The sequence below is a fragment of the Haliotis rubra genome, unplaced genomic scaffold, assembly GCF_003918875.1.
Source record: "Haliotis rubra isolate DU_JTF1 unplaced genomic scaffold, ASM391887v1 Scf106, whole genome shotgun sequence".
In the NCBI taxonomy this organism is placed as follows: domain Eukaryota; kingdom Metazoa; phylum Mollusca; class Gastropoda; order Lepetellida; family Haliotidae; genus Haliotis; species Haliotis rubra.
Window position 1 is genome coordinate 881,633 of NW_025764959.1, and position 72,089 is coordinate 953,721.

Below are 72,089 nucleotides of genomic sequence, written 5' to 3' on the forward strand. Positions count from 1 at the left end.
GCTGGGAAAGCCCTGCATGCAGATTATGTCCAAGAGAGACTGGTGAAGCTATCTGTGCCTGTAACAGATCCAATCAAAAGAAAAAACATGCTGACCTTTGCAAATCGACCTGACCCAAGGAGAAAAGAACCTAAGGATGTTGGTATTCAGAAACAAAACATGATATTGGTGACACAGCTCTTCCTTTCTTTGCAGTCCCGCCCAGACGCGGACTTGGCCGACTTTTTCATGTATGAAAATCAAAAGGAACCACCAAGCCTAGTTGACAGAGGGTCACTGAGATTTGGAACAAAGGCAGACATACTGGACTGTATCAATGCACCAACTGGCCGTACAACTGCTCCAAAACTAGCAACAGTCGAGGTTTTGGATATGGCAGCATACACATTCTGCGCTCAACAGTAGCAAAACCATTCTCTGACTATGTGTCCCTTCAAGTCATTCCATATCTTGAGGCCCAGATGAAGAATGGAGCCCAACGGATTGATGCGGTATGGAATAACTACCCAGAGAGTAACGATTTTAAAGGCCTGGGATTGGTTCAAGAACAAGAGTTGGTGATGGCGGCACCCTGATACCAAAACATGAATAGAACAGTGGTTTCCTCAAGAATGAGGAGAACAAAAGGGAATTCCTTTCATTCATCAGCAGTCAGATCTCCAAAACGGATATGGATGGAAAGCTCCTCCTGAGTACCCACTGTGAAAATGTGCTTTCAAACCGACAGTGTGACCTGGGTACACTACAGCCATGCAACCATACCGAGGCTGACACAAGAATCATCCTACATCTCCGACATGCTGCAGAGCATGGCCACACATCAGCCTATGTTCGCACTGTTGACAGCAATGTTGTGATTTTGGCAATAAGGGTCTTTGAGACCTTAGGCCTAACAGAGCTCTGGATCGGATTTGGAACTGGTAAAAAAGTGCAAATACATCCCAATCCATGATATGTACTCTCATCTTGGTACATCAAAGTCCTTGGCATTACCCCTCTTCCACAGTCTTACTGTCTGTGACACCACTTCACATATTCTTGGATGTGGAAAGAAGACTGCATGGACAACCTGGACAAGTCTACCTGACCTGACAGACACACTAGTGGCTCTCACACAGGATCCTGAACACTTCGTGACTGAGTCGAGACACATTCAACAGATTGAAAGATTTGTTGTACTGATGTGCAGCAGAAGTTGTGGAGTAGGGCGCGTGAATGAAGCAAGGCATCGCCTTTTCACTACTGGAAGCAGGTCATTGGCAAAATTCCTGCCTACTCAAGCTGCGTTGTTTCAACATGTGACACGATCTATTCTGCAGACGAGTTTCTTTTGGGAGTAGGCAACCATTGCTTACCAGGAAATCCCTGACTTCAGTGATTGGGGTTAGCAGAAAGACGACAGCCATAACTGGCAACCTCTATGGACCACCCTCAGTGATGCTTCAGCAGCATGTTCTATCCTCCTACACTGCGGTTGCAAAAAGGGCTGTGTGGGAAGGTGTAAATGCAACAGTGCTGGTGTACGATGTACGGTCCTCTGCCAATGCGAAGGAGGATGCACAAATACTGACAGTAACTAGGTAAAATAGTTACTATATCTATCACTGACAGTCATGTGAAAGTACAATATATACATTCTGTGTATACTATTGTTATTTCTGGTGTACTCTGATTCACTACTGACTGGATATTTTTTATAGGTAAAACATAAATATTATTTCTACATAATTCCATTTTAAGTCACTTACAATATGATACCTCTTAAAACCGAACACTGAATTGACAATTTCCAAAGTGAAAATATCTTCAAATTCCAAGTATTGTATGAATTTTGATGGGTTTTGTATCATATTTTGAAGTTTTCGGTCAGCTCTTTAAATTTTATATTGGTAATAACTTTTGTCACACTGGTTACAATACATCAATGTATACATCATTGCAAAGCTCTTTTCATTATCTTTCATTTGATATGTGACATGACCATATACAACCGTAGGAAAAAAAATATTCTTAAATCGGGGTGGCGGCCATTTTGTTTTTTGTCCAATATGGCCGCCACAGGGGGCCGCCATCTTGGCGCCCGTCTGGAATCGAATTAGTATGACTTAAGCTACCTCTGTGCCAAATTTGGTGCTTTTGGAAGAATCTGAACCAAATGCCCTGAAAATAGCCCTAAGCTCCCTGACTATGAGTAAAGTTTTAACGTGCGGCTTCATTTTTGTCTTGCGCGCATATTCTTGCATATGTTTTCCGATCTTGCTGAAGGGAACTTTACACGTGGCGAATAGAGGAGACATTTCCGCAAAGCGTTCGTAGAGGGTATCCGGAACGCGGGATGTCCACTTCCATTAGTCCGAAAAATGTTCCGTCCTTAACACCCTTGAGTAATTTATCCGCACTCACCTCGCCACTCGAGTGTTTTGCTAAGAATGGTAGACGCCTGTGTCTCATGAACTCGCGAACACTCGGGTCCGTTCTACACAATTCGTTAAAATCACACTCCCACATGCAAATCAGTTCATATCCGAGATTCATAATATAGTTCGCTCTCTCTTCGGTTCTCTTGTATCGTTCTCGCGATTTAGCTGACTGCTTAACACAAGTGTGTCCGTGCCATACACAACCTAAAAATTCGAAACACGTTCGAGTAACTGGATCGAATGCGTCGACGAGGAAGGGACCGATTCGTTTTTCATGTCCCGAGTTCATTTTATGGATTAAGGGTCGTCCTCTTTTTTGCGCCTCCCAATCTAACCAATCATAACTTAGAGTGTATCGGTCAGATTTTCTGTGACGAAACTGATTACATGATTGGTGTTCTGGTAACCATCGCACAAAATACCCTGTAGGCATATCCAAAGACAAACAGTATAAATACAATGCATTACAATCAAGTCCTATACATTTTTTGACACATCTTATCCGGGTTACCACGTATATACGTTTTCCCTCGACAGTGATGACGAGTAAATATAATCGACGGTCCTCCGCAGATGCCTTGTTTCACTGTTTCACAGAGATCGCTATCGCCTTCACCGAACAGCGCAAAGTTTATGCTCATGTCTAATGCCGAACGAAATATCAATTTTCTAGCAATTCCAGGCACGGAGACGGCTTCCTTGAAAATGTCTATTCTGGTTTCTGTCCAATAAAACTGTTTCAACATATTAATAGCCTCAATTCCCGGTTGGACGTCTAAATTGTTGTACCAAATCAGAAAATCTTTGAGCGTTTTCATATTATTAGCTTTCCAAATGGTTTGAAGATAGCTATAGTTATCTTCCATTGTCGCGGGCACCTTTTCCAGTTTTAATTCCCTCAAAACCTCCTTTTCTCCCATCTCAGGATGTTTTTTAACGTATTCCTCATATCTTCGGCTATTCGAGTCTTCAAGGGTGTTTACATTTTTTAGCGATGACCAAAACGCGTGGATGGGAGGGAGCGCAGTTTCCTGCAACCTCGATTCGCTGTCGAAATATTCATAACAGAAAAATCCTTTGGATTGACCAATCTTGAAGATTTTAGAAATTTGTCATAACTCGTTCCAGGTGGTAGATATTGGCAAAGGTCCAATATTCTAAACTTCTCGTTAGCAATACACACGTATTGGTTATTTCTTTATGACAAAATTACCTCGGTTCTGGTCAACAATATTCAATGCCCTCGCCAGTTTGCTTTTCCACAAATTCAGATCGTACTTCGCGCTGTTAAATCCTAAAACCGGGAGTTGAGCACAATATTGATCCATCTTTCTGCTTAAGAGGTTCATCCTCCTGTAATGTTTTTCATCAATATCCGACCATGAGGAGTTTGACTGTTCTGTTATCGAGCACATAACATCATTTTCAGAGATATCTCCCCATTCATTGTAGTTGACACTAATTTTGGATGTTTGTTCTAAACGCTGTATCAAGTCTCGGTAAACATTTGGTTTAGATAATCGAATGCGCATTGCAGGAGAAATGTCTTCTTCTCCTTCTTCTTCTTCTTCTCCCTCCTCCTCCCCTACCCGCGTCACTCTTCCAGACGCGTTAATCAATCCTCTGCGATGACGTAATTCCTCTACATGATTACGTAATTCGCTCAGTGCAGGAGCAAGTTTAATACGAGTTAATTGTTCCGCTTTGTCAGCAACGAGACAGGTAGTCGATAGATTCCCGTAAAAGAGAATTCGTGTCGGAAGAAATAACGCATTTAGCGTCTTCATAACCCGGTACATTGGAACAAATTGAAATTGATATAGGGTGATGTTTCGCCATCCATTCTGTAGAGGAGAACTGCGATGTGCTTCCACCCTCTTCATTCTGTTGTCGCAGCAGCAAAGCCTCACCGTCAAACATGGCATGATATTCGTAAAGTCTGTCTTTCTCCGGCACAAGAATATTGCATTCTTCCTGAAGTTCGTCAAAAATATTTCTCGAAGGAGAATAATAACCACCGGGGTATTTAATTTTGCTCCTCTGAGAACAATGAGTCCTCTCGTGTCGCCTACAGCATCGGGCTCGTGGAAAACATATATCGCATTGACGACATTTATATCTCTTGGTATAAGCTTGTAAATTAGTGATGTAAGAGAGGTGATTCTCGTAGCAGTCCATGTTAAGAGTGGAAACTCGAGTTGCGGGTTTCCGTTTTGAGAGGTATAACGCCACGCATGAATTCCCCTCGTTGCACAGGCGAAATATATTGACTCGAACATTAAATGTTTTTTTAAAAAGGGGCACATCATCGGGAACTTTCAAACACCGAAAGGACTGCAGAGATATTTTCCGTCCTTCTTTTTCGTTAGCCCGCACCCATACCTCAAACAACTTTAGAATCGAACTCTTTTTGGGAGCAAAACGTTGACCCGTAGAATGAAATGTTCGGTGATGACTCAAACATCTAAAAGCACATAAACAATCAACCTGATAGTTCTTAGTGAACAGAACAGATCGTTTCAATTTTAACCATCTCGGTAATGCAACTTTCGGCTGACTCCCCTAAGACGTAATTCGTTCTATACACCCAATAGGTCACGTTGGTGACAAACACGGGTCTCCATTTAGTGTTCGGTCTTGCTTGAAGAATATGATCATTGATACTTTTCATTTGCATTCTCCTAGCAATGCGGAGCAGTGATTTGAAATTAGAAATAAGCGGAGGAGTATCAAACATAAACGTGTTTCGATAAGGTATAAAATACCTGTACTCACCGCTCTCAATGTGCCTCAAAATAATTCCGAAAGAGAGATTCACTTTAAACGAATTATTTTCATTTTGAAAAATATAAGTCAATTGCTCCCGAAAGTCTAATGATTCGTGGTCCTCGTTACCCGTTAATGGGAAATTATAAGTGTGAACAATGTTGTTCCCACCGGACTCCAAATTGTCGTGTACACGTAATATGATGTCTCTGTGAGTGTTGTACGTGTCCTGGAGTGGTTCATCCACAACCACTCCATCTTCATCTGTCCAAGGTCTTCTCTCGTCATGCATGTCCCAAGGCTCTGGGTGAAGTCGATCTCCACCCCTCCCGTGATGCTTCCGACGTTGGTGACGCCATAGTAGTTTGCGATTATGAAACGTTTGTTGACACGTGCGGCACTTAACGCGACGGTTTTTTCACTTTGTTCATTTCATCGGAGGCGTTGTTCCCCTGTTTTTGACATCCTCCTTGATGATGTTGTGCGGTCTTAGTATCTCCAAGGTCACCGCACCATTCACATAGATATTTGTTGGCGTCGTTACCCTGCTTTTGACACCCTCCTTGATGATGTTGTACGAAGGTCATAGTATCTCCAAGGTCACCGCATCGCTCACATAGATATTTTTTTAGAAATATCCTTTTCACATAGTCTAATGTGTCTATTAAACTTAGTTCGTGTTAGGAAATGTTTGTAACACAATGGACAACTATAGGACACGTGGTCCGCGTCTTCATCCTCTTTAGCAATGATTCTGTCACTACACAGTGCTCTGTGTTGCTGAAACGCTTCACCGTCCCTGTCGCCAAATATTAATCCGCATACATCGCATAAGTAGGGTCCCTCCGCTCCGCATCGCTGAGGAAGAAGTCGTTGTTGTTGTTGTTGTTGTTGTTGTCTACGTTGCGTGCTACTCGACATCTGGTGTTTTTTAGCCTTGAGACAGGCTATACACTGATTAATATGATGAATAAATTGTTTCCGCTTATTGAACTTACATTGACACAACACACACTGGAAGTAACGTCTTTCAACGCAACTACATTCTACAAAATGGAGATTAAATGCAATATGTCCCTTCACCAACTGATTACAAATTCGACATCGGTATGTTTTCTGTCCTTTCTTCTTTCGCTTGTTTCTGTCCGCCATGTTTCTTGTTTAGTCGTTTACGCAGAAATGTGAGAGTGTCAAAGTAGTCTTCCACGGGGAAATAGATTCCGTTCTTCTTTTCGGAACGATCTCCCTGATTTCCGGTAAAGCATCGTATATCGACGAACCAGAAGTTGGACAGCTTAACGAACGTAGCCTTATACCACGGACGTTTGGAGAGAGGATAAGGTTGAATATCTTGCACCTCGAACTTGGTCTTATACTTCTTCTTGTAGCGACTGAACAGCATTTTCATCGCGACGACTCTTGCGAAAAACTGTAATAAGATAGATAATATGTATTTACAGGGTGTTAAGGTAATATAAATAAATAAGACGTCATAAATATTGAGTCGAACTTCTCAATCATTTCGTAAACAAACAACCCACGACATTACTTTAATAACACGCAAGTCATAACATTTGTGGATTACTGATATGTAATTACTTGAGTTTTGCATATGCTAAATACACCTACAATATATTAACAATAATTGAAAGCGTGCTCTCATTCCGCGACCAAATAACCAATCTGCATTGTAACCATGAGCGATATAAAACACTTACGGGATGTGCTATATTCGAACTCCGTCACCAGATACATCATAAACTTACATAATATTTACAGTTTTATCTTACCTTGTCGAAAAGAATCACAGGAAACCGAAGTTTCCTGATTTTTCCATCGGCAGTTTCCTTCTTGATGTGTATCATATTGGTGGATCGTTTGATTTTCACCAAAATCGTATTCGAGATGGTGTTTTTCACTTTGTGATAATCACCGTAGTCCTGTTCGTCATCCTCGACATCGGAATCATCGCTGGATAAATCGCTATCTGTATCGACGGTGATGTCGGGCAATGACAATGTCTCTTCGGCATCGGAACTTGAACATCTCACGAGCATCTGCGCGTCATCTCTTTCTTCGTCGTCCGAGAGATTGATCCATTTTACCTTTTTTCTTTGTTTGATGGAACACTTCTTCTCATCTTCTCCCACCCCGCGTTTGCGATTGTTACACGATTTCGCTTCAATCGCCGCATCATCTTCATCATTAGTAGAAGTCGATGGGAATGGTGCTTTCTTAGCAACAGGTGTTTTAGGTCCCCGTTCCTCGGCCATGGCTGTAGGGATGACTATGATGATTATCGTATGTATATATATAGTCACAAGAAACCATTGGTATGCTTTTGAAGTTACGAGTTGGCTCCATTCGTATGTGCGTCTGTTTGCTAGTCGTGCGAAATACTCAGTGAGTGTAGTGTTTGGTTCATAATGGGTACAAAAGCGAACCGGGGGTGTATTTACCAACTAAGTGAGGACTATCCTCTCCAGAGTCGCAAATGAGTAAACAGAATTATTATGACTTGCCACCCACGGAGAGGGTTGGGTGATGTCGCTACAGCTACAGTATAGATGGTAAGACTCGGATCCCGTTATTAGTATTTTTTCGGATTAATGTGAAATTGCGACAGAGAAGGTTCAACCTAACACTTAAAATATATTTAACGACTGTGTGTACAGCAATTGTTACCCAACAAACACACACACACACACACACACACACACACACGTATTTATAACCATAAATTCTTGTGCTATGATACGGCGGATGGTGGAGATGCAGTCGATCGCGCACGGATTGAGAACGGGTCACTAATTAACCAACCAATGGTCAATTAATACGAGAAGGAGGGACTATTGTTTTATCGGTTCTGCTCGATATACTGCGCTGCAAAATATAGTTCTCAGATTCCGCGTTAGTCACCGCGCGCATGCTTATATGTTACATCATTTATTATATTATTTAATAATGTCTAATATTTTATTATTCTTTGAGAAAGTAAATCCTTCTACCATGATACGGCGGATGGTGGGTGGAGGAATGCACCCGATCACGCACGGATGGATAACTGGGGTCACTAATTAACCGGTCAACGGTCACTTGATACGAGGACAGCCACTGAAAAGGGTCGCTACAGCTACAGTATAGATGGTAAGACTCGGGTCCCGTTATTAGTATGTTTTCGGATTAATGCGAAATTGCGACAGAGAAGGTTCAACCTAACACTTAAAATATATTTAACGACTGTGTGTACAACTATTGTTACCCAACACACACACACACACACACACACACACACACACACACACACACACACACACACACACACACACACACACACACACACACACACACACACACACACACACACACACACACACACACACACACACACACACACACACATATTTATAACCATAAATTCTTGTGTTATGATACGACGGATGGTGGAGGGATGCAGACGATCACGCATGATGTCGCTACAGCTACAGTATAGATGGTAAGACATCCCATATGATATCCCATAGCAGCGAGCAGTGGTAACTACGACTCTTTTCATGTACAGTACTAACATGTCCCATAATTTCCGATCAACCTTAGACTTAATACGGTTTCCTTTAAGTGACTAAGTATCAACGCCCTTTGCTTATCCTCTGTTGTATTGATATTTAAATCATGTCGGTTAACGCGTGGTTGAGATATTATTATCTTATCGCCATCCGTATCACTCCTTCATTAGCATTGGTCAGCTAGCGCGAATAAATATAGTTCGTGTACGCTCAATTACTTTCTCCTTCGATACCTTTCTTTTCTAAGTGTCTCACATAACTGTTATCTGTTTCTTTAATTATACTCTTATCTTCACCATCATATGTGTTTTTATTTGGTTTATACTTTGTATGTGGTTAGTAGGTTATGACCTTTAGGGTACTTTTTCCCCCCACCCGACACACGCGCATGAATACGGTTAATTGACCAGTGGTCAGTCCTTTGTCTTAATCACTTAGACAATAGGAGGTAATCATGGCGTTCTTCTATGGTTTTATGGTTCTACCGCTACTGGCGGCGTGGTCCCTCCCAGTTAGGGTAATGAGCTTACCCCTTAGATGCTACGATGATGATGGAGAGCTCGTATGTTTCGGGAGAGGGAGCAGAGATATCGTGGACGTTCGAATCCATCCGTCCATCGTGAGACTCTCGGGGCGTGAATGGGATGATGGCTTCGTCGTGGACCGGACTTCTTTCCCGAATTTGAAGATGATCAACCTCGATGACAGCCGAGTGAAATGTTCGGATATCATCCGCTCTCGACTGGTCCGGGTACTAGTCAATGGTGTTCCCTGTCCCCCGATTGTGAGTAATCTTTGGTCAACTAAATATGTTGTGTACTCACCGCGTAATTATGTGATCAGTTCGCGTTATTTTTCAGCCCATGGTGTGTTTTCGGATTAACATTCATCTGTGTCAGTTGGTCTGTATAGGAATGTAATGACCAACTTGAATCCTGTGAGTTATTAAAGGGAAAAACATACTGAGGGTTATTACTTATCATGCACACGTTGATGTATTCCGTCTATTGACCTGTAGTCTGGTTAGTTTTTTAGTGATTTCTCTGATTTCTTATAGACCAGTCGAACAACAACAACAACAACAACAACAACAGTGGGTTCAGGTTACGTAAGAAGCCGCGCTACCTCACCTGACGATTCTGGCTCTTACGTCACAAGTGACCTCACTCGCGCAACACGTGTCATACCAGGTGAGCGGTTCGTATGATGAAGTTTGTTAATTACCGTTGTTTCTCGCGTTGACTGAATGAGGGTTTTTTCCCCGCTTTCTTCCTGTTTGCTTCATTTATTTATTTATTTATTATTTTTATTTTTTTTATTTTTTATGTTTTGGTTAAAATTTCAGACCTTGCTTCGCATAGCGGATTTCCTAGATCGTCAACCGTCACTACAACACTAGGTGAAGGTGTTGTTCCCACGATAAGTGGTGAGTGTTTATACCGTTGTTTGTTTTTTGTTTTGTTTTTTGTTTTGTTTTTTGTTGTTGTTTTTTACATAATTCAATTTACCATAGCTAATGTTGAAATTTTAGTTAGAGTCAATACTATCATTTTAGTTATCGAGTTCGTAATGTTTCGCTAAAACTAGTCTAATCCAACCACCCTACTGTTACATTTTTGTAATTTAGCTAACTTTATAGTCTCGTATGTTTGTTGTTACCGTTTCAGTTTCTCGCATGGTACTAACACGATCGTTCCACACAGTCCGTTATCTTTCACGATGTTGGACAGTTCAACGTCCACTAACACCAACACCTACAACAATGCAGTTAATACCTCAGTGACAACCAGTCTCTCGGTTGAAACAAACATAACAAAAGTCACGTCTTATAACATTACCGGAGGTTTCACTTCATCATCATATAAAGGTACTCTTTTATAACCTTACAATCTCATTTACGTTTTCATGGTGTTACTTATCATGTTAATCGCTTTATTTATTTTTGGATTTGTTTACGTTTACTGTAAATTTAGGTCTGTGAAGAGAAGTTTATTTAGAATGAATATGAAATTTAGTCTTCCATCTAAGAGTTTTATGAACATACCTTTACTAGTCGATAGCGGCGTAACCGAACGTAGAGGTAGTTTCTCTTTAGATAGTTATGATAGAGATTATGAGGAAGTTAGCGTGTAACATTTTTTTTATTAGGAGGCTATGAAAGAAAAGAGGGTCATACGTAAATTTTAATCCAAACAATGTATATTTTTTCTTTTATTTTTTTATTTTTTTATTTTCTTTTTTTTTTTTACAGTAGGAGGTATCGTGGCTATCACGAGCATCTGTACCGCTACAGTCGTGTTCCTTATAGGATGCCTGATCTTCATTGTCTATCGTCGCGCTTTGAGGCTTCGACGTGAAAGAATGGAGGTTGCTAGGCAACGCCGATCTTTCGAGTTGTTCGATGATACGACTGAGTCCATTTCTGTGTTCTCTCGAATAGAGACCGTTCTTAATGTTGATGAACACGAACATGAGCTTTAGAATCTAGACTATAATTTTCTTCTTTTTTTTTTTTTTTGTTCACAGATCTCTTGCGGGATGTTCTTATAATTTTAGCTGGGCTTTGCCTATTTTATATTAGACAGTGTGTTGTTCACCGTATCCTGGTCAACCCTCTTAATGAGCCCTTATTTAGATTTTTACGGGGAAATAACGGCGATGTGAGACGAGGTGGAGTTGGTCAGCCCGCTGCTGCGAGGCCCGTCGCCGGACACCATCAACACCGCCGGCGCGAAGGCGCCGCTGTTGCTGCTGCAGCAGGTGTACGAGGGCAAGAGCGACAACAGCAACAGGAACAACAACGCGTGCAGCCTGCACGCATCAGGAGACAACCCGACCGTTATGGGTACAATTAGTTTCATGTAAACAAGAAGGGGGTTGTTTTATCATTAGTGTATCTCGCGTGCTTTGGTAAATGTTAGAGTAGTGTGACATTTGTTTTTTCTTTTCATTTTTTGTTTGTTTTTTGTTTTGTTTCTGTGGTCGCAGATCATTGATCAGTTACCTTACCTTACTCGCTTCTTCGTTTGATTTTTTTCTTTTGTGTGTTTTTTCTCAACGGTTCGTGTTGTCTCTCTACTATTGTTGTATATTGTGATGTCTTGTAAATATAATGATGTTGTTTTGTTTTCCCTCTTTTCCTACATTATCCTCATCATTCCATTGTTAGTTTAACTTGTTTCATGCTTCCTCGTCATACACTTAAACTGTAGGTATCATTGTTTATGTGAGCTAAGTAGATATCAATTGTTCGTAGCATTGTTATCTTGTGGTTCCACAATCTAGTCATAATTGGTATTTTAGGAGTGTTGTTATGTGTATGAATATACATATTCATGTCTTCGGTTTGTGTGAGTGAGTGAGTGTGTGTGTGTGTGTGTGTGTGTGTTGAGGTATGTGTTTTGGTATTATTCTGTGGTTTCACGATCTAAACACAGTTTTGTCTTTAAGGGTGTTGTTACGCACATGTACATATATATATATATATTATGTCTTTGTTGAGATGTTGTTGATTGTGTATGTAATATACAACACAAACATACATTCTTTTTTCCATTGTTTGTTCATAAATAAAGGATATTTTATTAATTATATTCTATGTTCTGGTTTTCTGTTGACTAATCAATGGATACAAAACTCGATGCAGACGGTGATGGTTAAAGTAAATGTATATATGTATATTAACACATCGGTTGACGAGATGTAATAGTCCTCTCCTATGATAGGTTACTTGCCTATTTTCATACTTTCTTTTATGAAATGCAATTGTCCATGATATATACCCGAAAACACTGTTCTTATGTCTCTTGATTCTCGTTGGTGATAATGTGTCCTTTACAGCACCATGCGTCTCATTATGAGTTTAGGTCATTTTTTAAATATACACACCCACCGACACGCACGCGGGTTACACATACTCACTTTCACTCTTTAATTAAAAAACAAAACAACAAAAAACAACACTGTCTCATAGGAACATATCTATTGGAATTTTCAGTGGGTGATTCATAGTTCCTTGAACCGAAAGGGTGGGATACCCAATTCGTGGTTGACGGAAAAACTTTCCCAAACCTTCGAGTAATTGTTCTGACAAGGAGCGAGGTCAGCTGTGGGGAAATTCAGCGCCCAAGACTGATTAACTCCTCACACAAGATAGATACATGCTGTCCATAATACAATTGATGGAGTGTAATAATATGTATTATTCCTATAATGATGTTGTTATGAAAGCAGTTCCGAAGTTTGACATGCACAACACACATTATTTTAGTGTCACCTATGTCATCCGTCGAGTCCGTGTTACACACTATAATATAATGTGATACAACCAACTTGTTCAGTTATTTCCTTGTAACTTGTAGTACATAATAATGTCGTGATGACTATTGTTTTCACATGAAATTAGTTCTCAAGTTCAATCATATATGATTGCTAGTAACAGACAATATGCATGGAGCGCATGGCGGCTCCCACATTTGAGTTTTTCTAACGAAGATTAGCGCTCCACAATGAGAATTCTTTCACAAGTTCTTCCAACGAGGTTTGAGACGATGTATATACCTGTTCTTCGCCCTTGTCGCGTTTAAAGTCCTGTATTAATCCGAGATATTCGCTTCTCAGATCGTGGTCAAGCGAGAACCTTGCGAACGATGGATATGCGGTGGAGTTTGTTTGATCTTGGTTCTCCTCGTGCGCGCGTGGCGCCCGAGGGTACCGGCGAGCCGCTACATCGGGCGCGGGGTATTTATTTACTTACCGGGATGGGATTATTTACTTTGTGGGTGTGGGCGGTCGCGCTCCCGAGAGATCAAAGCTGTTTCGATTTTGCCGAATGTAGATGAATAACGCTTGGACGTTTTCCGGGTATGGGGACACCTACTACTACTCCGGTCCCGTTAGTCGCCTTTTACGAGCATGGGTTACTGAAGGTTCATTCTAACCCGGACCTTCACAGGTACAAACGAGAAGAGCTTTTCTCTGTACCTTAACTGGAACGAAATTGCATGTTTATTTACAGATGGAAGTATTACGAAAGTGCAATCGTTGTTCACAACTTTAACAGTAGAATTAGAATTCTCTTGTTTATGCTAAATCAGCAAGGTTTGTATTTCTGTGACATATAATATTTCACAACTCCAGGACAAAATGTACCAATGTATAAAATAAGGCTCATCCGGCAGCCCAAAACGTGGATACTATTTTACGAAATAAATTGATAAAATAACAACTTCGGGTTGGCTACTTGATCGTGCTTGCTGCAGAATCATTTACTGGTAGGAAAGTAGACTTGACCGCTTACAGCAATAAGTTTTCTCTGAATGTTACTGCTCAGAAGCATTAATTGATTGTTAGTTAAATTAGGTAATATATAAAAAAGTAATCCTCCATGAATATTCACAAATGTATAAACAGCCAAGCACATTTTAACTTACCATTTTGCACATTTCTGCAGAAGACGTGTTAGCTTTCATGGCTCTCAGTTCATTCTCCACTTCGACAAAGAAAGGAATCAAACAAAAGTCAGTGCTCTGCATGTTTACGCGATCCTCAATCATTTCCATCTTCAGCTATGCATTTCCTTGTTCTGAAACTGTGACAAGATTGCTCTTTGCCAATTCTAAGACTGTCCTTGCACAAAGCTGATCGATGTCTGGTCATGAGGTGATATGGATCTATCTTCCTGGTTTCCATTGATTTCTATCAGAATGACATTCAGGTACGTATAACCATTCAACTGGTTTGGAAAACCTAGCACTAGCATGTTGTGCTTTATTTTGACTCCTCGACGCCAATTGTCCAGTATCACGCCAAATTTCCAATTAGCATAGGATAATGATCATTATGTTGTGCTGTGATGCAGACTTACATCCAGCAGTTGGTTATTTGTAGAGACATAGATGCTAAGCAATTCAAGTGGAATATCTTCTAAATGTTGGGCAATATCTAGGCTCTCTTTCGTTGCTGATTTCCCCATCTTCTCCTTGTCGCAAATGTCTTTGTAGCTGAGAACGTTTGTGCTGTTGGTGGTAAATTTACACAGTAACTGCTGAAGATGGCTCCCTGCACATCGTTTCTCTTTGTGGTTGGATTACTCTCAACATATGTGTCAGCTTGTATGTCTTGAATTCAGCTATTATTCCTGCCTTTGAGAGCTTGTATACCGTGTTCCAAAACTGCTTTTGAAGCTCCAGGATTGCCTGTGGATCTCCATCCCAAGTCTGAACTGTCCGCCAAAGCAAGAAACAGGTGTATGAATGCCTTGCCTGAAGTATATTTCCTATGACACAGATTGGTAGACTGTATCCTCGAAGGAAATAGCCAATACGTGCACCATGTACTTGATCTTTGGATCACATCCTCTTTAAGTCACCTGCCACAAAAGTAACTTTGTGTCTTGCAGCTTGGAATTGTTTGCGGATGATAAGCAAACTTCCTTCACATATTTCAAGTTTATCTTCATTTGAATTTGTTATCATCAAGGTTGATAGTCCATGTTTGGTTTACAGGAATGTAGGGACGCGTCTTCACATAGCAAACTACAGTGTGCCTTGACTTCACTCTTACTGTGATCTTTGAAAGCTTTTACTGATGGGGTCAATTTTGACGGACATGTCTTAACGTCTGTTCCAAATGTTAAGTCAAGAATATTCAACGCCATTTCCCATATCCTTGTCTTAACAAAGGTGCATTACACGGGCTGTTTTCTCAGTCCATGCTATGACGATAACGTGGTTAACATGTAGTGCCACCATTTTTATTTTTATTATTACTATGGGATATTGATACAGCGCACATATCCACGCAACTAGTACATGCTCAAGCTTGCCCTTGGAGATACTACCTAATATCAATTGACAGGACTCAAGAATAGGGACATTTAACCTCAAATGCTGCTACAGGAACATGTGTCTTCTTTTCGTTCGGGATTCCATCTGGTGAAATTATCAGAGCCAAATTTTGAATTCAGAGGGAAATTCCTCCAACCTTTTTGACACTGTGACCAGGAAGGAAAATTGATAGTACCTTGTAACAAAATGTTGTCGTTGCACACGCTTCATGTTTTCGTTCATGTTCTATAGCTTTCGGTTAGGGGTGGGTATTGCAGAGAATTTTCATATTGCGATATATTGCGATTCGAAAGCATATATTGCGATAGGTATTGCAATATATTGCAAGAATATTCTTTTCATAAAAAAGTACTTTTTATCGAGTTAATGCTTGATTTATAAAGCAAAAACACAACAAAATCACTATGCTTGATTAAGCTTTAATTAAAACTTTTAATCATGTTAAAATGAAGGAAACAAGAAACAGAACAATTTAACATCAACACAGTGGTTACTAGTTTGAACTAGTTTCTCCACTCTCGAAAAATCCCTGAGATTTTAGACAGCAACTTGACCTGGTCAGGACATATCAGGGATCACTGGTCAATAATGAGTAAATATATATATATAACATTCAGATCCAAAACATTGCGAAACACTTGAACAAAAATTAAGAACACAACTTCAAACCGAACTTAACTTGATTTCCGGTGTGAAAAACGGAAATATCCGAAGATTTCCGAGTGTTACGAAGTTTTTCGAATGCATGTCGAAAAATTTGTTTTCGGAGGTTTCGGATTACGTCCCTTTGTAAGTGATCTCTGTAGAAAAGGCGAAAAGAGTCGTTACGTCACCGTCTCATAACTGTTGTGTTCCGGGTGTACCGCATCGAGTACAAAAAGTTGACAAGTACCCATGGCTACTGGTGTGTGTGTGTGTGTGTGTGTGTGTGTGTGTGTGTGTGTGTGTGTGTGTGTGTGTGTGTGTGTGTGTGTGTGTGTGTGTGTGTGTGACCTTTATCTCCGTACGGATAAGATCATGGTGCCTATTCTCGAAAGTGTCCCAGCTAAGACAGATCCTAACTAGTTAGGACAGAAGTTAGGACATCCTAACGTACGTTAGGATAAGACCCATTCTCGAAACGATCCTATCTCTGTCCTAATTTGAGCTACAGATCCTAGCTGGGGTAGTCGGTGAGATAGGAAAGCGAAGGGGATTCCCATAAGACGTCACAGCTTTTTGGGAAAAGCCCGAGCAGACGTCAAAATGTCAAGCTCAAGCGAGATGGCGACCGTAGAAAAGGAACCGATAAAAGTCAACTGGTCTCGGAACGAGATCGATTGTTTAGTTGATGAGGTGGAGAAACATCTATTTTATTTAGCTCATTTTCATCCATTGTGACCAACAGCAAGAAGCAACAGATTTCGAGGGACATATCAAACAGGTGAAACTAATTATAGATCGCAAGCAGGGTGTCCTTCCACTAACCGATCTTATCTAAGATCAATGTTAGCAAGTTACGCCAATTTTACAACCGTCTTAGGTAAAAGTTACACCCGTTCCACTAACCGATCTTCGGCCGATCGTAGCCGGTCCCGATGTTACGATCCGATCCAAGCTTAGATCTAGACTCTTTCGTGAGAGAGAAGAGAAATGCGAGGCACGAGTTATCTCCTTTTGCATAGTCTAGCAGACGATGGAAGTAGTTTTGGAACCAAGTATAAACGTTGAGAAAAAACCTCGAGCCAATATTAAGGTAGTGAGCACCTTGGTTTCAGGGGCAAGTGCGTGTGAACGCTGGGTATCAGGCCTAATATGTGGCTGAACCTTGTCGATCAGAATAGACAAGGCGTGCCGAGGCATCCTCAACCTTACACTCTGTAATACGCACTGATTGCTAGTGGCCGATAAGGTTTGCTATGTACAGAGTTGCAATATTGTTGTACAAATGTATTACACCGACTCCCTCGGCTGTGTTCCCATGACGATAGTGGTCAGAGCCTCACATTTGTAAGCTTCAGTGCAGTGTTTGTTTACATCACAGAAATATACAGATTCATTTCATGGGGGTTTTAGGGGACGTTCACGGTGAAATGCTCGCTCTTCTTCACGTAGAATATGAAACCCACTTTTGTGGTTTCTCTACAATTGATTTTAGAGATACTAAGTTGGTCATGAGCAACTTAGACTTTGGATCTTAACTTTACGATTGAATTGGGTAAGATTGGTTAGTGGAACGGTACTGGCTGTCGAACAGTTATCGCCATTTTCGCGATTTCCTCATTAGTTTCTTAACCTAATGAATTAAAAGTTATCTAGATGAAAGATTACGTATTCACCAATGTGTCCTGCTTGTTTACAGTTGCCGATCGTGTTTTTCTATAACGCGGTCAACAGGAAGCGCGGTAGTACATATTGTGCTTTCCCAACAACTAACAGGAACAGTTATCGCCACTTCCGAATTGTTCATGTTATTTACCAAATATGACATAAATTTCGTAATTAAATTATTGTGGTTCCAACCTTGACATATTGAGCACATTTCCTAAATGGTATTTAATTTAAAAAATGAAATGTAAAAGAGCAAAACCTACTCTCATTGTGAATGTTGACGAATGCTGATATGAGCTGATTTTATGGACGTTATTCACCTCATTTAATTGTTTGGAGTTGTCAGGTCGTACTGAATGGATGATATGAAATTTAATTTGTCGATATGCCTTAGTGAAAGGAAACCACAATGTAAATCACGTCAGATTATGTAAGTTTTAACCATGTAATTGAACCGATTTTGTCAACAGAAGTATTTTCTCTTATTGGTAACTTTTATTGGCTGTTGGTGAATTTCGTAGACAAAACTCGTTCGTATACGCATATTCCGGTGGATTCGTAGACGTTTCTAGACAAGATAACTTTAAAGAAACTGATATTATCAAACATTAAATAATATAGATATCCTTTCGACGTTATTCTAAACTAAATCTAATAAAATATTTTAAGTGGTTCGTTGTGTTTTGTTGTGGCCGATGTTATAACGAAGTTTCATTTAAATAACCGGATGATTTTTATGGATTATTTTTGGTTTGAGTGACTCAGTCCTTTGAAAAAATAAACAGATCTGGTAAGTATTTTTTGTTATTATTAAAGTTCACACTACGCAATTACATGTACATCACAAATTCAATTCACGACGATTGAAATCTGCGCAGATTAGCAGATGTCGGGTGTCGGTGAGAAGATGAAAATGGTAAGTTACGGACAAAGTTATTAGCCACCATAACAAATCATGATATATTGTTTTTGGACAATAGGCCTGCTAATGGTGGACCTGAAAGTGAGTTTTGTTGGCAGAACTGTATCAGTAGTATCACTCGATACACAAGTTATTGCCAAAATACATAATATAAAAATTTCATCATAAAAATAATTTGCATTTTACATCTTAATTGATTTCTTATATGCACCTACGAATGCACCATCTACGAACCGGTTTTGCCTACTAATTCACCGCATCCCCTTGTATTGATGGGGAATAGAAAAAATATCGCGAGATAATAAGATAAGTAGATAACATAAATATAAGTTTTTATTAGAATTTTGTAGCTGTAATTATGCATAATAAATAGAATTAAGAGTATTAGATTATTTCTTTTTTATCATTTAATATCAATGTTATTGGACTGCAGGGCTCCAGATATATTTTCATGATCAGGAGTACGTACTTATTTTTTCAATATAGGAGTCCTGGAAAACAATAAGAGTACATTTAGAGTACTGAATGGAATTTAATGGAGTATCAGTAATCTTGTGTTTCGTTTCATATAAGCACCACAGCATTGCTACTCTTGTGTAAACGGGTCAATAAACAATAAAACAATACTTTTTCAGATAAATACGTCTAAATTATTCTAAATTATTTCATTCCGTATCGTGCTTATTTTATATCCGTACATACGCCGATACGTCCCTCATCTGGAGCCCTGCGGACTGCACTAAACAACTGCAAGTCATCAAATTTTACTTTGTTTATTTTTCAATCACACACACATTGCACAAAATCGCCCCATCCTTTCTCCTTACACACCATCATGAAACCACTCCTCACACCTGTCACACGTTATCCATTCAGTCTCACACTCACTCTCACCAATCGGATCCAGCAGGCCACACTTCTTGCACACGCTTTCGTGATCACTCTCACTCTCATACCCTTCATACTCTCGCGCTTTTGTTTTCCTCACACTCCTCCTTTCAGTCGCCTGCTCCGCTGCTCTCTTTCTCTTTTCCTTTCTTTGTTTCAACGTTCCTCTTTCAATCGCTCTTTCTCTCTCTGAACCTCCATCCTCAACATGACCATTTCATTCCTCTTTTGCTCCCTCAACATTTTCTCCCTTTCTCGGCTTTTTTCAACTGTCTTTCCTCACTCTTTCTCTTAATGTCATCCTTTCTCCTTTTCTCACTTTCTTCTTTTTCCCGAAGACTTTCCACCATTCCTTACCAGTAACTACACGTGCAACTTTTATTGCCTTGCTACTTTTCTTTGGGACTGTGACTCTTGGGGGTTGCAGAATGGTGCCAAGATACACGGGGATTAAGACCAGAAGCAACAAGTGGGTTTATGAGAAAATGTACACATTTGGCACATGATTGGGGTTGTGACTGGGGCGTTTTGGATTGCGTTTGTGTGGCTGTCTGGAACGTTTGGGGTTGTGTATTGGTGGTTGACTGAGATGACCTAGCTATGAATGTAGGAGCAACAACTGGGACTTGTCAATAGCCTCTGGGTCAAAAGGATAGATCACAGTCTTCCTGAACGATTCCTTGACTCTCGCTGGGGAACATACTTGGTCAATGGAATGGTTCAGGAGGAATATGGCTATTGGCAATTCCGAGCCTGGTTGCCAAACCAGAGATTTTGGCTTTAAGTGGCCCAAAAATGTCAACATCGAGAGGTTGGAGGATGAACCTCTAGTTGGAAGTGGCAATCGTGATTGTCCAAAATCAGTAGTACAGGCCTTGCTCTGCCACAGTTTGGCACAAAGATTTTGGTGAGCCAATCTGTAAATAAGTAGGTGTCCATGTACCCGGATTCTGACGCAGCGAATAGCCAGTCACCTGGCACTCCCTCCTTGTAATTTCTGTGTGGGAGGGACTTTGCATACACTTCCATTGTGGGTAGTACTCGGCCACTGGCGCAGACTGTGACGGTTGCTGCTATGTAATCAGAGTCTAATTTAGACCGCGCCCTTGCGCCATTGGCGCATGGTAGTTTAAAATGACGCACTATTCCTTAACCTCGTGGGTCTAATTGGCGCACTATAAAACAATTTTTTGACTCGTATCAATCATGTAAACACATACCTCTCCAACTCTAATATTTATAACTTATTTTCACAATTTCGAGCGATCAATTCGTAATCCCCGCAGTGCTGTACACGCTTTCTTGCATCTAATGCGTTGCCTAAATCAATTCATGGAGCTTAGAATACGTAGCTTATTCAAGTCAGGCTGTTTCGTTATACATTAAGAGTTACGCCCCTTACCAGTGTATTTCCCGAGTCTATATCAAAGGGCGGTAACTGAAGTTGAAAAGTCAGTGTGAAATAAAATATCGGGTGAGAATTCGTCTGCTACTGTCAAGCGGCAGGCTCGAATATATTCGTTTTTCGAAACAAGAACAGAAACTGATACAGAAAATGGCGAAACCGTTGCGAAGTCAAGTGATGACAGTTCAACTTCAGTCATTGAAACGGAACCATCAAAAGCCAATGACACGCCGACAGATGTTGAAACTGAGACTGAGAGCAAAACATCGATCTGTTCGTTCCAAACGAAATGGCAAGTTTGTATCCGTCGGTTCTGTATAATGTGCACTTTGTCTGAAAAATGGAAAACATAATGTTTTCACTGATGGAACTGATAATTTCCGTACTTCCACGCTCAAGAGACACGCTGATGGTGCCGACCATAAACTTGCCGTGCAAGCTGAATCGTTGAAGGGACAAATGAAAATGGCAGTGAAACATGTGCTTAGTGAAAAAGAAAAGGCAGCAATTCAATGTATGAAAGTAGTTCTTTGGATGGTAAAGGAAGCCTTGCCCACATAAAAGTATCCCAGTTTGATGAATCTTTTGAAAGAACTGTGTTGTCCTTTCATTGAGAATTTAAAAATTGGGGAAGGCTGTGGGTCAGGATATACAACATACACCAGCATTCCAACAGCTAACGAAATGGTGTCGGCGCTGGCATCGGTTATAAGGAGAGACTTGGACAATAAGCTCTTCCGTTCCCCGTTTGTAAGCATATTGACTGATGAAAGTATGGACATCACCGTTCACAAAAAGTTAACAATGTATGCAACTGTGACCCAGAGACATTTACTGCATCTACACATTTCATTACTAATTTTGAGGACAGTCTTAATGAATGGCTGTCAGTGAAACAGAGAAAACTGTTTCAAAAGATGTGAACAAATTTACCTAGTGCCCAGTATTACCAAAGTGACTAACTGTTTTCTATTTTTACTTACTCAAAATTAAAACAGAGTTAGAAGATAATAACTTTTATGGCCAAAGCAGCAGTGGTTAAATTAACACTTTAATTGATACAACTGAACAGCTATTTGAATGACAAAGTCAATAAAATTGCTGAGTGAATGCATTGTCTCCCTTGATTTTTTCTGATGACCCACCAACGATGGCAAATGTCCCACAAGTTTAATTACCCATGGGCCCAGGGCCCACTTCATCTGAAAAGTAAAGTAGACACTGTGTGATCTGAAGTGGAGACCGACTGCTGGTACGCATGCTCCCCCTGGCTGTGGTCACTCGCTCACGGCCCATCTCCTTACCAGAAAAGCCGGACTCGTCTACATTAAAGATCTGTGACGGTTTATCGGTAACACCAAGTCTGTTCATTGTTTGGTCGAGAAGATTAAAGAACTGGTCCATAACTGTTTGATTAGACATCCTTGTCCTGCACCTGTCTTGACGTTCCGGGCGTCTCTTGGAGCTCGGGATGCCTAGAAACTTACAACGAGGGTCTTCCAGATCTGTACATAATCGAAGTTATGAATGATCTGCTTTCTGATCTTGTTAATGGAAAGCCTTGGTTAGCCATGTAAACTAGGTAGTTTGTCAAACGTTTTTCTTCTTCATCTGTAAGCATTGCCTGAGGTCCTGGTTTACCGCCTAACACCTTCATTGTTTTACCCTTAACGTGATCATCCAAAGTTTTACGTGGCACGTTGAAAATACGTGAAGTTTCTGCAATAGTTGCTTTCCCCGCCTCCACATGTTTTAATGTGATGGCCAAATTCGTTTGATCATATTGCTTCCTTACTTTTTTAACAGTCAACATCTACAAATAGAATAAATGAAAATGTTTGGAAATTTTTTCTTATAAACATTATCCTATTATTAATTTGGAAATATTAAACATGTATATGAATGTAATGATATCATAAGATTAATTAAAATATCCACCCCAATTCATATTTATTTGAAGGAAATAGTTCCAAGTAGACATGTGAACTTGCTTGTCTCCTCACCTTATCAAATCATAAACATATTCACACACTTTGTTCAACATGGTTTTGTGTAAATTGAAATAAAAAGAAATTTCTTTTCAAATCCAACAGCTGACGATCCTAAGAAGAGTTTTAATAAAAGTTGTCCTACGGAAAGTAGCATTTTAAGTTCGAATGAACTGAGTCTGGCACTCAAATGTATATCTCTGCATGGTGATCAATGTCTTACAAATAGCGTGTAACCTGCTGTTTGAGTGAACTAAATTGGAATTAAATTGGGTTTTGTTCCTGTTCATATGCATTCTACCATACGGATGATAATTATATAAAGTGGTGTGCATTGGACCAGTCGTCTGCTACACAGGCCCCGACTGCGGGTCAGAAAATCGATAAACTAAGCCCTGGTTTACCATCCAGCCCCCCTACTATATAACATGTAAAGGTTCATCAGAAATACGGTGACCTGATCGAAAACCGAACAATTACGCGCACGTCAATGAATATATCGTATTTTATAGGTCTCACAAGTATCAAAAGCTCTTGTCCATATATCCGATGTGTGTAGGGGCATATACATGCGCTTTCCGTGGGGATGCATTTGATGGTTTTTATTAAATCGCCAAAGACCGAGTTGCTGTGCCGGAAGTATACAAAAATAGGTCGTCAGCGCTTGACTTCACTACCTCCGGCGATCTGATTGGCTAACACATTACACTGAATGAATGGATTATTATGTGTTTCTATAAAAATACTTCTATAAAAAATTATTCTTACCAAGATAAAACATCAGACAGTGACATTTTGGATGAAAGACGTTTGAGTTTCCCTCTCATTTTCGCACGTGCATTTGTTGTCATGTTATTAACCAATTTGATTGCGCTGATGACCAGTATACTTCCGGCACAGCAACTCGGTCTTTGGCGATTTGATAAAAACCAACAAATGCCTCCTACACACATCAGAGATATGTACAAAAGCTTTTGATATTTGTGAGACCTTGAAAATACGATATATCGGTTGATGTGTGCGTAATTGTCCTGCTTTCGATCATGTCACCATATTTCTGTGATGAACCTCTACATGTTAGATAGTAGGGGGGGCTGGATAGTAAACCAGGGCTTAGTTTATCGATTTTCTCACCCGCAGTTGGGGCCTGTGGTCTCCTACGATCAGCGGAAACCACGGGCCGACATCTAAAACTTTGGAATTATGTCTTAACTTCTTAAGTCAAAGGTGAGTTTTAGAACTTTCGCCATTATTTCTTAATTCACTACGATAATCTACTTTAATTATCAGAATTAAATAGCATTTTTGCCAATCGTCTGTCTTTGAGTACCAAACAATCGTCTGCTTGCTAGCCATTGCAGCCGACCGCCGACTATGCAGCGATTTAGCTGATTGTCTCGCTCGGAGACAAGAACGTATACGTAGAAATGTTCAAATTGTGCTGTAATTATCTTTTACGTGAAATTCAATAAAAAACTATAAGAAATATTGCTTTGTAATTAAAAACACAAGTTTATATGTCGGTCTAACTTTTAGGATTTTTTATGAAAGTTACACACCCACTATGTGGATCAAGTGACATCCCCCCGACCCCGCTATTCAAAGTTTAGAGAAAAACAAACATTTTTCTATCGATTTGAATTTTGGTTCACTTACCATGGAAATAGTTTGGGATATTCAAGATCGTTCCGAAATTGCCGGAACGAAATTGACACGATCAGATGTGCGCATGCGCGATAACGAGGAAGCGGCGACAACTGTTACGCGGCGATAACTGGTCGCCAGCCAGTATGCCGATCGTAACGTCACGCTAAGATTGGGATTTTAGGGGTTTACGATTGGCATAGGGCTAAGATCGGTAAGTGGAACGGCACCCTGCTCGTAAATGTAAACAAATTAATGTAAAAGTAGGACTCATTTGCTCTGTTGGTCATTTTAGTTAAATTTGTTATTTTCACAGGCATGTACTAATTGCAATTTCTCCTCTCGAAAAATAACTTTATCTGATTGTATTTTTAGCAATCCCACAGTAATGGCTTATGTTATTGATCAAAATATTTTGATGAGTGAATTTCAGAAAGACATTAGATAATTTATCCTGAGCTCTGCATGAGTACTGATATGATTTCATTCAATCCGTTCTTTTGATAATAAATTATACTGTTTTACAGTATATTACATGGAACTAAAGTTTTCATAATTGATTTGAAAAGATTAGAATGTTTGCAGTGAAGTACACATTGAATGTTGAAATCCTATTGTATTTTGTTCACAGAGTCAGTGCTTGCGGGTCCTCTACCAGCTCATCAGAAGATGTGAAAAAGAAATAGACCACTCTAAAGTAAGAATACATAAAATATAATATTCATGTACTAAATTAGAAGAGTAAACCTATCTAATATATTATAAGGATGCCTTCAGTACTGGGGCTTTAACTTTGACAAACAAGCTGAAACAAAGAACTAACCTCCAAAAGGATAATTTTATTTACTAAAAGTCTACCAAAATTGAAAATGTACATATTTAGTTTTACAATAATTCAGTTTCAGGCTGATAATTTTCTTCAAAGAAATGAATTTATCAAGATCAATGTTATTTGAATCTAAATGATCTTAAAGATGGAAATAATTGATGTAATGTACTGTAATCTGGAACAGGAGCGACACAAGGAGGAAAGCCGGTAGCCTAAAGAAGGCTATATACCAGACCGGCGGAGGGCCACCACCATCTCCACTGAGTGACATTGAGTATAAGGTATATTGCATAAATATATATGTGTATGAGGAAACTTAAGTAATGAAATTATAAAATTATGAATTTAAAAACTTGTTTATTACTGGATGTTGTTGATATGAGAATGTATAAATCTATGATATTTTCAGTATCATGGTACTGTCACTTCTTTGTACTGTATACCTGCACATCTATCAAGTTTTTAAATTTTTGCATTGTCTTGCCTGTAACAATGTGTATATTCCGAATCAAATTTGTGCTTTTGTTTAATTACTGGGAATTTCATTTCATTTTTTACAGGTGGTGTCCCTCATTCCATCAGTACAAATCAATGGTTGCACAGGGGGGCTGGATAGTGAAGACTTGTCAGGTATTCATCCGTTATCATAAAACACTTATGATATCCAAGTGATCACCAAGTAATGTGTGAAATTAACGTTTTGGATAAGTGACAATATAGCCTATAGCATAAAGTGCATCATGATAAGTTGTGCCCTAAATTATTTGCAAACAAGGAACTTACCATTGTTTAAGTGTCAAGTTCTTCTTTAATATTCCAAATAAATTTATATATGTTTTCTTAAAGAATACACTTGCAAAGGTATTCTGACATATAAAACATTAAGTTTCAGCCTTCTCAGGATTGGGCAGTGTGTGGGGTGATGCAGCTGTTCCCTCGACTTCAACTAGCAGCAACAGTTTGAATGTTGACTCCACCCGGACATCACCTATCCTCCTTTCCTGCACTCCACCTCGACAAGCAGCACCACCAACACCGCATGATCCACCAGCATCGTTCCAATTGTCACCAGACATAGGTAATAATATCACATCGCAAATCATGATAATTATAGATTTAGCTCGTTTAGATTTGTTGTCCCCCGCCGCAACGCGGAACGGGGGACTATGTATTCAGCGGGGTCCCTACGTACGTCCCGATTCTTGTTAACGCGATATCTCATGAACTGTTGCACCCAATGTCTTCAACTTTGCTGACAGCCTACATTGGGGGATTATGTAGACACCAGTCGATTTGGGTGACCTTGACCTTATTTTCAAGGTCACCACGACACTGACCACTTTTCAAACTGTTGTTAACGTGATATCTCATGCACTGTTGTATCCAGTGTCTTCAAATTTGGTGACAGCCTACATTGGGGGATTACGCAGACACCACTGTATTTAGGTGACCTTGACCTTATTTTCGAGGTCACCACGACACTTTGAACACTTTATAAACTCTTCTTAACACGGCATCTCATCGACTGTTGTACCCAATGTCCTCAAATTTGGTGACAGCCTAGATTGGGGGACTACGCAGACACCAGTTGATTTTGGGTGACCTTGACCTTATTTTCAAGGTCACCACGACACTTTTCACACTTTTAACTCTTGTTAACGCGATATCTCATGTACTGTTGTACCCAATGTCATCAAATTTAGTGACAGTTTACATTGGGGTATTACACAGACACCAGTTTATTTGGGTGACCTTATCTTCAAGGTCACCACGACACTTTGACCGCTTGTTAAAGGCGATATCTCATAAAACATTGCACCCAATGTTTTCAAGTATGTTGACAGCCTACATTGGGTGATTATGCAGACACCAGTCATTTCAGGCATCTTGTATGTGACCCAAAAATAAAAAGTAGTAAATAGAGATATTCCATTCTTTAGCGGCGGGGGACATTGCCACATCAGTGGCAAACACTTGTTGTGAAACAAATTGGACAATATACCCCAGACATATATATAGAGGATATTTGGTGTTTTCAGTGTGATATCACTTTCTCCGTTCCTCAATGAGAGATCAGTGATATTACAATGAAAGTAAATAGAAAATATGTCCATTCTTGACAAATACAATGTTTATCAGTCTATAAATACTTAACATTATAATAAATTCCAAGATTTAACTGCCATATTTCCAAGTTCGAGTTCAATACTATTTACAGTACTGGAAGAGTGTATGTACTGCATTTATAATTTGATGCGGTCACAAAAAAAATTTAATGTTATTACATTCAAATTCTGCAATATATCATTGAAAACAGTTATAGTGTGAAGTTTCTTTGTAGTTTCAAGGCCTCTGAGTAAGAAACAAAAGACAAAAGTTCATACACATGGTAATTATTAACCTTTGTAAACCTTTGTAAAATTTTGTAATGACTGTATGGTAAGTTTTTTCACAAATGAAATTGTCTCATATGTTAACAATGTGATATACCAGTTACAAATTACAAGCTACAGTGCAATCAATGAGTATGGCAAGTAAGTTCCTTTATAGTAAAAAAATACAAAAGGAAAAACAAAACAATGGTTTCATCTGAAAGAGTGGAAATGTATTGTGGATATGACATGATTGTTGTGTTTGTAAGGAGACAGTACAGCCCAGGCAGCTGAAGTGGTCCAGCTTGAGAGGGAGAAGGTGGCCATCATGCGGGAACGCTAGCAGATCGACAGAGAGCGCCTGCAAGTTGAAAAGGAAATACTCACTGAATGAGAGGGCAGGCACATCAGACTTTAAATCCCATCTCACCAATCATCACATTTGACTCCTGAATGTATATACAATACTTTGCTATTAAGAAATTCTAAGAGTGAGTGAGTGAGTGAGTTTAGTTTTACGCCGCACTCAGCAATATTCCAGCTATATGGCGGCGGTCGGTAAATAATCGAGTCTGGACCAGACAATCCAGTGATCAACAGCATGAGCATCGATCTGCGCAATTGGGAACCGATGACATGTGTCAACCAAGTCAGCGAGCCTGACCACCCCGATCCCGTCAGTCTCCTCTTACGACAAGCATAGTCGCCTTTTACGACAAGCATGGGTTACTGAAGACCAATTCTTACCCGGGACCATCACGGGTCAGAAATTCTAAGAATGAAATTAAATTAATCCATATTGTCATAGGTGGGGATGTGAGTAGTTCAAGCTTGTTAGAGTTGTCCTGTTAAATTATCGAGTGCCAATGGTTGTTAATAATTTGTATGAAATCATTCGTTGTTACAGAAAAATATGTACCTGAACTGCAGGCTAGAACTTTAAGAGCTTTCTGAACCTTACAAATATCATTAATACACTAAGAAAGAGTAATCCCAAATAGAACATATGTTACATTACAAATATCATTACACAATTTTCATGTCATAAATCTTAGAAAGAGAAATGTTCATGATTACAATAATATTTTATGTCATTAATGTAATGAAGGCTATGTCAAGGATGAGTTTCATGTACTTTTCATTTTAAAAAGTTTTAATTGTCTTAGAAACAGATACCTCCCTATGTTCACAACTTTGTATTATTTTTGCAATTAGAAGTTCATTTATGTATGTATATTTCTATTTAAACTATATTGTACAGTGTAAAACAACTACATGTGTACTGTAATAGGTCATATGGGCTAAAATACTGAATAAAACTTTCCTGTGTCTGCTGATATAATGATTTGGTGAAAATGAATCTATTTATTGTACCACCGCTTACAAAGGAGTGGGTATACATGTCCCTAAATTGTTTTTTCACTCAATCCGTGTCATTGTTTATGCCATACATATCTCAAACACCAATTGTTATTTTACGGAATATTTTACTGAAACATTCCATAGATGGTTCAGTGGTGTCTTTTGATGAAATTTATCACCTAAGACCTATTTTCCTTATCTGCAGAATAATGTTTTGATTGATTACTAGATTTAATTTTACATTGCTCCAATGATTCATGATATTGGCAATTGACAAACTTGCAATGTTGTGAGGTACAAATGTATTTTGATTATTCATATGGTGAACTTGTTATTGCATTGAATTCTCTTGTTATCATATTCTGAAATATATCCTTGAAATTAATTATTAAGATTGAAAATATTATATATTTTGATATTTTAATGATACTAACTTTATTGAAGAAATAAAATGTTTGGATGAAATTGGTTATAGAATTTACACATTCATTTGATGTATATATGAAGTTGAAGTTGGTGCTTTTGGATAACCCAGTCATTTGAAAAAATGAACCAATTTAATGATGCTTTGCAATGTTCCTATTGACAAATACAATAAGTCCTTATCAAATCACCAGTGTACATTCATAACATATGATGCATTTACTTCGTATATTTTCCATTGTTAAATTTATTAGAAGATTATATTCTTATAAAAAAAAATCAAAAAAATTTCATGTAGACATCTACAAGGAAAACAAATGAACTGTTGTAAAAAGTTACCATATATGTCAGTTGAAAGTGCTTTCTATCAAGCGTTTCCTTGTCTGGTGTCCATCTCTAAGTGGACCGTCATATGGCTGGTCATTGCCATCCTCTGCAGGTAGGGCTGGCATGGGTGGAAGGCGATGGTTGATACACAGGTTGTGTAGCTGGCACACAGCATACACGAGCCGATGACACTTGTCTGGCTTGAAAGGCAGGCAGCCCGTTGACTTGAGTAGGCATCTAATTATTAAAGAGAACCTACTACATTTATGTTAAAGCTATAACAATTTATCGATACCTCAGTAATTGAAAGTTCATTGTATACATTTTGGCGCTATATCTGTAAAAAGATAGTCTCCTTATACTATCAGACAATAAATATATTGATAATTTAAAAACTCGCGCAGGACCTATGAGACTGTTAAATATTGGTTGGTTGGTTTGATGTTCAACGCCGCACTCAGCAATATTCCAGTTATATGTTGAAACGAACTAAATTGTACAAATTTCAGTAAAAGGCTGGAGTGAGTGAGTGAGTGAGTGACTTAATATTTAACGTCACATCGGCAATATCTCAGCCATATCGTGATGATATTTATACAAAATAAAGAGAAAACATTTTGAAGATTAAAACCTGTCGACGATGGACAGTAAAAATACTAGAGAATCACAAATATGAATAAAACTAGCGAGCAAAGCTAAAACATTTCAATTAAAGAGGACCATACAGTATAAAACACGGGCTATATAGATCGCCAACAACTGAAGGTAGATCACCATACTAGGAACCATGGGGACTTACATTACTTTTGCTACCTGCATGGACCCCAGTTGGATTTACACCATCCCTTCAGCCGCTGGCGATTGTAGGGAAATTTAGCTGGCAGTTAAAAGAACAAAGATACAAAGTTTAAAATATGGTAAATTTACATTTTACTTTGAAAGTTTCGGGACTTACCTACCCTCTCAGGAGGACAATAATTTTACGCTACTTCAACCCCCTTTGAGGTCACAGCCACTAACAATCTCAGTTACTAATCTAAACTACCAACAATAAAATATTTAACTATTTACAGATCAGTCAACAAATCTAATTCTCTTAAAAATTCAACTATTACATGATAATTAACATTATAAAAAAGATCCTTTAATGTTTTGACATTGAAATACTTATCCCTTGTGATGGAATATGCAACACAGTCAGGCAGGACATGCTTGACTGTGATTCTTTCATCACAAGGGATGCAAAACGGAGGATCTTCGCCTTTCAGTAAATATTCGTGAGTATATCTAGTGTGGCCAATGCGACATCGTCGCATAATGACCTCTTCAAATCTGGATTGACAACCCACGTAGGTGTAACCAATATAAGGTTTTATTTCATGTCATTTATTTATACCTACTTGGGTGTTCCACTTCTTCTGTATCAGATCACGGATGTAGGTTCTAATGCTAGCTTTGTAATCAGAGTATGGGATAAGTGGTGTCACAGATTTGTGTAGTGCTGCCTTGGCAGCAAGATCGTCCATTGTGTTCCCAGAAATGCCAACGTGGCTGGGTTACCAACAGAAGACGTTGTCGCATTGGCCAGTAGCAAGATCATTATATAATTCGATTATTTCAATTAAAAGTGGATGTTTGCAAGATAGATTTTTAATAGATTGAAGGCAAGAAAGAGAGTCAGAGAAGATTATATATTGTTTATGTTTAGGACGCCTTTGAAAATATTTAAGAGCTGTTAAGCTGGCGTTTGCTTCTGCTGCAAATATATAGAGCTGTTATCCGGTATTCTAGAAGAAGATTGTTCTGGATCCAATGACAGTGGCACATACCACTGCGCCACTGTCCTTGGACCCATCTGTAAATAAGGATTTATATGTATTATATTTAGTTTTTAATTGATTATACTCTTGTTTATATTGTAATTCATTAGTTTCTGATTTTTAAACTTTGTCAGAATTAGGTCAACTTGTGGCCTAACCAATTGCCAAGGAGGAGAAAAAAGAAGACGAGAAGGAGCTATATTCTCCAGCTCAATGCCGGCAGCAGTAATGAATGGCTATATTCTGAGCCCCAGTGGCGGAACAAGAGAAGATTTCTGGTTGTACAAATCCTCATAAAGAGGATTAAAGATACAGTGAAATGCAGGATTCGATTCGTTAGAATATAGTTTTGCAAGATATTGTAAAGATAATTTTATACGTCGTTGGGCAAGAGCAGGCTCGTCTGCTTCGACGTAGAGACTGTCAACAGGAGCAGTTCTAAAAGATCCAAGACAAAGTCTTGGACCTTGGTGGTGGACAGAATCAAGTAGTTTTAGATTGCTTTTGCAGGCTCCGCGATATACGATGGAGCCATAATCAAGTTTCGAGCGGACCAATGATCGATATAGCTTGATCCCCCCCCCCCCACACACACACACTTTGAGTTGGAAACAACTTTCAACAAGTCAAGTGCCTTCAGGCATTTAGTTTTAAGGGAATTAATATGTGGCAGAAACGTTAAGTGCGAGTCAAAAATTAAACCCAAGAACTTGGCCTCCTTAACAACTTTGAAGGGTGTGCCATTTAGATATAGTTCAGGGTCTTTATGCGGTTTGTATTTACGGCAGAAATGTATGCAATTAGTTTTGGATTTAGAAAATTTAAAGCCGTTTTCCAGACACCATTTATTTTTGTTTAAACACAACTGCAGTTGTCGTTCAATAGTATGCATATTTTTACCACGACAAGAAATATTAAAATCATCCACAACAAGTGATCCATCGATTGAATCATTTAAAACCTTGGATAAACTGTTGATCCTAATACTAAACAATGTGACAGACAAAATACTGCCTTGTGGGACACCCTGATCCTGATTGTAATGATCAGACAGGGTAGATCCCATGCGGACTTGAAATTGTCTGTCATTTAAACAGTTAGCTATAAATTGAGGCAAACGGCCTCGCAATCCGAAACCATGTAAATCTTTTAAAAATACCATATTTCCACGTAGTGTCATGCTTTATCAAGATAAAAAAAGATAGACACAGCGTGTTGTTTATTAATTAGAGCATTTTTAACAAATGATTCCAAACGCACTAGGTGATCGACAGTACTTCTGTTTTTACGGAAACCACATTGTATATCTGTGATAAGGTTATTTGTTTCCAAGTACCAAACAAGTCGATGATTTATCATGCGTTCCATGGTCTTGCAAACGCAGCTTGTTAGTGAAATTGGCCTATAATTGGAAGGATCAGTATGATCACGTCCAGGTTTAGGGATGGGCACAATTATAGCATCACGCCATGACGAAGGAAATTTTCCAGATGTCCAAATATCATCAAAAATAGATAAGAGCGTCTCTAAACAGGATTCTGGTAAGTGCTTCAGGAGTTGATAATGTATGTTATCAGCTCCGGAAGCAGTATCATGAGCCTGGTCAAGAGCAGTATGAAGCCCGTGGATTGAAAAGGTTTCGTTGTAATCTTCCCCATTATCTGAATTGAAATTAATAGCTTTCTTTTCTTGCTGTTTTTGATATTTTTCGAATTCAGGTACATAGTTAGATGAGGAGGAATGTTTGGCCAACGTCTCACCAAGTTTATTTGCAATATCTGATTTATCAGTCAATAGCTGATTCCCATCTTTGAGATGGTGAATGCTAGATTTAGAGCCCTTACCCTTGATTTTCTGGATCATATTCCACACTTTTGATATCGGTGTGCGCGAATTGATTTTTGATACATAGTTTCGCCAAGAGTGGCGTTTATCTTGCTTGAAAGTACGTCGTGCTTTAGCGCTTAAAATTCGAAATTTGTCTAAATTGTGGACCATAGGATGGCGACGGAAATAATTCTCAGCTTTCTTCGTGTCTTCCTTGCCTGTTTGCATTCGTCAATAAACCATGGTTTTCGTATATGTGGAATCTGAAAGTGTTCAATGTCTTATGCACTGAGACAACAACCTGTGCATTCACAAACTGCTGTAAGCCCAGCGGATTGACAGGTTGATGCCTCCGTACACATTCTACCAAAAGTGAACCGTTTCAGAGGCGGGTAACATTCTTAACCTCTCCGCAGATACCCTGGATGCCCTTGGAGACAGCAAAATGATTAATATTTAATGGATTCTCATCATCAGATGATATAACCAAAAACCTTGGCCAAAAATCCTTCACGAAAGAAGATACCTCTTCATCAGACGAAGAAGAAAGATATATCCGCTCATTTGTCTTTGACGAACCAGATTGAGTGTTTTTAGCCATGGCAGAAGAATATAGTTCAGCATCACTGCTCCCCACCCGCCATCGAGTGTCAACAAGGACTGTGCTGCCGTGGAAACCAGACAGCAACACCAGGGCTACAGGGATGTTATACTCCAGAAATCAGGACATAAATAGCTAAGAAATCTAAAAGATCAAATGTCAGGCTGGTTCAGCCCATGACAGTAATCTTAAGAAACTCAGAATTTAGAGGTCCATATCACCAGATTGGCCCATGAGCCAGCGCCTTCTGGCATAGAGCTCTAGGCAATGCAATATCATGAATAACTGTAATTTCAAAAAGCCAAGACAAAATAGTATATCAAATTTGTGCAATAACACTCACTATGCACAGGGCCTGGCATGACCAGCAGATTGGTAGAACTGGGCCCATTCTACCACCTGTCTAGGTGAAGTAAGGGGCAAAGTGGTGTGTTGGACAACAGGAACACCTGGTCCTGGTTACTGTGCCCTCAACCACCAGACTCCCGTCCTCCACCGACACAGGGGCGCAACCCACGGCAAACGGGTTGGTGGACCAAATATACCCCCGGGTCCACAACGGGGGTTGAAGAGCGCTTAGCGTTACCCAGCACCCACCACGAGGAGGTGGCTCTTCACGGGTGCCTTTATATACGTGGACATCGGCCGAGCCACAAATACAAATTAAATCTCGTATTGCAAATAAACCAAACCTTCCTCGCGGTTGAGGTAAGAAAGGTATGTGTGTTTTAGAGCAGTTACGTGCTCCGACATTGACACGTGCTCCGACATTGGCACAAAATCAGTAAGTCGGAAAATTAATTTATAATATTTTATGGCGATATATAAGTTTTGAATTATTATCGTAGAAAATGCTGAATTTTTTCTGTAGACACTTTAGTACAGCAACAAGAAAACGTTTGATGCGATGCATCATCAACACCGCGGCAAACGCTTTGTTCATCAATTTTCACCAAATATTGAATCAACATGGGTAGGCTTTTAAAGCCAATATGGTCTTGTCATCAATACAAAGCGGTTATGTGAAATTGAGCAATATAGATAAGATGTGAAAACGAAGGCGGTGCAAACTGTACTTCATCACAATTCAGATCACAATGTTAGAGTTGTATACAAAATCTCGTACCTGTAGACAAGTGTCAGCAGATCTAAATGTATTCTACATCTAAACCTAATGTCATAGTCCGAAGACAGTCGATTTTTCAGATCCTATGAAACTGTGCGTCACAAAATACTTCCGCACCCAGTGGTTTTTGTATTATTTTCAGTATTTTCAATGCATGGCTAGTACACTATTAATAAAGATGCAAAATTAGTCAAAGTACATCTACATTAACAGGAGAATATGGGATTCCAAAAAATAAATTACATATTGGATAGGGCCATCCAAATCGCTATTATATATATGCTCTTTCATGTTGTGCGTTGTCATCTTTTCTTATAAATTGTGAAACTACTAAACCGTATCCGCTCACATTGGGGAACTTTGTATCGAAATAGTTTGGCTCATGGTGAATACAACATAACGCAGATATAACGTCCGTATCCACAACAACTTTTCTTTAAGTGATCTGAGTTACATTGACCTAGTGTAAAGCATATCGGATTTATGACCCCTGATCTTTATACGTGTATGGCCTCTTAGTCGTCGTTTGACGTCATAGAAGAAAATCCATTTTCGACATTTATTGCGAGTCATGTTTAAGAGCCTATAACGCTATGTATAAGCACACAAACCCATTTCATATACATGTTTACTTATGTCGTTCAGATATCAGGCTGCATTTCTTCGCTCACACTTTCCGTAAAGATGCCAAATTAAAGAAAAATCGTAGCACAGTACTTTCATCGGTACACGATCAAAAGCGGGGACATTTACTGTTTTTTAATGCACAACAAAATTTTGGACAACATTTAACAGTGTCTCTTTCTCAAATCGCCCATGTATTTGCACTTATATTTATACCAATAGTATATTCTACATTTCTATGTAAGTTTATAGCCGTGCGAAGATCCAGGACCACGCAAGCGCAATTCTCGCACAACGTTCACTTTTCAAACCTTATGATTCCAAGATCATTCAGCGCGACGGAGTCCAGCTTGACCAATCCGGATGTGACGTCAAATAAACCAGCAGAAATCACAGGTCATGTCTCAAGCTCGGATCAAGATTCAGGGCAAGACGATTTTCCTCACACAGGACTTGATGAAAGAGGACAGGGATCTCAAGACTAAACTCAGACCGGTGATGCCTTCAGAGACAAGAAGAAGATCCGTTTCATCCGGGGTCAGCTTTGATAATGTGCTCTACAAAGGCCCAGAGACTCAGGGTTACTATTGACTTTTCACAATGAAAGTACATGTTAAGTGCATTTTAACTATTTCATGCCGAATTCCATTGTCTAAGTTGAGCCAGTTTTGTTTTTGTACGAGTCTGTTATTTATTTAGAGGCAAAACAATCATTGTGTAATTAACACCAGGGGTCAGTTTAGTTTTCTTGCTCAGCAATGTTCCACAGTGTCTCGCTGAAGGGGTACGACACTATTTTATCTGTTATGGTTGTTTCATTTTGTATCACTTGTAACTTTCTCACTCATGTTAATGTGTTTATTCGCAAATTAACTAATGTTGATTGCTATCAAATCTCTAAATGTCAGGGGCCTCAGGAATCCTGAGAAAAGAAGGAATATATATTTGTTTTTTAAAGACATGAAAGCAGACATTTACTTTATTCACGAAACCCATAGCTGTGTGAAAGATGAAAGGTTTTGGGTAGCTCAGTGGGGCTATGATATTGTTTTTAATCATTGGCAGACTACACTTGTGGCAGACTACAGTTGTGGTGTATTATTTAATAAAACAGGAATTAATGTAATAGACAAACATTGTTACAATAATGGTGGCTTGATTTATGTGAATATTGAAATTAATGGCACATATTACCAGCTTCCTGATAAAAGAGACAATGAGAGTTTGCCGCCAACGCATCAAACGTTTGCTGTATTAAAGTGTCTACAGGACAAATTCAGCATTTTCTAAGTTAATAAGTCAATACATATATATCGCTACAACATATAATAAATATATTTTCCGACTTACGGCTGATTTTCTGCCAATGTTGGCGCACCTACGCGCTCTAAAACATGCATACCTTTCCGACGGCGTCACAAAGTTTGGAATATTTGCAATACGAGATTGAATTTGTATGCGTGGTTCGACCGATGTCCGTATGTATACATTACCTGCACATGTGTCCCGTTCATACATCAGAGGTGTTTTTTATTCGCTCACAGTCTTTTCACAAGCTCATAATTACAACGTTTGTCGCATAGGGAAATTAGGGTGTGTAATTGAAAAACGACGATCTGTTCACGAAAATAGAACGAATATTTACGTTTAGTATTATTTCTCGTGAATATTGACGAATAAGTACTTAAAATAACAGAAAGTAAAAATTTTGAAATAGAAGTTTCGAAAAAATAAGAACAATATAATTTTTCAAAGGTCTTTCCAGCGCCTGCATGACAGCAATTTTTAAAAACGATACAAATGAAGGACAGCGCGGCCGTCTAAAAATAGCAACCAATGGAAAATGACATAACATTGTCAATGTCGTTTTTTTCGTAGGCCTTCACAGCCATCGTCTTTTTAGCCTGTACCGACTCGTTAGTTGCGATATACGAGACGGGACCCAGCTTATTGCAGCAGTCCGCTCATTTCTGAGGGCCGTTTCATGATAATTCCATCCATTTTAGGCATAACACTATGATTTATTCATCATTGTCAGATTTAGTCAGTGTGCACCTAATAAACGTGTTTATTGTAAACTGAAGTCTAAACAGGGAACTACTTTTTCAGGCGATGGTGTAAGTTCAAAGAGTGATATTATTAACCTCTGGCCAAGAGGAACTTTGACCTGGTTTAAATAATAAATTTCTTTCGCCAAAAAACCGCGTGAAACGAGTTGAATTAGAATGGGGATAACTGTACTGTTACGCGTCGCCGATATAACTAAATTTGAGGGTATATAACCACCGGTATACGTCCCCATTTCGTCAAACACAGTACAGTTATCCCCTAGATATTGAAAACAAGGGTTAGACACGCGTACCTAGATGTATCCCAGAGAATATTCAAAATACTTTCATAACCTTAGGGTTAGAAATACTGATCGAGTCAGGCAGAAGATAATGAAGCATAACTATCTGCAAAACAATGAATCTCATCTGATGAGAGTCTTAAGTCAGGTATGTAATTATGGGCTGTGGGCTATCCGCTATCTGCGGCACCATCATGACAGTACCTATAAGACCAACCGGAGTAAAAATTCCTCATCAGTCGTGAGACTTAAGGGAAGATGTCTTCACCAAAAGCCTTCCTGGTCGGGGTGACCCTCCTCGTCCTCATGCCCTGTGTCATCCATTGCTCGGTCACCTTTGAAGTGTACAAACGCTTTGTGGACAGCAACTGCTTGTCCTTGGGACAGATTGCCCAGGATATCTGCGGCAATGCAGAGGCTGCGTGTCTCCCAGTGTTTGAATTGGTTGAATACTGTGAAGAATTTTGTGGGAGGCACACCATGAATAGTGCACTACTCTACAGTGCTGTCATGGTCGGAAATGTTCCAAGACTGAATTCAACAATGTGCAGGTGCGTATCAAACAGTGTTTTCCAAAGTTAATTAGGTGACTCTGTGAGGGGTACGTAAGTCCCAAAGCATTCAAGATACATTTATACTTACCATATTTTCTAAACGTAGTATTTTTGTAATTTTTTATTATGGCTAGATTTGACTACAATGGTCAGCAGCTGAAGGGATGGTGTAAGTCCAGCTAGGGTCTATGCAGGTAGCAAAGGTACTGTAAGCCCCATGGTCCCTAGTATGGTTATCTACCTTTAGTTGTTGTCGATCTATATCCTGTTTTTGTATTATATCGTCCTCTATAGTTAAAGTATTTTAGATTTTATTACTAGTTTTAAATATATATATATTATCTTGTGTAATAGAAGAGTTAAGCACAAGTTTTACTGTCCTTTAAATATATATATATATATATACATACATGTATATATATATATATAATATATATATATATATATATATATATATATATATATATATATCTGTGATATTCTAGTTGGTTTTACTGTCCTTTGTCGACAGATATTTTAAAGTGATTACCTTGTTTTCAACGCTATATGGCTGTAATATTGCCGATGCGATGTAAAATTTTAGCTCACTCACTAATTAGGTGAGTCATGATATTACTTAGTTACGTCCGTGTATCTTGTGGAAAGTAACATTGTTATGATACGTATTGATATAAAACTTTCATTTTCAATGCGTAGTATGAACATATACTCTCTGGGCTATGTTGCATTAGTTTGCTGTCGACCCGTGAAGGCCCGGGTTAGAATATTGGCCTTCAGTAACCCATGCTTGTTGTAAGAGGCGACTAACGGGATCGGGTGGTCAGGCTCGCTGACTTGGTTGACACATGTCATCGGTTCCCGATTGCGCAGATCGATGCTTATGCTGTTGATCACTGGATTGTCTGGTCCAGACTCGATTATTTACGGACTGCCGCCATATAGCTGGAATATTGCTGAGTGCGGCGTAAAAGTAAGGTCACTCACTCACTCACATTTCGGCCAAGATCATCCTGAATGCCGAGACCAGCCCTTTATGATCCCGACTTGTACGCAGAACACATGTGCTTCTGGGTCCCACCATGGTGGCTGACCCATGATGATCCTGGTATTCAGTGAGTGAGTGAGTATGGTTTTACGCCGCTTTTAGCAATATTCCAGCAATATCACGGGGGGGACATCGGAAATGGGCTTCACACATTGTACCCATGTGAGGAATCGAACCCGGGTCATCGGCGTGACGAGCGAACGCTTTAGCCACTAGGCTACCCATGCTTGTTGTAAGCAATGACTATCGAGATAGGGTGAGACAGTTTGGACGCATGTCATCGTATCCCATGCTCATAATGTTGATAACTGGATTGTCTCGGATTTGTGGGGCGGTGGGGTAGCCTAGTGGTTAAAGCGTTGGCTCGTCACGCCGAAGACCCGGGTTCGATTCCCCACATGGGCACAATGTGTTAAGCCCATTTCTGGTGTCCCCCGCTGTGATATTGCTGGAATATTGCTAAAAGCGGCGTAAAACTAAACTCAGTCAGTCAGTCAGTCTCGGATTTGTACCGACCACCATCATATAACTGGAATATGGCTGAGTGCGGTGTTAAACAATAAACAACACCGAAGTGGTGAATGTCTGTGGCCATTTGGGTCAGTGTGAGTGAGTGAGTTAGGTTTTACGCCGCTTTAAGCAATATATCAGCAATTTTCAAGACCAGAAATGGGCTTCAAACATTGTACCAATGTTGTGAAAAGAAACCCGGGTCTTTGGCGTGACGAGCGAACGCTTTGACCACAAACCGTCTGTCTGTGCTTAGCTCTTCTATTACACAAGATAATACTTAAATACTATGAGTTTAATAGCAGGAAGGTTGTATGGGCTTAGTATATGTGTTTTGTTAGTTTTATAGTTGTAATTGGGCCTGTAAGTCTTGTGACGCGCTACTTACGGTTCTAAGCTGGTTCCCGGCTCCCTTTGTGCGCCCCAACTTGCGATATGCGAGACGGGGCCCAGCATACTTCCGGTACCCGATTTCCGTAGACAAGTGTATATTCAACAACCAGTTCTGGTTCCAAATTGTGCGACCGCCAAATATGTCTTTACTGGATCAAGTGTACAACCATGCTTGTTGACAGTCAAGACAATTTCTTTGAATTAGTTTGCTAATTTCGGGATGGTTAGATCGGAAATTTGTTATTCCTGCAAGGATTGTCAGTCAACTGACAACTATGAGACCATTCGAAAAGGTGTGAAACGTTGTCTGTCACCGGAAGTACTGTGGCCTCGCAAAGTGCCGTGACCTATTTACGCCTATTTCCCATAAAGTTGCTTTTATCCTTCAGATACTGCGCCAGGGACCCCACAGGCTTGACCTGCCATATTCTGACGTTCCTTAACAATGCAGCCGAATGCCTGGGTGAGTTCCATAGACAATTACCCAGATGGCTCTTCGTGTTTGTTTTATGTTGAATTCATGACAGCTTCACCCCTTTTGGACAAACACGGTTTGCTAAACAGTGTGACTTCGTAATGCGGAGCTCTTCATGATGTATGTCAGATCGGTTTGTTTCCGTTTGTTTCAGTTACCATATTAAAACAACAATTTTTGTTTTCGATTGCTTCTTTGAGAGGCGAAAGGGTAGCCTATTGGATAAAGCGTTCGATCGTTACGCAGAAGACCGGGTTCGATTAATACATGTATTCTCATCTTGATTTAAGAATTATGCATAAGAATAGATTAGCGTTTCAGCTGCACTTATACCTTTGTTTGGCATAAATATATTTGATATTGGGCAAAATATGGTACAATTGAAACAGAATGTTACCGAGATTTCTAACTTGAATAAAAAGCAAATCCGTTAATGTGTGCCCTCGGACGTGTTTTGAGCAAAGACAGCCATGGAAGAAAGCTTATATTCACAGGATTAGGGACAAGTGGAATAAGGGCCAGGTGGAGTATGTTGATTCTGAGAAACGCAAAACGCTTTACTCAATTTGTGCTACATCAGAAAAAGGACATGTTAATTTCTTCCCCCAACTTTATCCACAACTATAGCACATAGACTTTGTCCAAAACGGCTTTCCTTGTTTAGTGGGTATTTGTCGCAAAAGGCGACTCCATAGATCAGAATTGGTCTTCAACAACTCATGCTCGTCGTAATAGGCTTGTTAAGTGGCCTTCACACAACAAACTAAAGTTTGACAACATATGTTGTCAAACTCGAGTTTGAGAGTGTGAACATTCCAACAACTCGCCACCAACACCAATTTCAGAGTTGTCAAACTGTTGTCGAGAAATAGGATCGGTCTCTATCGGTTCTCACCAACTTTTCAATCACACTGAAGTGTTGTCAAATTTGTGTTGTTCAGAAACAACCAATCGTAGTCAACGAAATTGTCATGTGACCGCACCAAATAGAGACATGGCGCTCAAATGACACGAACATTTGACAACATGTGTTTGACTTGTGAAAACGCGTGTTTGACAACTTTCAAAATTTCAACAATATGTGTTGTCAAACTTTAGTTTGCCGTGCGAAGGCCGCTTTAGGTGATCGGATGGTTTGAAATGCTGACATGGTTGATGCTTGTCAAGGTTGAAATTGATCGATGATCATGATGTCAAGTCAGTCTATTGACTCGATCGTTAACACACCCTCGTCATATTGTTCTGTGTCGGTAAACCAACAAACATCTCTCTTCTCAAAGGTGGATATCTGTCTGGTAAATGAAATCGGATGCCAAAAGAATTTTATTGGGTGACTAATATGTGAAATGCTGGACTTCATACGGTGAGATTTGGAGATTTCTCCAAGTGAAACTGACCGCCTCCGTGGTGTAGTGGTTAGAGCGTCCGCCCGGAGAGCGGAAGGTCGCGGGTTCGATCCCCGACCGCGTCATACCAAAAGACGTTAAAATATGGTACTTGTTGGTCCCTGCCTGGCATTAATGGGTACAACAAGGACTGGTCGGTCGGCATTTCTATGCTTGTAAAGGTACAAGTTGGATATACCTGTGGAGATCCGGATCAGAACTGGTCTTCAGTAACAGGAGACTGACGGGATCGGGTGGTCAGGCTGGCTGACTGGGTTGACACATGTTATCGTATCCTAATTGCATAGACCGGTGTTCATGCTATTGATCACTGGATTGTCTGGTCCAGATTCGATTATTTACAGACCGTCGCCATATAGCTGGAATATTGCTGAGTGCGTTCAACAACAAACCAACCAGCCAGCAAGTCGTACATAATTAGTTCATGAGTGTTGTGAAGCTCTTAGTGAAGATCCGGGGTAGAACAGGTCTTCAGCAATCCATGCTTGCCACAAAAGGCGACTATGCTTGTCGTAAGAGGCCTAGGCGACTAACGGGATCGGGTGGTCAGGTTTGCTGACTTGGTTGACGTATGTCATCGGTTCCCAATTGCGCAGATCGATGCTCATGCTGTTGATCACTGGATTGTTTGGACTCGATTACAGACCGCCGCCATATAGTTGGAATATTGCTGAGTGCGGCGTAAAACTAAACTCACTCACTCACTTAATTTAACACTTATTGTCTTTTGTTTACAGGAACAACGACGACACCAGGACCCACGACACCCATAGGTGAGTTTTTACTCAAAATTGAGAAAATGCAGGAATGCATTTCCCAGAATGAACTGAAATCGTTATTAAACCCAAACATAGTAGATAATTTGAGATGATGGATAAATTACTAACTTGTTTGGGCTCTTTTTAATTCTAATAATGCAGTTGAGTTAGAAATTCAGCTGTTCAAGTTGTCAAACTCAGTTTGAAATTTGAGTTAAAACTAAGTTTTTTCGAGAAATCGGCGCCTGGTTAAAAAGAATGATTTTGACTATGATTTTCTTCGAAAAATGACTTTTATCCTGATGTTAACAGTAGTCCACCTGGACCAGTGTCTCAGCTTGATACAAAAGTAAATGTCCAAGACCCCATAATATTTACTTAAGTATATGCAACAATGATTATAACTCATTTAGAAGTTTGGCGACCCGTGAAGGTCCGGGTTAGAATATTGATCTTCAGAAACCAATGCTTGTCGTAAGAGGCGACTAATGGGATCGGGTGGTCAGGTTCGCTGACTCGATTGCCACATGTCATCGGTTCCCAATTGCGCAGATCGATGCTTATGCTGTTCATCACCGGATTGTCTCGTCCAGACTTGAATATATACAGACCGCCGCCGTATAGCTGGAATATTGCTGAGTGCGGGGTAAAAATAAACTCACCCACTCACCTAGAAGATAGGCAGGGATACCGATCCGACAAACCACACACACACACACACACACACACACACACACACACACCAATTACATGAACAAGTGTACGTTTTGCTAATTCAGAGATGTACAAATCACATTTTTTTAATAGCGTGTGGGGCAGGTGGCAGCCCCGGAGGATGTGTATCCGGCACTTGTACAATACCACTGGCGTTGGGCACTTGTCCTACTGGTGAACAGTGCTGTTTAGTTACTAGTAAGTATCATAGTGTTTATATATAACATCATTTTTATCCGGAAATTCTAGTGAAGGAGTCCGAGGTTTACGTTGCAACAGCATTTTTTCAGCAGTATGGTAACGAGACCAAGTTTACAACTGTTCAGAAGATAAACCGCAAAAACAATACAATTTCCAAAGGAAATGCGTTATACATATTCAGACATGGCACTTGTATTACAAAAGGTGCTGTATATAAGCCACCTCCCGATAACTGTTTTAAAAAGTCGGTTTCCATATTTCACGTACGTTACTTCTGAGAATGAGAATGACTTAATATACAGGACCTAGATTTTCGAAGCTCGCCTAGTGTTAAGATGGTCGTAAGTGTCATACATTAACATTAACTTACGACTATCTTAGCGCTAAGAGAGCTTCGAAAATATAGGTCCAGGATTATAGTTACTCACAATCATTATCATCATTGTCAATAATCTCATCTTGAATTAGATATAATAATTAGAGAATAATATACCCTGTCCGGTTTCCTTTACGGTTTGTGTATTGAAGATAGGACCTTTGGGCAGAAAGAACACATAACCATGAGCAGTAGTTGTGCTCGGTATAATTACAGTACTTTATCGGGGGAAAGTGTTAGAAAAAGCAAAGAAAGAAGCAAAGCTAGCTAATGACTTAGTCAACGAATGATTTAACCTAGAAGAGCATAGCTACTCACAATCAACCAGGTCAAATATTATGATAACCCGTGAAGATCCGGCTTAGAGTTTTGTTCAGCAAACGATGTTTGTCGTGAGAGGCGACTAACGGGAACGGGTGGCCAAGCTCGGTGATTCGGTTGATGCATACCGTATCCGAATTGTGTCTTATTTTATCGAAACGACGTCAACTATTATATTCCTAATTATACTGTTTTAATTGTATGCCATTTAACAACATTACATATGTACATATATTTCTATTTCTATTTTTATCTATGTATTAACTAGATTTTAGTCTCTCATAAATCTCATAGATGAAATTATCTGGTCAAGATTGGATTATTTACAGACCATTGTCATATAACTAAGAAAGTGCAGTGTGTAGTGTTAAAACAACAAAGAAAATAGAGCAAAAATATGAACTTTTATTGTGAAAATTGTGAGAGAGGCAGATGATTCCAGGAGATATATGTCATGGCAGAAATCGAAACTGATCATATCATGAATACTTATCTTTTGTTTACAGCGACCATGGCGCCAAGTGAGTGGAAGTGGAACACCAATCATGGGGTTTTGTTGTAATAAGGGATAATGGTCGTTGGACTGTAATTTTTATACAATACGTTTTTGCTGATTTGGACAGTATACCAGTTAAGCGTTCACTGTTTGATAAGGGAGGACATTCCGAAGTCCTACACCTCTAACGTTTACGTTATTGTTACTCACCGGAGTAAAGGTATATTGAAGCAATGATGCAAAGATGAGGCCCCATTCGAAATGTAAACGCACAGTCATGGTAGTCCAGTTCACCAATTAGCCCATATGTCACCCATTGAATCTGGATAAATGATATTTCGAGATTACAAGCATCAATTTCTATAGAATATAAGAGGTAGAATGCCATTATGTATAGAGTATCAAATAACTAATTTGCCATAGGTAAAGTTGTTGTCTTGGTACTGTTATTAAGTCAGTTTCTCTCCTCTCCTCTTCAGCAACGGAACCTGGTGAGTATTTGTAAAGAACGTTTTGTTTGAATCTACAGGGAGTTGGGTGTAGGGCCTCCTGAAACAGTATTTCTGTTGCAGCAGCCGAGGCTTAAGGTTGTATGAGAGCATGAAGTAATGCACATGCCAGACGTTTACCATTTTGGTGTATCTTACAAACATGGGAAAATGTTGCTAAAATCAAGAAGCATTCTAAAGACCAAATTAGAATTAAAAAAGGGATAATGGTCGTTTGACTGTAATTTTCTTTACACAATACGTTTTTGCTGATTTGAGGAGTAACATAGGTGACAGTTTTATTTGTTGTAGGAAATACGTACAAACCACACGGAACCTGTTTTTTTTTATATAGCGTGTGGAACAGGTGGCAGTTTAGGACAATGTCTTACCGGGACTTGTGCCACACCACTGAACATTGGCACTTGTCCTTCTGGTGAAACTTGCTGTTTCCTCCTCCCGACGACCGCTAGTAAGTATCATGTTTTTATGATGATTGAAATCGCATTCTTCCGGTAACATCGTTTGACAGATACATACTTTTATGAAAGCCTTCAGCAACCGAGTTTCATTTGGTCTTCCCCAATCTATGTTTGTCGTAAGAGGCGACTAACGGGATTCTGTGGTCAGACTCGCTGACTTGGTTGACCTCATCAGAATTGTGTCGATGCATGTTTACGATGTCAATAGTTGGGTTGTCTGGTCCAGACTGGATTATTTACAGACCATTGTCATATAACTAAGAAAGTGCAGTGTGTAGTGTTAAAACAACAAAGAAAATAGAGCAAAAATATGAACTTTTATTGTGAAAATTGTGAGAGAGGCAGATGATTCCAGGAGATATATGTCATGGCGGAAATCGCAACTGATCATGCCATGAATGCTTATGTTTTGTTAACAGTAACCACCTCGACAAGTGAGTTGAAGTGGAACACCAACCATGGGTTTTTGTTGTAAAAAGTGATAATGGTCGTTGGACTGTAATTGTTATACAATTATACTGATTTGGACAGTATACCAGTTAAGCGTTCACTGTTTGATAAGGGAGGACATTCCGAAGTCCTACACCTCTAACGTTTACGTATTGTTACTCACTGGAGTAAAGGTATATTGAAGCAATGATGGCAAAGATGAGGCCCCATTCGAAATGTAAACGCACAGTCATGGTAGTCCAGTTCACTAATAAGCCTATGTGTCACACATTGAATATGGATAAGTGATATTTCGAGATTACAAGTATCACCTGTTTTGCCCATTTCTGTAGAATATTGGAAGTATGTCATGATATATAGGGTATCAAATAACTGATTTGCTATAGGTAAAGTTGTTGTCTTGGCACTGTTATTAAGTCAGTTTCTCTCCTCTCCTCTTCAGCAACGGAACCTGGTGAGTATTTGTAAAGAACGTTTTGTTTGAATCTACAGGGAGTTGGGTGTAGGGCCTCCTGGAACAGTATTTCTGTTGCAGCAGCCGAGGCGTCTTAAGGTTGTATGAGAGCATGAAGTAATGCACATGCCAGGCCATCTTGCAATCATGGGTATGTTGCTAAAACCCAAGAAGCATTATAAAGACCAAATTAGAATTTAAAACAGGATAAAAAGGTATAATGGTCGTTTGACTGTAACTTTCCTTATACGATAAGTTTTGCTGATTTGAGGAGTAACATATGTGGCAGTATAATTTGTTGTACGGAAATATGTACAAATCACATGTAACCTGTTTTTTTCATATAGCGTGTGGAACAGGTGCCAGTGTAGGACAATGTGTTGCCGGTGCTTGTGGTACGCCATTGCAACTGGGCACTTGTCCTGCTGGTCAAACTTGCTGTTTCGTTGAACCGACGACCGTGGCAACAACCACCTAGGTAAGTATCATGTTTTTATGATGATTGAAATCGCATTCTTCCGGTGACATCGTTTGACAGTTACATACTTTTATGAAAGTCTTCAGCAACCGAGTTTCATTTGGTCTTCACCAATCCATGTTTGTCGTAAGAGGCGACTAACGGGATTCCGTGGTCAGACTCGCTGACTTGGTTGACCTCATCAGAATTGTGTCGATGCATGTTCACGATGTCAATAGTTGGGTTGTCTGGTCCAGACTGGATTATTAACAGACCATTGTCATATAACTGAGAAAGTGCAGTGTGCACTTTAAAACAACAAAGGAAAGAATACATCGTATACTTTTGCGTTGGGTGACGTTTTTGACGTTGCTCAGTGGATTGTCTGATCCGGAATTGAATATTTACGGGCCTCCGTCATGTGGCCGTGAGATTGCTGGGTACAGTTTCTAAATAAATTCCCTTGATTCACTGTCTGTTATTCATCTGGGTTCACATTTCTGGTGTCCCCCGCCGTGATATTGCTAGAATATTACTATAAGCAGCGTTAAACCATACTCACTCACTCACTCATATGGGTTCACAATACTCATGTTATCACTGCATTACTCAATGATATCCTTATGAGTGAGTGAGTTTAGTTTTATGCCGCACTCAGCTATATGGCGGAGGCCTGTACATATTCGAATCTAGACCAGACAACACAGTGATCAACAGCATGAGCATCGATCTACGCAATTGGGACACGTTGACATGTGTTAACCAAGTCAGCGAGCCTGACTACCCGATCCCGTTAGTCGCCTCTTACGACAAGCATAGGTTACTGAAGACCAATTTTAACCCGGATCTTCACGGGATTTCATCCTGATAAAAGTCAACCTGCAAGTGTCTTTTGAGTGATTTGGTCAGACGTTGCTGTTGACACTGTTTTCCTGAACGAACGTGGATGGCATGATGTTTTAGATCATCTGACAGTTGACTTAAAGCTTGTAGAGGGGAACTCCAACTGTTTGGTAATTTTAATCATTTTCTTTTAGCGTAACAAACGTCGACAACGCCAACAAAAAAACAACAGTGTATACACACAAAGAGCGTAGCAGCTGAAGATACCAAAGGAAATATATCTATGTTACTTGGGGCCAATAAATGCATATATCATTATTTTTCTTTGACTTATATGTCAGCCCAGAGATATGAACATTTTAAAAAGAGAACGATGTTATCCTTTAAATGCACTAAATCACACCGCACTTCTTTAAAAATAAATAATGTATTTGTCTCAGTAATACTATCAGCCCTCAGGGAAGCTACATAATATTTTTTTCCACAAAATATTAGCTATTCAGATTCCAATATTGAATTAAAATGTCCGAATGAATTAATGCAACATTGCATTAAATCGACTCTTGCGCTCTCTACCGACCGAACATTATTACCTGCGAACCCCATAGAGTTATGTCCCTTGGAACGCTCTTTACGCACAACTTGTGATGGAAACCAGCTCGGCAAACACCGACAACACCGTTTTCGATGTACGAGCATTTATTCACATTTCATGTATGGCAAGTGTTCTCTGTTTGGAAGCTGCGTTGCCTCGAAGTTTCAATTATCCATTTCAGGCAAGTCATAAGGGATAATAAGTTATTTTTTCTGCATCAATAGGAGTGAGTGAGTGAAGTAGATGACCATACCAGTGACCATGGGGACTTACAATACTTTTGATTCCTGCATGGACCCCAGCTGCATTTACACGATCCCTTCAGGTGTGGGCAATAGTTTGGATATTCAGCCGATCATTAAAAGAAGAAATATTCTACCGTTAAAACGATGGTAGACATAATCATATGTACATTTGTACATCGAATGAAATGGCACTCATGTACCTTCTCAGGGGGAAGGTTGTTGTACCTTCTCAGGGGGACAATAGTTGTATGGTACTTCACCCCCGTGGAGGGTACAGTGCATGAATAGGATATATATATATATATATATATCATGCTGGATAATTTCATGTTTGTTACTCGGAGTTTCATGCACACACAAACACAAGTGTGTCATCAGACAAAATGAAATCAAGTTGCTGGGAACTATTTTTTTCTCATTTGGCTTGTGTGCTTTCCATGCCGACAGGTTGAAAGTAGTTCACTCTTTTTGTTGCTTTTGTTGCCTTTGTTATTGAGAATTTCCAGCTTCTCTTCAATACAGAGGTTACATAATCCTGAGTGTCGCTTGCTGGTGTTTGATTGTTTCAAACGTTCCATTTTATTTCGTAGGTGACCTTGTTGCCAGATATATTTGGATAATTCTGTTTCTTTTTCGTAGCGTTCTTTTCTGAACGATTTAGGGTGCTTGTTATCTCAGTTTGAAAGAGCCGCTTGCTTGCCCTATGTACGAAACTGTGTCCGCTTCAGTTGTTACAGTGGCTTTGTAGGTGACGTCATCAATCAGGCATTTACCTTTGCTGATTTGCTTTTTGACTGCAGTTGCAGTTCTTCTCGCTAGGCGTTTGGCTTGCTGTTTTCAATACTATCTTGTTATGCGCCTTGATTATCTGTTTATCTTCATGTTTTTTTATGTAGCTGTAACTTAATTTAACCGTTGATCTGTTGAAGATCTTGTGAAGCTTGCTTTCGCGGGGAAAGTGTTTGTCTACCAGTTGTAGGAAATGTTTGCCAATATTTGTTTTGACATTTTTTACTGAATGGCGGGTTGTACCATGTGATTTTTCTTGATTTGCCTTTTCCTTGTTTTCCCACAGCAGGTTTTGGTGTGAACTGTGTGTCTGGTCTGTAACCAGATGTTGTTCGTAGTATGGTACTGCACTTTCGAATATCTCCTGGTTTGATGACAATGTGGATATTCTTTTGATGATTGTGGTATATTTTTGATGATGTTAGGTGGGTGGTTTGAATGAGAGTTGATGTAGACTGTCTCGTCAATTGGTTTTCTGTATGGTTTGTGCGTTCCTGTTTTGAGGTCAAGGGTCACATCTAAGAAGTTGACATTTTTTATGTTGGTTTCGATTGTGATATTGAGGCCACATGCGTGGAAGATGTTGATGGGGTTTTCCTAAGCCTGTCGGCCTTGCTTCCAGAGCAGGACTCCACTGTAGCTAGCCCATCATTTCTGTTCAACCCTACGCTTCCTCGCTCCAAAGCGTAGGGTTATACAGAGATGATGGACTAGCTCTCGTATCTAGATAACTGGAACTAGAGAAAATGGCAAAACCGTTTTATTAACACATGTGCATAGATGTTACATACATCATCAACAGCACTATCAAATTTACAAACTAAGCAGGTGAGCTGCTGCATCGGCATAGGCCCAAACGGTGAAATCCTTCATCTTCATATGCCAGGAACTGTTCCCCGCCTTCTGATGTTTGGTACTGCTCAGGGATTACTAGGTCACGACGATGGGATGGTAGAGGAGTAAATTACTTCTTCCTTGCTCGATACAGGGTGTCCTTCTTCATATGAAACGTAGATAAGTTGCCAACATTTGTTGTTATCATTTCTCGATATTATGTCTTTATACCAAACAATTTTCTCTGATTATCACCCAAATCCCGGACCATTGCGAAACACTGATCTTAAGATAATACAATTAAACGTACAGAGTCTTAGAGATTAGCTAGATATACTCCAGGCTGAACTGGAATCATACGATGCCATTTGTATTACATAATCATGGCTGCACCATGGTATAGACAGCAATGATATAAAAATTCCTGGTTTCCATTTACCATTAAGAAAAGATAGACAGACTAAGGGTGGAGGTGTAGCAGTATATTATAAAAACAACTTGTCTTTCGAATGTATGAATGATTTAGACTTGCCTACGCTTGAAGCAATATAGGTTAAAATAAGATGCAAGAAACGAAATTACTTCATTGGGACATTTTATAGGGCAGATTGGTTAAAACTGTTACATGTACCTCCGTACAAAATTTCCAGAAAATAATAGAAACTGAAAATTGCTAAATAAATGGAAAACTAAATCGGGCAAAGATGGCAAACAGTTATTATTTCTATACCTGTTTTAAATTATCAATGTGCAGATCATGTCACAAACATAAAAACTGAAGGATGGGTGTGGAAAGAGTGGGGGAAAACACGTGCAAAGTATCTGAGTCAACTGAGATTATCCTTCAAAAACATCATATGTACATTTAACAATCACTTATCATTAAGTGCAACCAAAGCATTACAAAAACGCCATATTTCCATACAGCATAACATCACCTTTGGCCGGAGTTCCAAACATTAGATACCGAAAGCCTGTCAGTTAACTCAAAGGAAATAACCCTTGTGTTTTACAGTGATGACTTAATATGAATTATAGGCTGATATGTGTTTTCCAATGTGACTGAGTCAGTGAAATACTAATATTTACCAAACAAAATTATAAAGGAGCCTTTCTTCAAGCAGTGACTTAAAGCCATACATAGCTAGATTGTTTAGATTATAGACTTCATATAAGGCATCATAGGTATTTCACAAACATGGTACAGGAACCTTAGCCTCATTAGCGTATTTCCTCACCACTTGCGAATTAAGCGTTGGCAGATGTAAATGTTACTGAAGATGTTGGTCCCAGCCAGCCATGGGTGTTTGGTATGCTTAATCTGTAACCCGAACCCTGCAGTGAGTTTTCCCGCAGATTATAACAGACGGTGAACCAGGGACTATCTAGATATGTTTCATTTAGGGCGTTAGCATTACAGTAAGGGCTGGACGGAAGGGGAAATAATATCGTTCTGTGACTATGATACAGCAGAGACCATATAATAGAATATTATGTGGTCTCTGGATACAGATTGGGACAAAATATGGAAAACAAAATATTTGGACAACAGACCATTGTTTGGGTCTTATAATTGTAAATATGATTCAAATAGCTTAACCTAATTTCGATATTCTTCGACTGTACATTCGGTTGAAACTGGAAAGTATACATTTATCCCGTAACAAGAACGAATGTTTACTTATAATTCAAAAGTATAACAGCACGAGTATCCATTTTGTCTTTTGTTTTCTACCCGTCCCTCAATCACATGTGTTTCCAGGTCACGGAGCATCAGTGGTTTAGGGGCCCGTATTGCAATTTTCGTGCGTTTCCATTTGTTGTTGACGCGGCATAGATGCCTTGTAACATCGCTATTTGATTATGATTCACAAACACATGCTCATGACATGGTTGAAATCGTGCCACGGATTAGCAGATGTTTATCATGAAGGTTTTTTATTTAGGTGGTTTGAAACTCGCTTTTACAAAGGCCTATAGGTTCGATCACATTAATATTCGTTTTACAGCTTCTAAATAAAATTTTCTCTTAACATGCTCACGTCAAAACTGATTTAAATTCTAATCGCAGATAAAAGAATAAGACAATAAATAGTATGCCAAATTATCGTTACCATGACAACCCTGTGATATTTCACCTTACGTAAGAGAGTAATAAATACGATGCTAGGTATGACAGTACTACTGCAGATGATAGCGTATGTCGTAAATTTCAATAAGTTGCTGCAGCGCTATCCCTAATCACTGAGTACCTATACAATTATATGTGTGATGGAGGAGAACATGCGTCGCTACTTTTCGCAATTATCTGAATACATGTATGTAGCGTGAAACCGGCAGATACCTATAGAAGATTTTTTAAAGTGTTAGCCCTACCTGTAACAACCACGTCCCGTGTCTATAAAGGGGATATAATGTGGGAATGAATGACAAGTACTTTTATCTGGGCCCGTTTATGATGATACATATTGCGATCTTTCACAATAATCATTGCCTATCAGATTGAGGGTACTTTACAAACATAACCGGTATTTCTACTATTGTATTTATACAGCAACATTCTTCGAACTTTGTCCATATACGTCCGCCAGATACATCGCACACTACCCCTTTCTCTCTTGATCTTCTCAAACGACTGTTGCAAGTTTGAAGAATCCTGGTCAAAGCATAAACGTCTTAAGACTATTCCCTACAAATCTGTAACATACACAGTGTACCCTAAATGGGTAGAGCTTCCGTTCGGGGGAATATCAGAAGGACAACGATACCATTATCTCCAATGTTGTAGAAAGCACCCAGCTTACTTAGGAAAACAATAACCCACTGAGATATTGCTTTCTTGTCAGAATCAATATTTTCGGCACCTCTCAGATCTGAACTTGAACATGCGAGGTTTGAGTCTATGTCAAGCTAAAGGTCTGCAAGATGTTTAGCAACACTGGGGCGTAATAGTCATAGGCCTGCTACAAACAACGGAATATATATCTTGTGAGAAGGACTTCTCCGACAGGGAAAATAATAGCAATGCAACATCACATTTACTTGTGTGACATTTGCTTACGGAATCTGGGTTTATGGATCGTCAATTTAAACAGGACAATCAAGACGAATTTCACAAAAGGCACGGATGTCCAACATGCCTATTGTATACTCAGAGAACGCACCCGCCTGTGCTATTCGGTCATATTCGCTACACGATAAAAACTATTTTTCATTTCATGTCTCAAAGAATATATTATTTTATATGGCATTGTTTGTTATCGTATACGTTTGTGTTAATGAAACAAATGTGGACAACTTTAAGTTCATGTATGGCGTTATTACAGCGACGGCTGAGAGGAAGGAGAAATAACATGGTTCAGGCACTGTGAGACTATTAAGAAAGGTCACATGCAGCGCAATAATATTCCAATTATGTACTGCCAAACACTATTTTACAGTAGTGATGCGCGAGCTGAAGAGACTTAAAGAAATTACGAGTTGGTTTGTGTAGCGTATTTGGCCTTGCTCCAAGAGAGATAAAGTGCTGTTCTGTTGGGACGGCTGGGGACACTTGCAAAGACAAAGGGGCCGCTCATCGCCCTTTGTTCACCACACACGAGATTTGCCAACACCGCAGACAAAGCGTAACTGATACTTGTAGCAAGAGCGTGAACGTTGATTTCAAACGTACTAAACTGAGTGAAAATGAAATTACATGAACCAAGTAATTCACATGATGGAAACAAATGATCATCTTGCTTGAGCACAGGTAACATAAAGGTGTATGAACCGTTCATACACATACCCCTGATATCCGGTATGATACATATATATCTAAGGTGTGTAAAATTTTGTAAATTTGAAAATTTACATGTGTTCCCCCACCTACGTAAATTTACATGTTTCCAACCTGAGTAAACTTAGAACGAAATCGGAAATTTCACCACCCATTGAAATTCAAAGGAATGTATCGGAAATACTGTATGATCATGTATTTACAGGGGTATATATTTTGCAATTCATGTTTGGAAATACCTGACAATCCGGTCATGGCATACATGAACGAGGTACTTGTGCATTCGAAAATGTACGATGGGCATATGTTTAAAAGGTATAGATTCATATGAAATATATGCCCGAAGTTAGGAAATATCTGAAAACATACGTAAATCCGGTCATGGCATGTATTTCCTACTGTATTTACGTTTATTTCAATGGTTTACTATCCGGCTTTTGGTCCTGTGATTCTTTTTAAAATCAGTTTGAAATTCAGGAATTTTCTGACTCATGTTCGCCTGTTCAAATAATTCTATTATTATCTCCAGCCACGAAGTGAGGGGATATCTGTTAGGGCTCCGTCCGTCCGTTCGAGATGATGGGGACAGATTTTCTCAGAAACCGTTATAGATAGGGAAATCAAATTTGATATGTGTTTTCAGGACATGAATGCCTTGACGGAGTTTGAAAACGAATCCGTGTTACAATTTGCTACAGAGTTATGGCCCATGTCATGCATTTCTAGACTTGGTGTACATTATTCCCAACGGGAACATATTTTTCTCAATAACCGTTATAGATAGGGAAACCATATTTGCTATGTGTTTTCAGGACATATGTGTCGTGGTGGACAGAAACCGTGTGGCGGGGGATATTGATGACCACGTCTATTTGTTTAAAATTGCACTGGAAACGTTTCCTGAAATACTTTACTGTTGTCTGGGTCACTCCTGTCCCTTGTTGATGCAGGGGGATCATTATACAACACGACCAACTGTTAGGTGAGTGAGTTGGCTTTTAGCAATATTCCAGCAATATCACGCCGGGGGACACTAAAAATGGGCTTCACATATTCACTCATTCTCAGTCAGGGTGCACATTTTTGATCATGGAAATCGGATTTTTTTTTAATCTGAGCACAATTTGTTCGATATGACAATGGAAAGTATTATCTACTTGGCCTATGTACAGAATGAAAGCATACAATGTATCATTGTTTGTTAATAAACGGCAGTTACTAGCAGTGGGGTTATTTTCTAGGGCTAGTGTATTTTACGTCACATAAAATAATTTCATGTTAAATATATGTAAAACTAAAGTACAACTTAATTGTTTGCTAAAATCCTTTCACAAACTAAAGTTTATTTCAACACAAATAAATCAAAAGAGTAATCAGATGTTATATAGAATTTGACCGTTGTATTGACAATTGGTGAAACTTCAAACAAGAATTTCCAAATAGATTCTCTAGTTCATCTAAAGTAATATTGAATGCCTTACACTGGTATTTCTATATTTATCGACAACGTCAATGTGTTATGCGACCTGGAAATATATTTATTTGCTCCATATTGGTTATCAAATGTATCACTGTAGGGTAATAAATATTTAATACAACTGTAACGTAAAATACTGTCAAACATAACGGATGCAGTTTTTGTCATTTCCAGAACACAGCAAATACAAATAAATTAATTACAAATCTTTAACAAACGTTTAGCAACAAACGTCGGATTATATAGGCATCTATGGTCAATTAACGTCAGTACAATCCAATTGTATTGTACGTTATAGCAACTGTATTTTCCGTTACAAATGCCATATGGTAATTTCAGTATGTTTTTCATTACCGAGCATGATTACACATGATACATGTCATTAGAATACCTTCATTACACGCATTGATAAACGTTTAACAGTTTGACTTGTACACATATACAAGAATCATAAGGTTGAAAGTTCAACACTTACATACCGATGATTTAACCCGTCAGAGCTTCAGATCATGAGCAGCAGGCACATTGAAATCAGCATGAATGACGCAACATGCATGATATGTTTTCATGGCGTCCTCAAATTTGTTAGTATATTGAATAGCCATATATGGAACTGTAACGTAAAATACCGTAACGTAGAATACGTAACGTAAAATACATCAGTCATTATTGTGAGCCACGCAAGTTAAACAAATGATAACGTGCGAATATAGGAGACGGGAAAAGGAACTAGATCGCATACCCATACAGATGATCACATACATGTGCTCATGTTATGTTTATAACCAATATGGAGCAAATAAATATATTTCCAGGTCGCATAACACATTGACGTTGTCGATAAATATAGAAATGCCAGTGTAAGGCATTCAATATCACTTTAGATGAACTAGAGAATCTATTTGGAAATTCTTGTTTGAAGTTTTACCAAATGTCAATATAACGGTCAAATTCTATATAACATGTGATTACTCTTTTGGTTTATTTGTGTTGAAATAAACTTTAGTTTGTTAAAGGATTTTAGCAAACAGTTAAGTTGTACTTTAGTTTTACATTTTTCTAACATGAAATTATTTTATGTGACGTAAAATACACTAGCCTAGAAAATACTATTAACAAACCATGATACATTGTATCCTTTCATTCTGTACATAGGCCAAGTTGTAACGTAAAATACAACCTTATCTATACTGTATATGCATTCTATCTTCCCAACATATTTATAGTTTTATCCATTACAACCAATGGATTTGATGTTCAGTGTCATCAATAAAGCATGAGTGATTACTCTCTTAAAGTTACTGGATGTATTTCTTTTCTCTTTTGATGCTGTTTTCTTTCTTTTGGAGCACAACGTAAAATACAAAAGAATTGGCGACAGTAGAATTTCATCAACATTGACTAATACCCTCAAATAGTAGGTTAAATGACTACCTCACAGTAAAATTCAGCATGATATCTTCCACAGGATGCATGAAAAGCAGGCCCTCCTATCTATTTGACTAAAAAGAAGCATTATTGGATGTAAAGTAAACTATAATGTGTGTTTAGCTACCACATGCGAAGGAATAGCATTAAATGTGTTGTGAATGCAGCAACTATCGCTGTAAAAGCGGCTGGCATCGGAAGCACTATACAGCCGCTATTTGAACCTAAAGCATCGGCAGCCGAAAACTTTCGGTCATCTCCGATAATTTCCGCGTTTCGCCGAACAACGCCAACACTTCCTGTCGTCACAGCGAGCGAAAAATGGCTGCCGACAGAGGAGAAGAGAAAAGGGTAAGTGTTTCAATCAACGCTTAGCTCCACATACTGTAATTCTGATTTAGAAGGTAGTGTGCATTGAACGCATGTTATCATCCCCCTTTGATAGCAATACTTCATCTTCGTAAAAAATGTATTTTGTGTCTATTATCTGCGTTTTTATATGGAAGTCGAACGGATTTCAAGCTGAGGTCGGCGGAATGAGGCTACCAACCTCCTTTGCTTTGAGTGGATTCTTACATGACTTTAGAAAATTTATCGTGAGGGGATTCAGTGAGGAGCAAATTGAGACTCAGTGTGAATCTGGTATTCGGGGTTATTACGGACGATGACGACTTGAGCAATATTTTCATTGACCGGCTACGTCGGAGAGACCGCAGTTGTATTTTGGCCCATATTTGTAACGTAGTCATTTTAAAACTGGAAGTGAGTGCGAACAGTATGCATTTTATTCGTGTCTAGTTGTGATTGAACCTATATTACAGATACACTTACCAGGCCATCATGTTTGTTTGGGGAAATACACAGTCGCCGAGTGTGCTGGGATCTGGTGGACGGATGGGCGAGATGTCTGACAGTTGTGACCTCCCTACTGTTCCCGAAACTCCGTCGACAGAGATTATACATGGAGTCTGACCAATACAAAAGTCTTCCAATGTGCCAGAGTCACCAGCTGTGATTCTCACACAATGAGGTAGATTATTGCCCTTCAGTTCAGGGTTTTTTTTCGGTTAAATTAGATTGTAAAGATATGTGACAAACATGACACACACACCCCTTTTCATTCCATGTTTAAAATATAACTCATTATAATTAGTTTTGAATAATATTTTCTGAATTTATTTCATAATGTTATTCTCTTGGTTTGACACTTACAGGTCACAGTCTGCAGAAGTGTTCAAGACTTGAGCAACAAGATGACACAAGTTTCCTGGATGTGTCTCACTTAGATGAGACACCGATCAAGCTTCCAGGATAGATGAGACATTGTTGCAGCAGAGACTGAGCACAAACCATCTTTACAGTGTGGGACCTGAGGGAAGATTGTCAAGACCTTAGGCTCCTTGAACCTGCAAGTGAGGCCCCACACTAAAGATGTCAAATTCTCATGTGAATTGTGTGGGACGTTTTTCCTTATCAACCAAACGCTGAAGGAACATGTTGCTAAAGCACACAAACAGACTGGTGTGCAAGGTTTGCAGTATAGTTCCAACATTTCGGGGTATGGAGGAATACAAGTCTGCTCCACGATGAGCATGCACCGAAAAACAGGTTGTGGTAAACTCATAACATAATCTGTCATGACAGTTTTTCATTGGTAGAATGAATGACCATGGCCAGTTGTCAGATCCCAAATACGTAATTTGGAAACCCGACTTATTATTGCCACGATAACCTTACCACCTTTGCTTATTTTAAGTTCATTTGTTTAGATTTAGTAATAGAATTTCCTCAAATCTCTTTTTCTGGTGTTAGAGATTGTAAATTCTTGTTGATGTTGGAAAATACTTGTGCATGCTTGTAATGTTTGTTCATGTGACTTTGTGTTTTGAAAGTAGTAGGAAGGATGCTTGGCTGACCAGGTTATGTGATAATGGCAAAGATAACTAACAAATAACTGGAATGATATGTTTAATGTTGTTTTTATCAACCATGTTAACTTGTAATAAAGATATATTTACAGCCATATATGAAGTTCAAGTGTTTTATTCATTGACAAATCTGAATATGACTTTCTTTGTCCAATGATAATCAGTAGATAAAAATGTCTTATTTTCTGTTTACGTAAGACACAACATCACATCATGTCCAACTTTACAATTCCCATATTTACACATTATGAAAGTGCATATGTAAAAACATAACAGATTCAACACTTTGACATCTGTTCATCACAGTGGGCAACAGAAAGACCAGCTCTTATTAGTCGCTTCATCTTGCTTTCCTTGACTTTGTGGTAGCTCCAAGACCAGGTTCATGCACACTTGACATAACCTTCACCGGTTTCCTCGCACGATGAGCCTACTGGGGGCATCAAACAAGTGGTCCTGTAATAGGATTGAAGAACACTTTTAGTGGAATGCAATGTGTGTGTGTGTGTGTGTGTGTGTGTTAGTGAGGGGCTTAACTTTGACGGAAGAGGACCAACATTATTATACTTGAAAATATCACACCAAGACCTCTGCAAGATAGCAATCAGTTGAAAATTCAGATGATCAAATAGTTAAACCTGTGGAATCACACTGTAAACCATGTCGCACTGATCAGTTAGTCACCTAAACAATAAGCTACCACACTGCTAGATTCTACATATTTAATAATGCTATTAATAGTAAAAAGTAATGGTAAACAAAACTGTCAGCCAGTGTTTGTTAGAAAACGCCATTAGTTAAACATATATAACTTTTTAATGTCAAACAACACCAGCCTTCCTAGTACGGTGTGGGACTTACCTGGTTGGATCTTACAATGCTCTCCCCACAAATGTTGGACTTGTTGACATGTAAACCCACTGGAGGGAAGGTGGAAGCCAGTGACAGAAGGAATTTCTTGAACCTGTAACAATAAGAAATATAGCAATTTCATGAAGTTAAGAGAGATAACGTTTAATCAGCCGTAGCTTTCATTATGGATGGTGGTCATATTACAATGATCTGTAGTCCACAGAGGAAATTCTAAATCAACTCGCCTATATACCCATATGTATCATCCTGCATCTGTCAATAGCTGATATCCCTGGGTCATCACACGCCTGGAACCATTCACGAACCTGAAATGTGTTTAATATCTGTATACCAAGAGTCCAATTTCAACCAATTAACATGTTAATCAACATTGAGATACCAAATGCATGATCATCATATATTCTAATGCAGTTACACCTGACTACCTATGAAATAAGTTACATATTTGCGCAATTGATCATGCACAACTCTTAAGTAATTCAGAATTAAAATCAACAACATATCCTTTTATCAAGTTGTCAGCTGAAAACAGCCATAAACCAACATTCCCGATATTCACCGTAATTTCACTTGGCACAACTGTACTCGAGATCTAAACAAGAACGCATTCACTACTACATATCTTCGACACAACATGCTAACACTGAAAAAATAAACTGGTACCAATGTCCGATTTGGAGAAATCATACCCGCCTCGATTAACTTTCAGCCTGCAACACTTCTTTCAGACACAACTGTGTAACCTAACTTGAGTACACTGACGAGGCCGAACCCTACGGTAACTGATTAAACAAAACACGTATTCCACATCAAATGACAAATCCAGCTGCATATACATGATGGTTGATCAATGATGTGGGTGTTATGCATAAAAGTCAAAACTTCAACCCGCAATATACAAAAGAAACTACTCACCTTGTCACTTGTTTGGTTTCGTCCGCCATTTTGTCGTACAATGTTTTTCCGGAAATGGTGTTGTCATTCAACTACGATCGGTTTTTAACGGATACAGTCGAAGTTATTCCGCTGCATTTTACCGAGTTTCGCATAGCGGCTGTACGCGTATTCCGCTAACAGCCGCTGTCAAATCCGATAGTACCCCTTTTTGTTCGTATATGAACTGCATTAGATAGCAATACAGACGCTATGCTACCAATACGCCATCATTATGATCTCATTTAACGCTTTTTCATCACATAGATAGGAGGGCCTGAAAAGATAACATTCACTATCACTAGTGTTATTTTGGATGCAACAAAATAATATTACAAGGCACATAAAGAAACTGTGCATACAAAAATTTAAAATCTGAATTTATCAAACCTGTGTAGACACATAAGGATTTAAACTCAGAGATAAGTGACATGTATCCAGCATGCATGCACGTGCCACGTCCCGTGACGTCAGTGGGTTCGTTCTTGAGACGTGCAATACGTTGTTGCACGTGCATTCCGGGAAAGAGAAACAGAGCAAATGAATGCCACACAATACTGTCACTTTGGAAAGCTCAGCCCCTGCCCTTGCGATCGTTCAAAAAATTAAACGGCTATTGAAACGCATAGCATGCCAAGGCTCACGTCTGCACAACGTCATGAGGCCAAATGGGATGGTCCGTGAGGGGATGTCTCCACGACAAGTGGCTGCACATTTCCTCTGCCACCGGAACACCATTTCTGCACTGGTGAGACGCTACCAGAACACAAATGACGTCATTGATCGGCCACGTTCTGGACGTCCACGTGTAACAACGCCAAGACAGGACATATGGATAAGGGTGACCCATCTTCGCCACAGGTTTCAGACTGCAGTGATGACTGCCCGAACCATCCCAGGACTTCGCCGTATCCATCCCAACACAGTTCGGCAACGTTTACGTCATCACGGGATCAGACCATGACACAACGTCATCGACAAGCTCGCCGAATGTGGTACCGGAATCATGTCCGCAGACCCTTGTTTTGGTGGAGAAATGTTGTTTTTATAGATGAGTCCAGGTTTAACATTTCCCATAATGATGGACGTCAACGTGCCTATAGACGCGTGGGAGAACGTTATGCACAGGCCTGTGTCTTGGAGAGGAATCGCTTTGGTGGTGGTTCCGTGATGATTTGGGGTTGAATAACAGCACGCCAAAGAACTCCTTTGGTGATTGTTCAGGGCAACTTAACTGGTGTGGGCTACAGGGATCAGATTTTTCGACCTGTGGCAATTCCTTTTCTGCAACGTCATGGCCCTGGGTTAACATTCCAACAGGACAATGCCCGCCCTCATACGGCAAGGGTTGCTATGGATTTATTGCAACACCACAACGTTGACTTACTGCCTTGGCCTGCAAATTCACCGGATCTCTCCCCGATAGAACTTGTTTGGGACGAAATGGATCGACGTCTACGCCGTCTTCCTCATCCGCTAGATAACGTCCTTGACCTTGCAACAGAACTTGAGAGAATCTGGCGTGACATCCCACAAGCCTTCCTTGCACGTTTGATAGTCTCTGTGCGTTGTCGATGCACTGCTGTTCTCAATGCCGATGGTGGACATACCCGTTATTGAGCTTGTGACATGGTCGTTTGACCCCTGTCCCGCTTGTGGACTCGTGACGTCAATGTGATTGACTTTTCAATTGAAATTCTCCCGACTTGTTATGGTCTCATGATCCCTCCATTAAAGTTTATATGTACCTTTGACATTGTTATCATACTTATCAACTGGGATAATATTTTGACAATGCACAGTTTCTTTATGTGGCTAGTATATATACACCGTCGCTGGCGACATGCAACTTTTAACTAAAATGGGATGTTATACATATCGTAAGAATATATTTTTTATGTATTATGGAAATGGTAATGGTAAAATAACACAGAATACCCAATGTATCTGTATTTCCAAACTAACTTTTGTAAAGACGTTAAATATTTTTGCACTTACACTCATGCGACAACGCAATAGAGTAAATGTGCATGTTGAGTGAAATTGAGTGATGGTATACATGTAGGGAATCGAACCCGGGTCTTCGGCGTGATGAGCGAACGCTTTAACCACTCGGCTACCCCGCGGTCCCCCAACTGTTAGGGAAAACACCAGTTTCTAATAGCGTATTAAAACATTTGCAACGAAAAGGCATATCTATATATCTGGAATACTCCACCATTTCAATAATGATATAAACTGGTCCTGCTCCCCCTACAGGTATTCCGGGTGGTATATCGCATATAACATTTCGTTTTCAATGGTGGATAAATCTGACGTAAGCTCATCAACATTCAGTAAAATAATTTTGCATGTCAAAACATGTCCTTATTATATAGTATCTCATATAAAAACAAAACCTTCTTAACTCATTAACTTGTTGGTCCCTGCCTGGCGCTCGGCATTAATGGGTACAACAAGGACTGGTCGGCTCGGAGTCAGTATACTGTGTCTGAGTGGGGTATTCATGCTTCACTGCGGCATGGTATCTCAGTGGGCTAGCACTATAAAACCAGCTTCAGTCTGGGCTAGTACAAGCAGCCGCACATACACATACACACGCATGCACGTCGCCATAAGAGCGAAATATTCTCAAGTACGACGTTAAACCCCATTTCACCCCACCTCTTAACTCATTAAGCCTGAGAGCCACTTCACTGCTCAACACCTGGAACCCCTCGCTGACTGCCCGGCTCGCTGAGCCGAGACTAATTAGTGCTATTCATACCTGATTTCCCTGGTAGGTTTCGGGGATGACAGGAAACTGTCCAGTCATATGAACAAGTCCTGATTGTTTATTTGTGCACATGGGAAGAAAACAGGTGTGAATACAGATCATATATAGCAACAGTTTATGTAATGTTTTTGCAAGTATCTCTAGTAGAACTTTGATGGCTTGTATATTTATATTTTATCACATATGTATGGCAGTCATTGTATTCTTGTATGTAAGATATGAGACTTACATAAACAAATTCTCTCTCTCATATCATTGTGTGAGGTTTAATTTTACAAAACATCTATGACAATGACAGACTGTAAAGAAGAATTTACTTACATGCTTTATAATCTTCTACGAATAGTTTTTGCCGATACATTGCTAGTGTATATTGAATATTTTAAGAGAAGTACTAATACGCTAGTCTGTGACTAACAAAGAGCAGATTCATAGTTTGTCACTTCGTTTCATCTAGATTTAGCGCAGAAAACATACGTCATCATACGAACATACATGTCCATATTGTATAATACATATTCCTTGTGAAACAAAGAGTCACGTGGTCAAACTTACCGAATAAAACGTTTGGTATCTCAACTGTTCAATATAGTGGCTGATCACTTGTTATCTATGACCAATCGTATCATGAAATACCTGTCACAGAGGAGTGAGTGTGTATGGTTTAACGCCGCTTTTAGCAATATTCCAGCAACATGATGGTGGGGGACACCAGAAATGGGCTTCACACATGGTACCCATGTGTGGAATCGAACCCGGGCCTTCGGCGTGACGAGCCAACGCTTTAACCACTAGGCTACCCCACCGCCCCTTGTCACAGAGGAAGGGCACGTTTGGTCACTTAACAGCTTGGATAGAGATTGATTATTGGCTATATCGTTGACCAATTGATATGCTGGGTTCTGGCTGTATCAACTCCAGCTATCATGTAACAGTTTGTGTATTGTAAACATACATAACCGTAACGATGTATGAAATATACACATAAGACAAGTGGGAGTAGATAGACATTTGGGCGAGTTTATTTGTCCCCAGAGATCGAACACACATTTATTAGTGTTTTTCGATAAGTAAAACATTCACGATTGAAATCCAACCCTTGAGTAGTGATAGTACTTATTTCCATTTACATTTTGCTCACACAACTAGTTAGAGTTGTATTTCGTACAGGGGCCATCGACATGTTATACAATTTCAAAGATGACAATATATGCTAACATGTACAATGTCTCATTTAATTTTATACTCTATAATAAAAAACTTCGCTCTTTTTTTCAATGCAAGAAAAATAAACTTATCAAGATTGTTAACATTGTAGAATTGAAAGACAATAACCTGATACATTTAGTTTCACATGGATTATTTATGTAGTATTGTGGGAGCAGGATGTTTCTCAGATCACAGTAAAATGCACATTCAATACTAAAGTGGTACTCTGATTCAATGGTAAGTACAATACACAGAGGGCAGAATCGCTCATGTTGTGATATATTTACTTTTCTCCCATATTCCAACATTAAAGGATGGTCCGAACAACGAAACTTACTAAAGCAAAACGAAAAACATTGCCCTTAACCAGTGACAGATACTCTTCAGAATTACCCTCAACTTGATAGTTTTATACAACTTTAGCTTAGAATAAACTTTTAAAGAACTTAACCATTCTTGAGTATCAATATCAATGCATCTCTGTTACACTGACTTATAAAATAATCAACATCATTAACCCCCTGATCAAGCCAAATTTGACCAAATCCATATCTAAATAATAAATTCTTTACATCTAGAGCCCAATAGTTGATACCTTTGGAAGCCATAATTATAAACATGTTTCAATATTACATTTTTCTCTTGAGCCAAAAGCATTAACCGATATTTCATGATTTTTACAAACTGGTTAACTTTTACAGAGTAACGTCCAAGTTCATCCCTTGCAACAACATTGGGAGTGTTCCTTGATAAATGTAAAACTGACTTACAAAATTTATAATAAACATTAGATGAACAGAGAGATGAAAGCCCCAGACTTCGCAACCATACAACGTGATAGGTAAAATTTTAACATCAAATATATGTAGGGTTACAGATAAGGGAAGATTATGGAAATTTTTCAGTGACATTTTAACACACTGGAGAGCCTTCCATGCTTGATGTGCTAAAGTGTTTTTGAGTACAAAAAAAGGAACCAGAGCTGGAAAAATGGATACCTAGATATTTATAGGTAGGAACAATTTCTACAGAAAAAACATTTACAGAGAAACGAGCATACTTTTTAAGAGGTCCTGCGTTTCGAAAAACAATAACTTTAATCTTGTTGATGTTAATTTGAAGCTTCCAGTCTTTACAATACAAAAATGTTTATCCAATTTTTTTTGCAACCCTAAAACAGTGCTATCAAACATTACAATATCATCTGCAAAGAGAAGAATGAATAATTCTAAAAAATAAAAATTAATATTTTCTGGTTATCTGCTGCTATAAAATCAACAATGTCAGTAATAAAAAAGAAAACAAGAAGGGTGAAAGTCAAAAACCTTGTCTTACGCCATACAAACAATCAAAGGCTGGTGTGTAACCATTTTGTGTTGAGACACAAGACTTCACATTTTGGTACATACTTTTTAAGAGCCTGTACAGTTTACCTTTAATATTTCCAAGCCAAAGTTTGTACATTAAACATTGTCAATCAGCAGAGTCAAAGGCAGATTTTAGGTCAATAAAGCAAAATTACAGTCCTCCTTTAATCAATGATAGGTACATGTACTTTCTAATAACTGTATCTAAATTGAATATATTATCCTCGGTTTGGAGGCCAGCTCTAAATCCTGCTTGTTCTTGAGTGAAAAAGTGTTCATGTTCTGCCCACTCTGTCAGTCTATTGGCAATGACTTTGGCAAATATTTTCCCTGACAATTCCAGGAGTGTTATAGGTCTAAATTTAGCCGGTCATTCACACTACCCGTTTTATGCAATGGAAGTATTACCCCTAGTATCCATTCGTTTGGATAAATTCCTGTGGCTAGAATTGAATTGAACAGTTTCACAAGCATATGTATACAAGTCTCGTGTACATTTTTTCAGACTTCCACAGACACGCCTCTATATCCTGGAGCTCTGCCAGCGGGCATGCTGTTTATAGCGTTGACCATTTCCTGTTGAGATATTACTTTATCAAGCCCAAATTCATCAGAGGTAGTCTCAATAAGATTATCACTTATTGAATCAACGAAAGTCCGAACGGATTCCTGAAATTCTTCGTTCACAGCTGAATTAAATGTTTCTCAAAATATAAGTTCCAGTCAGATGCTGCAATACTGTAATACGTTTGTAAACAACGTGCCTTTACTATTTTCCAGAAAGCTTTAGTGTCTTTTTTTGACAATGTTTCCTGAAGTCGAATTGTCAACTCCTCTGATGCTAGACGCGCTTTCGTAACACACAGATGTTTGTATTTATTCCACGCTTCTATATATCGACGTCTATCATCAACTCGGTTAGTTGAGTGAAACACACGTAAAAGCTTCCTGGCCGCGGCTCTATACTGTTCACAGTCGTCATCAAACCAATGATTGTTACCACTATTTCTCATGAGATTCTGTGAGACAGTTCACTTACACATATTTGCACAAGATTCAAGAATTGAATGACATAATCGAGCAGCTTCACTAACATCACCACATTTTATTTGCTCATTAAACTGATTTATTAGCTCCATACTGACAACAAGGGCGTAACTACATATGTATTCTACCGCAGGTTGTTATTTCTAGATCGAGAGAGGTGTTCAATTACCTCATTACTGGAGTCTCATTGAATGATTATATGCATGTGTATCGATACCGTAACTGATATACTATCCTGCTTTTATTGACGATTGATCAATAGAACCTGAGTTCATTGATACACGTGATAATTACACCGGGTCAGATAATTACTGAGACCACATACAAAAGTTTTAACACTTTATTTTATTTATGCATTGTTTTATGGGTTTTATGTGTCTCGTAGACCTGTAAATACCAGACAGATGTTTCATATGTGAAACAGAAGATTTCATATATTATGTAAACATCTGCGTGACACAATAATGCTTGACATACATTTGAATGGTTTATATGTAATAGCCTATGATATTACTTCTGCCTATGTCTACAAATTGTTTGAATTACCAACTGTGTTTTGTAACAAATGTAGTTAAAGATTTCAGTGTTGTAATAACACTGACATGTATATATATATTATGAGCCGATGCAAAGGCGCAAGTTATCACTTTATATTCGATGAGGTAATATTATCAACTTTAGAATATGAAATATAAATAGTTACAATTCAGTAAGATTTGAATTAGTAACTAAATTTATGTCTAATCTATTCGAGCTTGGATGTGTAATTATTTGTGTTTTCGATTCATTATATGAAACATGACAACGCAATAATACCAAAAAAGTAAATTCAAACTATTCTGTTGTGTTTAAATTCTTTGTATGTCCTTGACATTTCGTTTATTGTTTCGTATTTTTTACTAGGGAGTTGAAGAAAATATAATCTTCAGTAACCTGTAACCCATTACATCTAATTCAATCAATGTGCATGAAAAAGTATTCTAGTGTCCACTCCAAATGAAGATTACCAGACACTTACCTCTGTAAAAACATGTCATACTCCTCTTTCTCGCCGATATGTGTTCATTTGATATTAGATAGACTGACATATTAGATGATCTCCATATTCTGGAAATGTTAACAATGAGTGATTATGTTACACTAATGGGTGACTTTAACGCAAGATCAAGTACGTTATATGATTACAGTGAGTATGACACGTTCCTCATTGAGGAGTTCGAGTTAGGCGAAACTGAAGATATTTCGCCTGAAAGGTATCTAAATAAGAACCATCTCCCGTAAGAAAGGTCATCGCAGGATCATGGGAAAGTAAACAACTTTGGTTACAAACTAAAAGATATTTGTAAAAATCTGAATTTGTTTATATTGAATGGAAGAATGGATAAAGATAGAAATGTAGGTAAAATCACCAGCAATGACAAAAGTTTAATTGATTATGTTCTTACTTCTCCGCTTTGTCTTGAACTATTTACCACATTTGACGTGTCGGATTATACACCTTTGACCTCAGATGTTCACTGCCCAATATCATTCACATTGAATGGTGTAGCAAATGATAACTCCCAATCACTCTCTCAAGCCCCAACCCCTCAAAAAGATTCTATACCGACACCTAAACATTACAATGTAGAAAAGAAAGTTGAATATCGACAAAACAGATACTTACTAATTTCGCTCGTTATCCAACCACGCAGACTTATCGATTATTGACAAGCTCTCGGATAGCCTCGGGCACATGCTAGTTAACGCCGCACGTGAAACATTCAGTACGAGAAGACACGCGCACCATATCAACCGTAAAAAATACAAACAAACCTTGGTTCGGTAAAGAATGTAGACACTTTAGACGCCGATTTAATAAAGCGAAACGCCGAGTTAAAACATTTAACACCCCCGCCAATGTTCAAAGACTTCGAACAGAATCGCAAGCTTACAAAAAAATGTTCAGATAAATATATCCGAATCTATAAAACCTCACTCCAAAGAACGTTTAGAAATAATTTAAAGAAATCACCAAAGGAATATTGGAATGCCCTGAAAGGTAGACGCTACACTGGAATTGAAAAATGTCCTACTATCGATTCTTTTATAATTATTATAGAGCTTTAAATATCAACGACCAAGGTGACGACGAGAGAAATGAGTCCACACACGAAAAAGCAGATTTTGATCTTGATTGTAGCATATTAAATAAAGATATCACCCAAGAAGAAATAAAGAGTACAGTTACACAAATTAAGAGAGGTAAAGCCACTGGATTAGATAATGTCGAAAATGATTATATGGCTGACTCAGTGGATATTCTATGCCCATTTTACGTCGACTTCTTCAACCTTATACTTTCAACCGGAAATCGTGGCTAATCGGTATTATAAACCCGTTTACAAAAATAAAGGCGACCAAAATGACCCCAATTGATATAGACCAATAACAATCTTGAGTTGTATGGGAATGTTTTTCACAAGCATTTTATTTAAATGCTAGACTTTCGGAATTTCTAGAGATGAACAATTTAATTACTCCTGCACAAGCGGGTTTCAGAAACAGTTTTACAACCATAGATAACATCTTTGTTTTACATATCCGTGCTAATGTAATGTCGACTCGATAACAAAAACTCTTCTGTGCGTTTATTGATTTCACGAAAGCATTTGACACTGTTTGGAGAATCGGTCTGTTGACAAGGATACAGAAAATTGGAATTCATGGTAAATTCTTTACGCTCATCACAAACATGTATGATCACATTAAATCAATTGTACAATTCAACATTGACTCTTCCTGTTATTTTCCTTGTTAAAAGGTGTTCGCCAGGGAGAAAATTTTTCCCCGCTCTTATTCTCAATCTTTTAAATGATCAAGAAAAACACTTGTATGAACACGGCTCCGATGGAGTTAAATTGGATATGTTCAGTGAAAGTGAAGTACAAGTGTTCTTACAACTTTTAGTACTATTATATGCTGATGAAACTAATCTTTTGGAAAAACAAAGATCTTCAAAAATCGCAATACTCATTTTATGATTATTGCGGAAATTGGAAATTAAACGCCAATTTATCAAAAACAATAGTCGTTGTTTTCGGTGCTGGGCCGGCTAAAACATCAAGATTAGAATTTAAATATGGAAACAGAAAGTTAGACATCGCAGATAGCTATGTTTAATTAGGAATAGAAATTCATAGAAATAAAGGAATGGTTACCAGTATTAAAGGAGAATTAGGAAATGCAAAAAAGCGATGTACTATCTATTAAAGAAAGCACGAAATGTAAATCTACCTCTTGATTGTCTCATGTGTTACGAGAGTGGTTTTTGTTGTAATTTGTATTATCATTGATTAAGTGATAGTTATTATGGGTCACAATGTTTAAAGTTTTGGGTGTGGGTTGTGGGTCACATTTCGCATCATGAATGGTCAATGGCAATAGTATTTTTTAGCGGTGCGCCTTTATGATAGTGCTCCAGAGTTGCCTCCCTTGGCTTATTTCTGTTTTGACCGGTCGTACGTTCCACAGATTTCCATAAAGTTCTCAGTGGATAAAGAATGTTCTAGACTCTGTGTCAGTGTATATAAAGGCTGGTTGCTGTGTTGACACACACACGGGACTTTTCATATCACTGCAGTCGTGTACATCTTTCTGCCGTCACATGCTTACCGTCGTCTGTCTGTCAACATCGTCAAAATCGATTGTCTACTGACATTGTAAAGTACCTTCAATTAGAATATCTGCTCTCATTGTAAATTTCAAGACTCTGGTGAGTTAATATTTCATATTTGTGACCCATTACTTTTTGCCATTATCTGTATTGTCATTTGTTGTAGCTTGCTCATTGTTTGCTCAATATATTATTGAATATTTTAGACTTGTCTGTGTTATAATTTGCTGGTTCTAAGGGACTCTTAAACCTATTGTCACGGCGATTATTTAACAGTAACACATGTCAGCTTTTGATGTTATGATATCACCAAT

The 72,089-nt window shown here is 39.0% G+C and overlaps 2 protein-coding genes and 3 long non-coding RNA genes across 5 annotated transcripts; 3 read left to right on the plus strand and 2 right to left on the minus strand.

Moving 5' to 3' along the window:
* Positions 1–19,585: 19,585 nt before the first annotated feature.
* LOC124277788 lies at positions 19,586–23,907 on the minus strand. Its single transcript, XM_046713510.1, is given in 6 exon segments — positions 19,586–20,175; positions 20,320–20,498; positions 20,546–20,790; positions 22,304–22,584; positions 22,586–22,600; positions 23,882–23,907. Coding segments are annotated over 6 exon segments (936 nt in total). The 3' UTR covers positions 19,586–19,985.
* A 1,915-nt stretch (positions 23,908–25,822) lies between these two features.
* On the plus strand, positions 25,823–26,502 carry LOC124278113. The gene is made up of 3 exons (XR_006898988.1): positions 25,823–25,867; positions 26,147–26,216; positions 26,479–26,502. It is a non-coding gene; the product is annotated as an uncharacterized LOC124278113 (long non-coding RNA).
* A 12,283-nt stretch (positions 26,503–38,785) lies between these two features.
* Positions 38,786–49,159, plus strand: LOC124278122. The gene is made up of 10 exons (XM_046713870.1): positions 38,786–38,969; positions 41,310–41,383; positions 43,539–43,574; positions 44,367–44,471; positions 45,678–45,692; positions 46,147–46,158; positions 46,511–46,627; positions 47,530–47,541; positions 47,889–48,019; positions 49,036–49,159. Exons 1-9 carry the CDS (start codon positions 38,899–38,901, stop codon positions 48,017–48,019), a joined length of 573 nt encoding a protein of 190 aa, XP_046569826.1. The 5' UTR covers positions 38,786–38,898; the 3' UTR covers positions 49,036–49,159.
* Positions 49,160–58,111: 8,952 nt separating this feature from the next.
* LOC124278133 lies at positions 58,112–59,309 on the plus strand. The gene is made up of 3 exons (XR_006898996.1): positions 58,112–58,338; positions 58,852–59,017; positions 59,202–59,309. It is a non-coding gene; the product is annotated as an uncharacterized LOC124278133 (long non-coding RNA).
* A 645-nt stretch (positions 59,310–59,954) lies between these two features.
* Positions 59,955–67,041, minus strand: LOC124278138. Its single transcript, XR_006898997.1, has 3 exons — positions 67,032–67,041; positions 60,777–60,786; positions 59,955–60,371 (listed from the first exon to the last, which is right to left on the minus strand). It is a non-coding gene; the product is annotated as an uncharacterized LOC124278138 (long non-coding RNA).
* Positions 67,042–72,089: the final 5,048 nt, after the last annotated feature.

Bases quoted from the DNA above. Each gene is read 5' to 3' on its own strand.
- LOC124278122 (XM_046713870.1), top strand. From the start codon at position 38,899: ATGAATAGTGCACTACTCTACAGTGCTGTCATGGTCGGAAATGTTCCA. The intron at 41,384-43,538 runs GTGAGTTCCATA...TTTTGTTTACAG, and splicing joins CAATGCAGCCGAATGCCTGG to GAACAACGACGACACCAGGA. The intron at 43,575-44,366 runs GTGAGTTTTTAC...TTTTTTTAATAG, and splicing joins AGGACCCACGACACCCATAG to CGTGTGGGGCAGGTGGCAGC.